Here is a 72,089-nt window from a genome sequence, read left to right as displayed (position 1 = left end):
CCCGACGATGTTCATAGTGGGTGATTCAGTATCGTAACATCATTGAATGACAAGGAGCAATGGGTAGATTCTCTCTTTTTGGAGTTGGTCATTGCCTGGCGCTCGTATTACTAATAATCTCCAAATCACAAAAATAAATAAATAAATATTTCACAAATTATTTTCAGCATTTTATTTGGTACAAATATAGTTGCAGTTTATTTATTGTAGTTTATTGAGATTCAAATTTATTGAGGTCACTTTGGCCTTTCTGTCACCAAAGAATCAAATCTGTTCAGCGGGAAGTCGAATCAAATCACACCGAGGATAATGAGCAGCTACCCAGCAGCCTCTGCGCTTTATTGACACGTAATCACCTCATCATCACACATAAACCCCTGATATATAACTGGAGTGTGTAACCATTTTTAAAGTGACTGTAGAACTGAAAGTGCCTGTATCTCATGTTACATATAATTTATAATATCTAATATGACGTTATAGAATCTTAAGATCCAGATTAATTATTCAGAGAACAAAGAATCTACAGTGCAGAATGAGACCATTGGGCCCATCGAGTCTGGAGCGACCTCAATCCTACCCAGGCCCTGTTCACGTGAACCCTCATATTAACCCCACTAATGCCCCTGACACGAGGGTTAATTCAGCATGGCCAATCAACCTGACCTGCACATGTTCGGACTGCAGGAGGAAACTAGAGTACCCGGAGGAAATCCACACAGACACGGAGAGAAACTGCAAACTCCACAAAGACAGTGACCTGAGGACGGAATTGAACCCGGGTCCCTGGCGTTGTGAGGCAGCAGGGCTAACCACTATGACACCATGCCGCCCTTGCACACTTACAGAGTACTGGGAAGTCATTTACCATTTGAGTCTGTCCAGTGAGTTTCACAATATTTCAATTGCCTCATTATTATTTTTAGCCTGTTACCTTCACTAATTTAGGTGATGATATGTTGAGTGATTTGTTGCACTCAAAAGGGCCACATGTTCCAAATATTACAATACTCCCCCCTCAACCTAATCCCTCTTTCCATCTTGGATTTGAAGATTTTGAAGACATCGGTGAGGCTACACTTGGAATGCTGTGTACAGTTCTGGTTACCCTATTATAGAACGGATATTATTAAACTAGAAAGAGTGCAGAAAGGTTTTACTAGAATGTTACGAGGGCTTGATTGTTTGAGTTGTAGGGAGAGTCTGGATAGACTGGGACCTTTTCTCCGGAGCGTAAGAGGCTTGGGGGGATCTTATAAATGTCTATAAAATAATGAGGTGCACAGATCAGCTCGATAGTCAAGATATTTTCCCAATGGTAGAGAAGTCTAAAAGATGAGAGTGGAGAGATAGAAAATGGTTCAGAGGGGATATTGTTTCACACAGACTGTGGCAAGTGTCTGGAACAGGCTGCCAGAGGGAGTGGTAGAGGCGGGTACAATTTTGTCTTTTAAAAAGGGTTTCGACAGGTACATGGGTAGGATGGTTACAGAGGGATATGGGCCAAACGCGGGAAATTAGGACAAGCTTAGTGGTTAATAAAAAGGGCGGTATGGACAAGTAGGGCCGAAATGCTTGTGTCCATGCTCTCAACCTCTAAGATTCTATGACTCTATTCGCCATCAGCAGATGGAAAAAAAGTCAGACTGCTCTTAGTTCATTTGTTCCCGATAGCTTGGGGATTGAATTCACCGAGAAAATCTGGAAGGACTGAAGTTTGCAGCACAGCATAAAGGTCAAGCACAGCACTAAAGCAAAAGTTAAAGCATACAAAGCGGCAAAGATTAGTGGGAAGCCAGAGGATTGGGACGCATTTAAAAGCGAGCAGAGGACAACTAAAAAAGCAACAAGGGGGGTGAAGATGAAATATGAGTGTAAGCCAGCCAGTAATATAAAATAAGACAGGGAGAGTTTTTTTCAATATAAAAAAAAAATAAGAAAGACGCAAAGATTGCCATTAGACCACTGGAAAATTAGACTGGAGAAGTAATAATAGGAAATAAAGCAATGGCAGAGGAACTGAACAGTTACTTTGCATCAGTCTTCAGAGTGCAAGACACCAGTGGAATGCCAGAGCTCCAGGAGAGTCCGGGGGCACAGGTGACTGTAGTGGCCATCACTAAGGAGAAGGTTCTGGGGAAATTGAAAGGTCTGAAGGTGGATAAATCACCTGGACCGGAAGGACTGAAGGTGGATAAATCACCTGGACCGGAAGGACTACACTGCAGGGTTCGAGAAGAGATAGCTGAGGGAATTGTGGCGGCATTGGTGGTGATCTTTCAGAAATCACTGGAGGCAGGGAGTGTACCAGAGGACTGGAAAGTAGCGAATGCAACACCACTGTTTAAGAAGGGAGGGAGGCAGCAGACGAGGAATTATAGGCCGGTTAGCCTGACTTCCGTCATTGGCAAGACTTTAAATTCCATTATTAAAGATGAGATCGCAGAGTACATGGAAGTGCATCATAAAGTAGGACTGAGTCAGCACAGTTTTGTCAAGGGGAGGTAATATCTGACAAATCTGTTAGAGTTCTTTGAGGAGGTAACAAGGAAGTTAGATAAATGAGAGCCAGTGGACATGATTTATTTAGATTTCCAGAAGGCCTTCGACAAGGTGCCGAAAAGGAGACTGTTAAATAAGTTAAGTGCACATAGTGGTAAGGGGACGATCCTGGCATGGATAGAGGATTGGTTGACTGGCAGAAGGCAGAGAGTGGGGATAAAGGGGTCATTCTCAGGATGGCAGCCCGTGACTAGTGGTGTGCCTCAGGGGTCAGTGCTGGGACCACAACTTTTCACAGTATACATTAACGATTTGGAGGAAAGAACTGAAGGCACTGTTACGACGTTTGCAGATGATACAAAGATATGTAGAGGGACAGGTAGTATTGAGGAAGCGGGGGAGGGGGGGGGGGGGCTGCAGAAGGGCTTGGACAGGTTAGCAGAGTCGGCAGGGTGTGGCAGCTGAAAAACAATTTGGAAAAGTGTGAGGTTATGCACTTGGAAGGAGGAATGGAGGCATAGATTATTTTCTAAATGGGAAAATGCTGAGGAAATCGAAAACACGAAGGAACTTGGGAGTCATTGTTCAAGATTCCCTTAAGGTTAAAGTGCAGTTTCAGGAAGGCAAATGCAATGTTAGAATTCATGTCGAGAGGGCTAGAATACAAGGGCAGGGTTGTAATTCTGAGGCTGTATAAGGCTGTGGTCAGACCCAGTTGGAGTATTGTGAGCAGTTTTGAGCCTCATATCTAAGGAAGGATGTGCTGGCCTTGGAAAGGGTCCAGTGGAGGTTCACAAGAATGTTTCCTGGAATGAAGAGCTTGCTGTATGAGGAACGGTTGAGTCCTCTGGATATGTACTCGTTGGAGTTTTGAAGGATATGGGGGGATCTGATTGAAACTTTCAGGATACTGCGAGGCCTGGAAAGAGTGGGCTTGGAGAGCATGTTTCCACTGGTAGGAAAAACTAGAACCAGAGGGCACAACCTCAGACTAAAGGGACGATCCTTTAAAATAGAGATGAGGAGGAATTTATTCAGCCAGAGTGTGGTGAATCTGTGGATCTCTTTCCGGAGAAGGCTGTGGAGGCCAGGTCATTGGGTGTTTTTAAGACACAGATAGATGGGTTTGTGATTTATAAGAGGATCAGTGGTTATGGGGAAAAGGCAAGAGATTGGGGATGAGAAAAATATCAGCCATGATTGAATGGCGGAGCATACTCGATGGACAGAGTGGCCTAATGCTGCTCCTACGTCTTACGTCTTATGGACTTATGGTCTTATATCCTGACACACTTGGAAGAAAGGACCTGCTTCGATTTTTGAAGTAGTAAATCACAAATATGCGAATGGAGAACAGCAAATTTTAGGACCAGCTGTCGTCCCATCCATCCGTCCACTCTCTGATTTCTCAAGCAAAACATTCAGGCATCCAACTATCGTTCATCCCTGCATCAACGCAAGCATTCCTTTATTTTTGGTTAGATGGTGGCGTAATATTAATGCCAGTGTACCAGTAATCCAGAAGCCCAGGCCAATGATGTGGAGACACGAGATTAAATCCGACCCTGGCAGCTGGTGGAATTTGAATTCAATCAATAAATCTGGAATACATACTGACCGCGACCAGATAAACCTCTCTGATTCCCCAATGAAGGAAATCTGCCATCCCTACCTGGTCTCATCAGGATGTGACTGCAGACGGACAGCAATATAACTAACTGGGCAATGCCTTCTGAGATGCCCTAGTATACCACTCAGTTCAAGAGAAATTAGGCAAAGGGAATAAATGTTGGCCTTTCCAGAGATTCTCACGTCCCATGGAAGAATAAAGTGAAAGAAAACACAAGCATACATGTTTATCTCGTGTAAAATATATCACCTCTCTGAATCAATCTCATAATCTGCCGGTATTTGTTTTTATATCCATCCATCAATGTTTTGTTGTGTTGGAGAGATCATCATTGTTGCTAACAAGGTGCCAGAGAAGCTGAATACTTTCTTTTCCGAAGAAATGGGAAACATTCATAGATGTTTGCAACTTAAAAATAATTAAATTGCCTCCAGTACTGTTGCTGGGTAGATTTGTTTATAAATAGGCCCCATTGACAATGCTGAGAGTTTGAAGTTGGCTTGCAGCCAAGTGTTCAGTACTGAGGAAACAGATTTTTGATTTACCGAACAAACACCCTCAGATGCTTCCTGTAAATATTTTTCGGTATTTGGCAGCAGGCTGGACTGTTGCCAAATACTGCGTAGGACAGATTAACGTGAATCTGTAAGGATAACATGGGACTTCGTCAGTTATACAATAAATGTTTTATTCCCAAAAGGAAGGCACATTTTAAATGGTTTTTCTTCGAAGCAAATATTTTAAATGAATGCACTTTTCATTATGTGATTAAAAGGTATCGGAAACTAGTCAATTGACTTGATGCTATTTCATTTGTATCGCTTCCAAAGAAATGTCCTTCCAACAATTAAAGCCTCTTTATGAACAACTTATGCTGATGTCCCCAATCCTTCAGTCCCATGAGATCAGTGAAAAGGCACAAAAATGAAAATAATTAAAAGTAAAACAAAATCATATATCGGCCTTGAACAGCAGGGATTTCTGGAATATTCTCAATGTTCTGCACCTCATTAAAAAATTATATCTGATGTATAACATGTTCTGTTGTCCAGCATAATCTGATTTCAATTTTTAACAGTCCCTCTCATAACTGCCAATGAGTGAAGAAATGACCAGTTCATAACCTGGTTCAGTGAAAGATAAAATATTTATTCTTGTAATATTGTGCATTATGCCGCAAAGTCCTGATATCCTGTGTTCCCAATACCAGCTGCTCGCCAATACAATGATCTGTCATGATTTGGATGCTGAAGGAGAACTTTCCTGATTGTTGTGTCCGTTCTAATTCATTAGCTTCTTTGTCAAAAGTCAATGTCAATTTTATGTTTCTCTGTCAACTCAATGCTTAATTGTAAGTCAAGAAGTTTTCTTTCACCGTTAATTTTCACAGGGTTAAGGAGCTGTTGGGGAAATATAAGGTGTAACATTGTATCAGATAAGGAGTTTCTTTCGTTAATTTATTCATGGGCGGCACGGTGGCATACTGGTTACCACTGTTGCTTCACAGCATCAGGGACCGTGGTTCAATTCCCGGAATGGGTCACTATCTGTGTGTAGTCTGCACGTTCTCCAATTGTCTGCCTGTTTACTCCCATGGTCCAAAGATATGCCGATTAGGTTGATTGGCGATGATGAATTGTCCCATAGAATCAAGTGAATTAGCAAGGAATATATGAATTAGCAGGGATGGGAATAGGACCTGGGTGGGAGCGTTGTTGGTGCGGGCCCGACATGCTCATTCTGCACTGCAGGGATTCTTTGGACATGGGTGCCGCTGGCTGATCAGCATTTATTGCCCACCCATTGTCGAGGGCAGTTGAGAGCTGAACACATTGCTGTGGCTCTGTAATCACATGTAGGTTAGATGAGGTAAGGACGGCATATTTTCTGCTCGAAAGGACATTAATGAACAAGATAGGTTTTTACACAATCGACAGTGATATCATGGTCATAAGTAGATTCTTAATTCCAAACGTTTTTACTGAATTTAAATTCCACCAACTGCCGTTCCGGGATTCGAAGCCGGGTCCTGAGAACATTAGTTGAGTTTGTGGATTAATTGTCTAGCGATAATAACGCTGGGCCACTGCTTCCCTTCTTCTTATATCCAGTCCCAAATTACAATGATAGCTATCCACACCTGAAACACAATCATCCCAGCATGTAGTTACATACATCGATAATAATTCTTCTAATGAATCATATTTCGCTGTAATGTGTTAGAGACACAGAATTATTGCAAATCAGACTGACATCTTTACCCTGATAAGGTAATGTCATCTGTTTATGTCCATTCCCTTGTGAAGGGGTGCAGAAATAAAGGCACTTAATTTACAATGAAATTGTTTATTTTCTCTAACAGATGCTCAAATGCAATTTCACCTCTTGGACGAGCAGAGACATGACAATGGATTTCACTGTTACTCCCTCGGGTTAGTCTGTCTCTGGAATGTTCCATTGTCAGCAATCAATTCACCGGGAATAACCCTTGGTGTTTTTGATATATTTCATTTGATTTCATTTGACTTATTATTGTGGCATATATTAGTACACAGTGCAAATTATTGTTTCTTGCGCACTATACAGTCAGAGCATAACGTATATAGGGAAGGAAGGGAGAGAGTGAATAATGTAATTTTGCAGTCATAGCTGGGGTGTAGAGAAAGATGAACTTAATACGACGTAGGTCCATTCAAACGTCTGATTGCAGCAGGAAATAAATTGTTTTTGAGTTGATTTATACGTGTCCTCAGACTTTTGTATCTTGTTCCCGATGGACTAAGGTGAGAGAGTATGTCCGGAGTGCGTGGCGTTTTATTTTCATAGGATTTTAGATATTTTTACAAGTGTCGAATCGGAGGTTGTGTTGAGTCAGCGAGAGGCAGAAAGTGGGTGCCCCTGAAACTCTTTGAGACTGACCTGCAATGCCAACGCGTTCAATATTGGCAGTAACTGGATGGTCTGGGTCCGACAGGTCCACGAACAGTGGTTACAGTGTCTTCTTCAGTACGATAGTCTTGGGTCAACCTACAATTCCTCCACCCCAGGGATTGAGAATCAATTTACTCCACCCAAAGACACATCAAACAACGGAAAGAGAAAATGCTGTAAAATCTCAGCAAGTCTGGCAGCATCTTTAAGGAGAGAGAAGAGCTGACTTTTCGATTGCAGATGACCCTTTGTCAAAACATTCGAAATGTCAGCTATTTTCTCTCCTCACAAATATTGCCAGACCTGCTGAGATTTTCCAGCATTTTCTCTTTTGGTTTCAGTTCCAGAATCCGCAGTAATTTGATTTTATACTTTAAACGACATCTTCTCTTTGGAAATAAGTGGAAACCGAAGATTTCTATCTTCACCCTATCTGTCCTACATAGACTCCAATGCTACTATGATGAAAATGACTTCTAACCACTAATGAAATTGCCAGGCAGGCCAGTCAGTTGTATCAAAGCTGCTATGGAGAAACAAATAATAAAATCATCCAGAGGGCAGGTTTCAACCAGGTGGTTCACAACCGCCTTCTCAGCAGGGACAACTAAATGTTGGCTTTGTCAGTGATGATCACATCCAGAGGATCAATAACAACAGTGTAAAGTGCTGCCGATTCTGGAAATCTAAAACTAAAGCAAAACAAATGCTACTCAGCAGGTCAGTGTGCATCAGCAGAGAGAGAACCAGATTCACATTGAAATTCAATGCCAGGATGCAAAACCTCATTGATATAATTCTAAAGAGCAAGGCTGTTCTCTTCAATATCCTACCTTAATATTGATTCTTCAAACAAAGTCACAAATTTACTGGCAATTTATCACATCTCGGTTTGTGGGAGTTTGTTGTACGTACATTACCTGTTGTATTAGCAACATGGTAGCGGTGACTAAATTCAGCAAAGGTACATTGGTGAGTTTTAAGAACTTTGGGACTACATGAAGTCGGGTAAAGCGTTCTATAAATGTCAGCTCTACCAAAATGAAAGTTGCAATACGTTGGAAGTGCTGAGAGATTAATGCGAATATATTCATTCCTCTGCCTGATCATAGCAGGACAGAATCATAGAATCCAGTGCAGCGCAGTAGGAGGCCATTCGGCCCATCAAGTCTGTAGCTGCTCTCCAGCAGCGCATCCTATCCAGGCCCTGCCTTCACCCTATCCCGACAACCTCACATATTCAGAGGCTAATGACTCTAACCTACAAATCGTTGGACACGAAGGGCCAATTTAGAACCCCCAATCCACCTTGGGCCTGGGAATGATCCCTGCTGGACAGCTGGTGCAGACTTGATGGACCGAATGGTCTCCTTCTGCACTGTCGGGATTATGTGATTCTACGTTGCTCACCCTTGGACTCAAAGGAGCAATTTATCGGACCAATCCACCTAACCCGTACATCCTTGGAAGGAAACCGGAGCACCTGGAGGAAACTCACATGGACATGGTAAAATGTGAAAGACCACACACAGTCAGCCAAGGTTGGAATCGAACCCACTTCCCTGTCACTGTGAGGCAGCAATGCTACTTGTATCACTTAGTGATAACCACACTGGATTTTTTATTCTTCCCTCGTGTGAGTCTGATCACTAATTATGACAGGAATATTTCACACATCAGTTCTCTTTGTTTTAACTTGTCGAGTGGAAGCAATTTAGATCATCAATCAAATTAACATTCAGTGGAATACCAGCCTGTTCACAGATACTTTATTTATTGTGACATCAGAACTTTCAGAACAAACTCTTAATTAGAATGTATTTATTCATTTAATTAAATAGCATCTGGTGTAATGTATGTTAAAAAGGTTTCTATTCATTTTGAACCAACTGTTAATATTCTTAAAATAACCGCTATTTTGAGTTGAAACGAATGAATAAGTGACGGTTTATCTGTTTTTGCTGCCATGAACATTTCATTGTAAACAGTGAGGTGTTTATGTAAATAAACACAGAAATAGAAATCCCAGATTAGATTGTTGACTGACGAAAACACAACAAATATTTCCCCACCAACACAGCACAGAAATAGAGACAAACATGCAAATCGATCAACGGATTCCAGAAATGATTGTTTTTATACATTAGTTATTCATCAATTATATGAAGAAAAAAAATCATGACAATATCTATGTTCAGAATTAGCAAAGAATCCCTCTGATCCCGAAATGTGATAACACGGCAAATGTGTTCGTGGAAATTCCCTGTGTTTCATCTCGCTCTCTCTGTCTTTCTCCTTCTGGTTCTAAGTCTTGTCTCTTCACGATAGTTCATCGTCTTCCCTCCACAACCTGAATTCAATGTTGCCCAATGTATTCTCTCAGCCAGAGTTGTAAGGAATGGAATGCAATGAATTGGAATCCATGAGGGAGATTTACTCTAAAAGATCTCTTGAGCATTCTATGATCTTGGGATATTTTATACATTTTCCTCTGTATCTAACCTCGTAGCAAGGATTCGATGTGGCAGTACCAAAGAAATTTTCCCTGCCCTTGGACTGTTTGACTGGACAGTGTAGAGGAATATTTAGTCTGCATCTAAACTCACGTACCTGCCCTTTGAATGTTTGATATTACTTGTAGAGGGAGATTTAATCCGTATCTAATCTCTGCTGTACCTGACCTGTACAGCACAGGAACAGGCCCTTCGGCCCTCCAAGCCCGTGCCGCTCCCTGGTCCAAACTAGACCATTCTTTTGTATCCCTCCATTCCCACTCCGTTCAAGTGGCTATCTAGATAAGTCTTAAACGTTCCCAGTGTGTCCGCCTCCACCACCTTGCCTGGCAGCGCATTCCAGGCCCCCACCACCCTCTGTGTAAAATATGTCCTTCTGATATCTGTGCCGAGGGATCTTCCCCCTCTACCGAACACCAATTCAAACTTGCCTCCCGATTCTCTGAAGGAAAAATGCACAAGTGGTTTTACCTAGGAGAGAGTCCCTGGTCTCTATGCCTTCATTGTGTTTGAGCAGACTTTGTAGAGGGAGTTTCACTCTGTTTCTAGACAATCTGCCTTTTCCAGGAATGTTTGATTTTGATAGTGAAAGGGAGGTTCACTTTGTATCTAAATCATGCTATTCCTGCCTTGGGAGTGTTAGATTTGGCAATGCATGGGGGAACTTTACCGCTAACCCCATGTTACTCCCGTCCTGTGAATTTTTGATGAGGCAGGAGGCCGTCTCTCCACATTTCATGGGGGTTGAACCAGTCTCTTTATTAGACAGTAAATTTACCCTGCGTCAGCTTCTATTATATAAGGTCATGCCTCGGTTTATGTTGCACTGGACCCTATCTGTACACATATTAAACGAGATGCTTTCTCTGACTATACTAAATTAGACCTTGTCCCTGTTTATATTATGCATCACCATGTTTCAGTTTATTTCAAACTAGACGCTGTGTCGGTTTGTATTAATTTAGACCTGTCTGTTTGTATTAAAATAGATGGAGTCTTATTCCTGCACTTGACCTTATCCACGTTTATATTGCATTGGACATGGTCTCAGTTTTACTGCACTGGACAATGCCAGTAATGAGGAAAATGTTTAGGGGGACACAATTCTCTGCATCCTCCTGAACATGGAATGCTATGAGGTCTTGGGCACTGGAAAAGAAGCAGTGTTATTTGAAATCTACTTCTGCTGACTGCATTGAAAATGGATACTAAGACCTGTATAGCATGCACTGTCAACACAGAACAAAGAACAAGAAAAGTTACTGCAGAGGAACAGGTCCTTCAGCACTGGAAGCCCGCACTGACCAAATACTGTCGATCCAATGCTGCCTGTTTCAGAATCCTGCCAGAGACCACTGTTTTTCATCCAACATAATATCTCTTCTTCTCGTAGAACCGCGGAGGAATGCAGACATAATTCAAATAGAGGCAAAGTTAAGTGCAGGCATAACACTGACACAGTCTCGTGAAATATGTACAGCGTCAGGATCAAATATTACTGAACCAGAGAGTATGGCTAGTGCAATATAAACTGATTTCTAGTCCAGCAGTGTTTAACAGAGAGAGACTCGAATGTAACATAAACGGGGTCCTGATCCAGCAAAATAGAAATGGGTTCATTCCGAGTGCCATGTGGGGATGTTCAAAGGCCAAATGCTGATCTTTTCAGTGACACCCACATCCCATGAAACAAACATTTCAAAGATATATGACAATGTCGAGGAAAATAAAACTGAGACACTGTCTAGTGCAGTTTTACTGGACACAGGAGCTTCTGCATATAAACTGAGACAGAGCCCGGTAATTAATGAAACTGGACCTAAATTTCTTTAGACTGAGACGGAGTCAAGTCCATTAATAATAATTACTAATAGATAGAGGACAGTGACAGATGTAAACAAAGACAGAGTCCAGTGTATTAGTCGTGATTACTGATACAGTTCCTAGACTGATGTAAACTGAGACAGAGCCCAGATTATTTGTAATAATTACTGGTAAAGGGCCTAGACTGATACACACTGAGATATGGACAATGCAGCAATTAGGAGGTATTGCAAAATGCAATTATAGCTGAGACGTGACATAGTCATAAATAAATAAATGCATGGACGGGTGCAGCATTAACGTAAACAGGATCTAGTTTATCAAAATCTAATGAACTATTAGATTTTGGGGCGGCACGGTAGCACAGTGGTTAGCAGTGCTGCTTCACAGCTCCAGGGTCCTGGGTTCGATTCCCGGCTCGGGTCACTGTCTGTGTGGAGTTTGTACATTCTCCTCGTGTCTGCGTGGGTTTCCTCCGGGTGCTCCGGTTTCCTCCCACAGTCCAAAGATGTGCGGGTTAGGTTGATTGGCCAGGTTAAAAATTACCCCTTAGAGTCCTGAGATGCGTAGGTTAGAGGGATTAGCGGGTAAAAATATGTGGGGGTAGGGCCTCGGTGGGATTGTGGTCGGTGCAGACTCGATGGGCCGAATGGCCTCCTTCTGCACTGTAGGGTTTCTATGTTTCTATTAGCATAATATCTGTGACAGAACCATGTGTCATGTCTGAAGCGTTGCTCCAGTTTAGTATGCAGTGGCAAATGTTCTGAGGCAGTAAGAATCGAGACACGGCCTCTTGTCAGATCAGCAGAAGCATGGCTCAGTACCGCCATAACTTAGAAATTATAATATAAACAGGGCCTGTGTCTCATATACGAACACCTAATATTGAGCCAAGTGCAGGATATAGCTTAGACATGACCTCCTGGAATCTGATCCAGGCACAGTCTACTGGAATAGACAGAGGAAGAAGCTAGTTGAATATAGGCAGAGATATGGTATGTTTAAAATTGTTGTCATTATGATGTCACTGGGAAAGTCAGCTTTTTTGCCAAAACATGAATTCCTTTGAGAATGTGGTGGCAAGCTTTGGGAAGCTGGTGGGTGGTGTGTACTTCGAGCCAGCTACTTTCTCCAGAATGATATTGAGCTTTTGAGTGGCACAAGTCAGGCAAGTAGAGAATATTCAATCATCTGTGTCGGCACAGACTTGGTGGGCCGAAGGGCCTGTTCCTGTGCTTTACTGTTCTGTGATATTTGTTCATACTCATGTCTTTTGCCTTGCAGATGATGGATAGGAGTTGGGAATTCAGGATGGGCGTTGTTCACAGCAGAACTCCGAGCGTCTGACCTGCTGGTGTGGCCACATAGAACAAAGAACAAAGAACAATACAGCACAGGAACAGGCCCTTCGGCCCTCCAAGCCCGTGCCGCTCCCTGGTCCAAACTAGACCATTCTTTTGTATCCCTCCATTCCCACTCCGTTCATATGGCTATCTAGATAAGTCTTAAATGTTCACAGTGTGTCCGCCTCCACCACCTTGCCTGGCAGCGCATTCCAGGCCCCCACCACCCTCTGTGTAAAATATGTCCTTCTGATATCTGTGTTAAACCTCCCCCCCATCACCTTGAACCTATGACCCCTCGTGAACGTCACCACCGACCTGGGGGAAAGCTTCCCACCGTTCACCCTATCTATGCCTTTCATAATTTTATACACCTCTATTAAGTCTCCACTCATCTTCCGTCTTTCAGTGAGAACAACCCCAGTTTAGCCTATCTCTCCTCATAACTAAGCCCCTCCATACCAGGCAACATCCTGGTAAACCTCCTCTGTACTCTCTCCAAAGCCTCCACGTCCTTCTGGTAGTGTGGCGACCAGAACTGGACGCAGTATTCCAAATGCGGCCGAACCAACGTTCTATACATCTGCAACATCAGACCCCAACTTTTATACTCCATGCCCCGTCCTATAAAGGCAAGCATGCCATATGCCTTCTTCACCACCTTCTTCACCTGTGACGACACCTTCAAAGATCTGTGGACTTGCACACCCAGGTCCCTCTGCGTTTCTACACCCTTTATGGTTCTGCCATTTATCGTATAGCTCCTCCCTACATTATTTCTACCAAAATGCATCACTTCGCATTCATCAGGATTGAACTCCATCTGCCATTTCGTTGCCCAAACTTCCAGCCTATCTATATCCTTCTGTAACCTCTGACAATGCTCCTCATTATCTGCAAGTCCTGCCAATTTTGTGTCGTCCGCAAACTTACTGATCACCCCAGTTACACCTTCTTCCAGATCGTTTATATAAATCACAAACAGCAGAGGTCCCAATACAGAGCCCTGCGGAACACCACTAGTCACAGGCCTCCAGCCGGAAAAAGACCCTTCCACTACCACCCTCTGTCTTCTGTGACCAAGCCAGTTCTCCACCCATCTAGCCACCTCCCCTTCATCCCATGAGATCCAACCTTTTGCACCAGCCTACCATGAGGGACTTTGTCAAACGCTTTACTAAAGTCCATATAGACGATATCCACGGCCCTTCCCTCGTCAACCATTCTAGTCACTTCTTCAAAAAACTCCACCAGGTTAGTGAGGCATGACCTCCCTCTCACAAAACCATGCTGACTATCGTGAATGAGTTTATTCCTTTCTAAATGCGCATATATCCGATCTCTAAGAATCTTCTCCAACAACTTCCCCACCACGGACGTCGAGCTCACCGGCCTATAATTACCTGGGTTATCCTTCCTACCCTTCTTAAGTAACGGGGCCACATTAGCTATCCTCCAATCCTCTGGGACCTCACCTGTGTCCAGTGATGAGACAAAGATTTACATCAGAGGCCCAGCGATTTCATCTCTCGTCTCCCTGAGCAGCCTTGGATAGATTCCATCAGGCCCTGGGGATTTGTCAGACTTTATATTCTCTAACAAACCTAACACTTCCTCCCTTGTAATGGAGATTTTCTCCAACGGTTCAACACTCCCCTCCGAGACACTCCTAGTCAACACATCCCTCTCCTTTGTGAATACCGATGCAAAGTATTCATTTAGGATCTCCCCTACTTCTTTGGGCTCTAAGCATAATTCCCCACTTTTGTCCCTGAGAGGTCCGATTTTTTCCCTGACAACCCTTTTGTTCCTAACGTATGAATAAAATGCCTTGGGATACTCCTTAATCCTGTCTGCCAAGGACATGTCGTGACCCCTTTTTGCCCTTCTAATTCCCCGTTTGAGTTCTTTCCTATTTTCTTTGTACTCCTCCAGATCTCCCTCCGTTTTTAGCTGCCTGAACCTAACATACGCCTCTCTTTTCTTTTTGACCAGTCCCTCAATTTCCCTGGTTATCCACGGTTCTCGAATCCTACTCTTCCTATCCTTCTTTTGTACAGGCACATGCCTGTCCTGCAGCCCTAACAACTGTTCCTTAAAAGACTTCCACATGCTAGATGTGGATTTACCCTCAAACAGCCTCTCCCAATCAAGAGCTGCCAATTTCTGCCTAATCCCACTAAAGTTAGCCTTCCCCCAATCCAACACCTTACCCTTGGGACACCACTTATCCTTTTCCATCACTATCTTAAAGCTAACAGAATTGTGGTCACTATTTGCCACATGTTCCCTTACCGAAACTTTGAAGACCTGACCGGACATGATTTAAACGTCTGTCTCCGTTCAGATTTTCACGAATTATAATTCCCAGGATGTTGATAGTGGGCGAATTCAGCGATGGGTAATGCCATTTAATGTCATGGGGAGTGGTTTGGAATCTCCCTCATTGGAGACTGTCATTGCTTGCCACTTGTGGTGCATTAATGTTCCTTGTCATTCATTATCCAAAGACTAAATGTTTTCGTAGTCTTACTGCAAATGGACACAGACTGTTTCAGTATCTGAGGAGCTGTGACTGGTGCTGAACTATGTGCAATCATCAGTGAAAATCCCACTTCTGAAATTTGATGAAGGCTGAAGCTTGGGGCTAGGTCACTAACCTGAAGAATTCCTGCAGCAATGCGTGTGACTGGCATGATTGGCCATCAACAATCATCTTCCTTTGTGCTCAGCATGACTCAGGCAGTGGACTCTGTTCCCCCTGATTCCCATTGACTGCAGTTTCGCTCGGGCTCCTTGATGCCACAAACGGTCAGACGCTGTGTCGATGTCAAGGGCAGGCACTCTCTATTCAACTTTATAATTTATTTTTTAAAATCCAAATTTGGACTCTTTCCAGATCATTTCTGGAATCGAGTGCTCCTTGCGGGACCCAAATTGAGCATCTTGGTGTGTGTGTGTGTTGTGTGAAATACATCGTGTTTGATACAAATTAATTCCACAATGATCACGTGTATCCTTCTATTTACACTGCATGACGGACACACAATAAACACATCCAATTCAGATTGGCTTCCTTTACATATGTCACCTTTTCTGATCATTGAGGAGGCCAATTTTTGAAAAGTTAGTTCGGCCACAAGAGCTGCCCATTAAGCTACCATTCGTCATTGTGTGTTATTGCTTTTGTATCATGAATGGATATTAGGAGCTTTGGTGTAGAACCAGTTATCACCAAAATCCTGTATTCCTTGCCCTGCTGACGGTGGTGAATGTCTTCGCGAGATTGACCGAAGTACGTTAAAGATATGGACATATATGGAACATCGAGAAGTTGTTGGCTGGAGTAAATCTTCCAACACAATCACTACACTGCACATCAGATATACCCGGTCTGCAAGCACATGATGTATTTCAAGTGTGACCCCAGCAAAGATCTTTCCCGTGATGTTATGACTGAGATATGCCTGTAGTTGTAGCAGTCTCTTCCATCGGTTTAGTTTGCAAAAAGTGTGATAAATTTGAATCAGGCATGTCTTATGGAATTGTGGGTGCCATGGTGGCACAGTGGTTACCTCTGTTGCCTCACAGTGCCAGGGCCACTTGTTTGGTTCCCGGCGTGGGCCAGTGTCTGTGCGGAGTCTGTACATTCTCCCCGTTTATGCGTGGACTTCTTCTGGGTGGTCCAGTTTCCTGCACAGTCCGAAAAGGCATGCTGGTAATGTGCGCTGGCCAGGCTAAATTCTCCCTCAGTGTACCCGAACAGACGCTACAGTGTGGCGACTCGGGGATTTTCACAGTGACTTCAAAGCACTGTTAATGTAAGCCTACTTGTAACATTAATAAATGAACTACAAACCTTAAATCTTCCAGCAAATAAGGAGAATCTCATAAATGTTCAGAAAGATAGTAATTATTTTCACTAATGACCGTCCATTCACAATTTAATAAATGCATTCACCATTCATTCACAAAGGTTAATATATTTAAAATTACTTTATGGAAGGTGGGTGACTGTCTAAGCTATAATTTATTTCACATTGCTAAGTGCATTCGGTCAGCTGGTGGTGAGCTGCCACCTTGAACCGTTGCACAACCTGCAGTGTAGGTACACCCACAGTGCTGTTAGGAAGGGTTCTCCTGGATTCCGACCCAGCGACGTTAAAGGAGCGGTAATATATGTCCAAGTCAGGTTTATGAGCGTCTGGAGGGAAATATCCCGGCGGGGTAGTTCCAATTCACCAATTAACATCAATTAATACAGATAAACAATTATTTCACCAATTATATTCAGCATTTTAATAAATGAAAAACATGGCGGATTCTGAAAACTGAAACAAAAATAATAAATTCTGAAAATCTCAACAGGTCTGACAGCATCTGTGGTGAGAGAATAGAGTCAAAGTTTCGAATCAGGATGACCCTTTTTATATTTGGAGAAAATTGAAGAGGGCGATGGCATTGGGAAATGATGAGGGTGGAAAGGGATTAGGAAGTTTCTTTAGGATATAGTTAGTGATTGAGACGTTGATTAGGTCAGTTAGCATGGATAAGTTGATTATGATATTTGGGATCCGTATGTAAGTTGATGCAGCTTGTGTGTGGCTCGAAATAGTGCTTATAATTAAACAGTGCCTATTTGAACTATTCACATCTCACAACAAAGTTATGCAGCTTGTCTGACACCTTGTTAGAAACAATGATAATCTTTCCAACGCATTAGGAATACTCTGCTGAAGGGTCATCCAGACTCGAAATGTTGGGTCCACTCTGTCTCCACAGATGCTGTCAGATCTGCTGAGATTTTCCAGCATTTTCTGTTTGTTTTCAGTATTTCATTCTATACAACTTTGCTTTGAATAATTCATTGATATTAACATTTCTTGTCATTGTATTGGCCTTTTTGTCGCCAAGGATAAAAATCTGTCCCAGAATGCAGTGGGAAATTGAATGAATTTAGACTGAGGATCATGAGTCGCTACCCAGCAGTCTCTGCGCTTTAAACTCCTGATACACAGCTGGTGTGATGATTTCCACAGTAATAAAATGCATTAAAGTACCTTGCACCTAATATGATTTTACTGAATTTTTAAATCCCGATTCATTATTACACAGTTTTGGGAAATAATGTAACACTTGTAGTTGTCCAGTGAGTTTCACAATATATCTGTTGCCACATTATTTATTTTACAGCTTGTTACCTTCACTAATTTGGGTGAGGGCATGGTGAGTGATTTGCTGCACATGTTTCAAATATTACAATCCTCCCTCCTCAGCCAAATCATGTTCCCTCTTTCGATCTTGGATATGAATATTCAGTATCAGCAGAGAAATGAAACATCCGTGCCGCAGGAAAACGCCCTATTCTTTTCGTGAGGATCAGCTTGCTAACTCCCGAGAAAATCGGGTTTGATTTCACCCAGACCCTCTGGAAGTATTGAAATTATTACACTGACAGAAATGGAATCAAGGAACTGTTTCAACTTCTGAACCAGTCAAGTACAAATATGGGAATGTGGAACAGTATCTTTCAGTACCATTTAACAATGCATCCATCAATCCGTTCACTGATTCCTCAATCAAAATATTCAGGCATCCAACTGATATTCATTTCATTCATTCAACGGTCATTCATTCCTGCATCAACACAGTCATTCATTTATTGTTTGCGCAGATTGTGACGTAATATTAATTGAAGTGGCCCAGTGATCCAGAGGCCCAGGACAATGATGTGGGGACAGGGATTTAAATCGGAGCATTGCAGCTGGTGGAATTTGAATTCAATTAATAAATATGGAACAGATGCTAATGGCGACCATCGGACCGTCTCTGATTCCCCAATGAGTGAAATCTGCCATCGCTACCTGGTCTCACACGGATGTGACTCCAGATGGACAGCAAAATAGCTGACTCCTTCATATGTTCAGAAGTGGCCTAGAAAACCAGTCAGTTCAAGGGAATTTGGGACAGACAAAAAGTGCCGGTCTTTGCATCCAAACATCCCATGGAAAGATAAAGGGAAAGAAAATACAAACATACATGTTCATGTATCGTCTCTCTGAGACATTTCTCAGTTTGCCTGTAATTCTTTCTATCCATCTATCACCATATCCTGATGTGTTGGAAAAATCATCATTGTTGCTAACAGGGTGCCAGAGAAGCTGCATGGAATTCTTTTCATTAGAGATGGGAAAAATTCATCTAGATTTACAACTTTTAAAAATTAAAGTGCCTCCAGTACTGTTGCTGGGTAGATTTATTTATAAATAGGCCTCATTGACAATGTGAAGGGTTTTAAGTTGGCTTGCAGCCAAGCGGTCAGTACTGAGGAAACAGATCTTTGTTCTGCTGCACAACACCCCCAGATGCTTCCTGTCAATCACTTTGAGCATTTGGCAGAAGGCTGGATTGCTGCCAAATACTGTGTGGGACAGATTAGCGTGAACCTAAACGGACAAAATGGGATTCAGCCATTTAAACAATAAATGTTTCATTCGCACAAGAAAGACACATTTTAAATCGTAATCATTCTAATCAAATATTTTCATTCAATGTCCTGTTCATTATGTGAGTAAATAGTATCGCAAAACAATAAAGTGACCAGATGCTTTTTCATTTGTATAACTTCCAAGTAAATGCCATTCCAATAATTAAAGTCAGTTTATTAACCACTTCATGAAATGCGAGAGAGAGATGTTGATGGTCCCAATTCCCCAGTCAATTGAAATCAGTGTAATGGCATAAAATGCATCGAAATAATATTAAGGGAACATCATAAAACTGACATGAACAGCGGGAATTCCTGGAATATTCTGAACGTTCTGTATCGCATTTAAACAGCAGCGTCTCTTGTACCTGATTAACACCCTATTCTATTGTACAGTATAATCTGATTCCTGTTATTGAAGAGTTCCAATCATAGCTGCCAATAAGTGGAGAAATTATCAGTTCATAACCTGATTCAATGGAAGATAAAACATTTATTCTTGTGATATTGTGCAATGTGCCGCAAAGCCCTGATATCTTGTGTTCGCAATACCAGCGAATGTTAGACAGCTGGTGGCCGATAGAGTGACCTGCAATGATTTGGCTGCTGAAGGAGAACTTTAATGATCTTCGTGTCCATTCATTAACTTATCTGTCAAAAGTCGATGTTAATTTTATGTTTCTCTCTCAACTCACTATTTAATTATCAGGAGGGCAGGATTCTTATTATTTTCAAAGGGCTGTCTTCGAGATTGGGGTAGTTTGACAAATATAAGGAGAAACATTGTATTGTGTGAGAGTTTCTTCTCATCTCCAAACCCAAATTGTACAGTGATAGCCATCCGCACTGTAAATGCAATCACTTTGTTCATACCCCCTCATTTAGTTACAGAAATCGGTAAAAATTATTCTGATAAATGATGCTTTATTATTGTAATCTGACAGAGACCCGGAATTGTTGACACCTAGACTGACGGTCTCTTTATTTTCCAAAAATGTTATTTCATCATTTTTAGATTTGTGCTCTTCTTGGGGGCGTGGTAATAAAATCACCATATTTACAATGGAATTAGTTATTTTAAATAAAGAAATGATGAACTGCAATATCAGCATCAGAAATAATGGAGACAATACAATGGACATATTCAGCCAAACAAATATCCCGACACAGATAAAATGTCCATTTTAATATTAACCTATTGTAAATCTGGAAGTCCATTCTGTTGGGGGTGTGGAAGGTGGGACCTGGATCCAGTTACCGCCTCCAGCAGGGAATCAACAGGCGGCGCCTGGAAAGCCGCCCCCTTCTGCCGGGTATTTAAATGCCGCTCACTGGGACCGGAATCCAACAGTCCGGGAGGTGGTTTGTTCATTGAGTTCCTGACACAACCATTTCCCCCAAATCACCAGAAGGATGAGGTCGGCGATTTCTCTCAGTTTGTTGCTGACTTTCTTATCCGGTGAGCAGTTTTTTTTTCATTGCCTAAGTCTCCCACAGTTACTGTCTCAGTTTTAGTCCATCTCTGTAATATTCCATTGCACCAGGATTAATCCTCGGGTTTTTTGATCTATTTTTACAGGTGTCCAGTCGGAGGTTGTGTTGACTCAGCCAGAGGCAGAGACCGGGCGTCCCGGAGGCTCCCTGACACTGACCTGTAAAACCAGCGGCTTCGATCTTAGCAGCTATGGCATGTACTGGATCCGACAGGTTCCAGGACAGGGGTTGGAGTGGCTGGTTTACTACTATACTTCATCCAGCAACAGCTACGCCCCAGCAATTAAGGATCGATTTAGTGCGTCGAAAGACACTTCAACCAAAATCTTCTCTTTGGAGATGACAAGGCTGAAGACCGAAGACACCGCCATCTATTACTGTGCAAGAGACCACAGCGAGAGGAACCAGGGATGGACCCGAACAAGAACAGCTCGAGAGGGAATTCAGCAACTTTCATCATAACCTAAAGGTCAGTATCTGATTTAAATATAATACTAACAGTGATCAGAAGCAAAACACAAACTGCTTCTGACAAACCCAACTTCGTGAAAATTAAACATTAAACCAAGAAAACACACAGACATAATGGGCTGAGCTTTTCACTCTGTTTATATTTACTGTTAACAGGTTCTGCAATTACACACCTGGATATAATGCTCGTTTTAATATTTCTGATACTTGGAGGAGATGTTTCTAGATTGTGTTTTGTAAACTGTTGCATGAAGTGTAATTTACATCACAAATAATGGTCTATTTGAAGTGAATATTGAGCGGCAGTACTGAACAGAAAGTAAGTGCAGTTTTTGTGCGAGTGTCTGTCACTGTGATACAGCAGTGGGTCACAGTGCTGAGCACAGCGACATCCTCATACAAAAACCTCATGGAAAGAGATTGCTCAAATTGGTGATCAGCACCACAGCAGGATTTTCAAAGTAAACGAGGCTTCAGTGAAATAATGTGTGGAAGTAATATTAGTTTGTGAAAAGGTATAAAAATCTTCCCATAAAATCTATATTTACCGATCTGCTAAATCTACACAGAGAGTTTAAAAGCATTCCGATCCCCTTTATAAATACAATGACCAGGACAAGCTGAAATATCTCACTCATTCGCTCGTGGATGAGGCAGAATCAGATTTTTGAGACAGCAGTGAAATTAAACAGTTAGCAGTCGGGCACAGTATTTGTCATGCTGTGTCTCACTGTGATAACTGGGTGGCACAGCAGTTACTGTCAATACAAAAACCCCTCAGCATTAATTGACCGAGACTGGGGCAGTGCTCTGTTTTCCAATCCAGCATTATTTACAGTGCTGTATTATTTATGTCCCAGCACTACACAAATAGCGAGAATTAATATGGGAAATTTATGATAACTATTTGATTATCAGTTGGTGTTTTCAATAACTTGATCATGTGATCCTCTATGAAATATAAAACATTAAGGTTATTTATGTAGAGCGAACGGTATCCACCAGTACAATAATAATTTCATGAAAATGCAGTGATTTGCTTTCCCTCTGGCTTGTGAATTTTTAAAATACTGATGGATTTCTGTCTATTTTGTGCAGAGATGGTTATTGTATGACCCAGCCGAGAGAACGTGACACTGTGACGCCATGGACTACTGGGGACAAGGGACCATGGTGACGGTGACTGCAGGTAAGAACCATGCATTTATTTAGTCAGTGTTTTATTTGAGTTTTTGTTTTATACTTTTTCTCGATTTTATTAATTCATTCGTTCAATGTAATGTGGTTTGGTGGATTCTGTGCTGAAAATCTTTACAATGTTTCATGTGATCCTGCTTAAAATGGGGGTTATAGAATTCTACTGTTAATTGACAAAAGGTGATACTGAGTGATTCAGTCTCTTGTTGTGATTTGGTGTGTATCTGCTGAGGACATTGTGTGGCTGGGTTACTTTAAATGCCTTCCTTTTGTTAAGCAGTTCGGCGTTTCTTCAATGTTTAATCTCGGTGACATCTAGTGGCTGCGAGTTGCACCATCCACTGCACAAGTGTTTGAAATCTAACCCAATATTAACAAAATGTGTTAAAGTTTCTACTTTAATGTTGCGAACATGTTCCGCTTAATCATAATCTGGTTTTGTTATGTAATTGTTGTGCTCATTTTAATTATTAGTTGCTTTGGTGATGGTCAGATTGGCTGGATTTTAAATTGAGATTTTCTGCCAATGTGAAATTTGTTTCTGTTGCAACTGTTTGTAGAATTGAGCTGCTTCTGCATGAGCCGGGGTTCAGTCCCTCAGTGCTGCGTGTTTCTGGTGAGGAGGTTGTCTGTCTGGGTGACTTTGAATCAGTAAAATTTGTGAAATGGTTCGGAGATTCTGCATTGTTTACACTCGGTGACACTGAGCTGTTACACACTTTGTGATTGAATACAAACAGTCTGCGGGTTTTAAACTACTTGACGCGTGCCTGCAGACAGAAATCAGGCAGGCTTTATTGTATTTGTATTTTTTTAAATCGTAGCTGATAATTGCAGGTTAAACCAAACCATGGTTTATGCCACTCGTCCAAAACATAGTTTGCCACTGCATTCACAATTTGGGATACATGCCATGTTTAACCTCGGTGGCATCTGACGGCTGCAGCTTTTACCCACCTAATATTTTAATATGTTTGAAATCTGTTTGAAATATGACCCAATATGAATAGAATGTGGTAAAATTTCAATATTAATTTGTTGGACATATTCCACCTCCTCGCAATGCTATTGCTCTTATTCCAAATTTCTGTTTAGTTCAATCATTCATATACTTGGTGACGAGCTGGTTTGCCGGATTGAATATTGAGATTTCCTTGCAATCATATTTTTGATTTTGTTGAATGGATAATTGAGTTGCGTCCCCGTGAAACGGATTCATTCCCTCATTGATGTGTTTTGGTGTGTTTCTGTTGAGGAGGTTCTGTTGTTGGGTCACTAAGAATGTTTAAAATGTGTGAAATGTTTTGGTGTTTCTGCATTGTTTAAACTCGGTGGCACTGAGCGGTTACACGTTTTCTGGTTAAATGCAAATAATCTATGAGTTTGAAAATCCTTGTAGGGAGAAAATAAGCAGGTTGTGAAAGAAATAAAATAAAGGTATTACAGCATTTTTATAAATTTTAACTAACTCTTAGAAATTAAAATAAATCATGTCTTACAACGCTCAATCGGACACTGAGTAGTTGCTGCAAAAACAAACTTCTCATTAACAAGTTTGATAGTAAAATTAATATAAATCAAACTGTTATTAATCGGTAACATAACTACATATTCACAAAAGATTATTTTCTATTAATATCATTTCGCATTAATCGGCTTTAATAGTTCTGCTGTGCTTTGCATACAATTAACATGACCAAAAAGGTTTCTCGGCTGGAAATATTTTGTGATAATTCCAGAAACAATTTCAATGATAACATGCTGTTTCCACAGCAGCGCTCAGTTCAACAAGATACTTTGCATTAATTGTTATATCCCCGATGAAGTTCGCATTCACTTAAATATGAGTTTTGGAGAATAATTGGCAATAAAACGCTATTTGGAAATTTTTGTGCCCGATTATTACATTGTTTCTGTGCAGGCGCAGCATTCCTTCCAAGTAATTTGTAGTTGGATGCAGAGGTAATTAATCACTAATCTCATCTCAAAATTTGTGAAATGGTTTGGTGTTTCTCAATTGTTTCTGTATTGTTTCAACTCGGTGATCCTGAGCGGTTACACTTTTTCCAGCTAAATGAAAAAAACAAACTGCGTTTAAACATCCTTGTCAGGATAAAACAAACTGGTATCGGAAAAAATAAAATAAATATATATTTGAGCATTTTATTCATGTTAACTGATGCTTGCAGATTAAAGTAAATCATGAATTACAATTCTTACTGCGTCACTGTACCTCTGTTAGGGACATTACACTACCCTGGATCGGTTATATCTGATGTGCACATTTTCAGAAAAAAAAAAATTTTTTGCCTAGTTTTCGAGATTTGAGATAGACAGGGAGAAGTAGTTAAAAGTCGAAGGGAATTTTGAAATGAGTATCAGTTTAATTTAAAAGAAGTTATTGATTTTTGTTGTTGTAGTTTGAAAATTGATCAATTAGAATCCCACAGTTTGAATAAATGTGACAGAGTGAACACAGTTTTCTGACAGGTGGAATTCGCTAACACTAAACAATTGTTCATATAATGGTGTTTGAATTGTCGTAAGGTGTCAACAGAAACTGGCTAGAGATTTACAATTTAATACTTGAAATTCAAATAATTAATTTTTTATAATATTATAATATTTTTATATTAGTAATATTTGCTCTGCATTTAATAATAACATCCTGTCTCCCATTACTGCTGAACATAGAATAGAATTATTGGATGAATAAATGACAGAATAGAAGAATTGATTCTATTTGAGCATTATGTTTAATTAGTATTAAATATTATACTGAAGAAAAAGTCTCGACTTATTTTGTGCATCATGTTTCAGTGTTGCAGAGGATTTGAATCAATTGTCCTCATTGTGTTTTTCATTGTTTAATTCAGAACTTCTTAATTTAAACAATATGTTCAGTAATTAAATTATATGGATGGTCCAAATTATTAAATCTAGGAAGCAGCTTCATTGACCTCAAACTGCCAGGCCGTTACAGTGTATACAAATTCAGAAACATGCATTCTTAACACGTTTGCAGGTTATAATAGGGCATTTGGAGTGAAAGTGGAAATGAAAAAAACATGACAATGTTATTCGATTGAAGCAAATGAATTACAGATGTCTGAATCTTTCCATTCAGTAATTTGAAGTTTATTGTTTAATATTTAATTGGAACCTAATTTCTTCACAATGTTCGAGGCAGGGAAAGTTTTGAATGATTGAAAACTGATTTTATTAGGGAGTACAAATCAGCTAACAGGAAAAGTAACCGGCAATTAACAAAACAAAATATAATATTGGTGCTAATTAATTCAAAACAAAATACCTTGAATAATGCACGGGCGTGCAAAGTATCATCCGTTTCAGAGAATGTTTAATTGTATCGAAAATGAATTCAGAAACAAAACCTTTCTTTTATCAGCTATGCTTAGCTCGATAAGGTGTTTTACCTCGAATATTTTGTTGATTACATTTAATTAAGAAATTAGATCGAATCAGGTAATGATTTTCAATGTAAATGTTTCTTGGTTTATTTAATCCTTACTGTGTCACTGTATCTCTGGCAGGAACATTGAACTGTCCTGAATCTGTTATTTTTGATTCCTAATTTTCAGCGAAATTACATTTTTACATAGTTTTCGAGAAGTGAGACAGACAGAGAGACATAATTAAAAATCGACAGGAGTTTTGAAATGAATATCAGTTTTATTTAAAAGAGGTTATTGATTTTCTGTTGTAAATTGATCATTGATCAATTAGAATCAAACAGTTTGAATTAAATTGACAGATTGATCATACCTACCTGCTGGGAAATCGATTGTTGCACCGTTTGTGTCTGTTCTGTTTCTGCGCGCGTGGTCACTGTGTTGGGACCAGGAATCTGCCTGACTGGTTGTAAAACTTCTGGTTCCTTCTGCTGTATTTCAGGGAGTGAAATTTGATTTATTTCTTCAATAAACTTGTATCTGTGAGAAATGTGACAGTTTGACTTGATGTTTGTCTCGGCGTCTCAGAAATGAGATCCCTAAAGCATATTGTGACCATCAGAGAGAGCAGAAACGTCAGATTGTAGTGGGAGATTTGGATGATTTTTAACCAGTGATGTACCGGCCTTGGGAATGTTCGATGAGCAAATGCAAAGTGAGATTGTGCTCCGTAGTAAAGCAGTCCATGACCTGTTTGGTATGACAGTTGAAGGGTCAAATTCATTTGCATCTTATTTTTAATCTTCTAAACCCATTTTAGAGTCATTTGCTCGGCCAGACGTTTTAATCATCAATAATTGTTCCTTGAGAAAGTGTTGATATGAAGCATCCTTGAATAACTGCAATCCATATGCTGCAGGCATCCGCCGTGCTGTTAGGTGGAAGTTCCAGGATTTTGACCCAGAAGGAACTGAGGTATTGTTTCAAGTCAGGATGGTGTGTGTCTTGGAGGGGAGCTTGCAGGTGGTAGTGTTCATATGTGGCTGCTGCCCTTATCCTGTTAGGATATAAGGCAACGGGTTTGGACAGTGTTTACTATGGACCCTTGGTGAGTTGCTGCAGTGCATCTTGTATATAACACACACTGCTGTCACTGCTTGTTAGTGATGGAGAGAGAGAATAGGGTGAATGAGGGGGCGGATAATCTTGTGGGTGGCTTTGCCCTGGATTGTGTCAAATTTCTTGAGTTTTTACAGGTTTCCCTCATTGAGTAGGGTGAATTATTCAATTGCGACTGATTGCGAAAGATTTAAATGTTTTTCCAACCCTTGGCCCGCGCTCCGTATTGTGCTCACTTGTCACTCCCACTTCCTGTGTGAATGGGTGAGTATGTGTGGAGTGAGTGTGTTTTCCAGACTGAATCAGCCAAATAGAGACTTATACACATCACACACTCTCACACACATAAATACTCTCATATTCTCTCACACATGCACACACACAAACATACATACTCACACTTACTTTCTCTCGCATACGGTCTCTCTTACACACCCATACACATTCTCTCTCTCACGTTACACATACACTCTCTCAATACAAATACATACATCGTCTCGCTCTCTCCATCAATCTCTCACATCCCCATACACAAAAGCGCTCACATCCCCACACACCCACCCATTCTCTCTTATACACAGACACACACTCTCACATAAGCACAGTCTCACACTCTCGCGCACGCACTCTCACATGGACTCTCTCTCTTCCACTCTCTGTCACACACGCTCAAGCTGTCTCACATTTCTCCACACGCTCTCTCACAATTCCTCTTGCACACGCATCTCTTTCTCTCTCACACACACACGCACATATTTCTATTTCTCTTGCGCACACTATCTCACACCTCTGCATTCTTGCTTTCACACACTGGCTCTCTCACAAACACTCTCACAAACATAGAACATGCACACACTCTAACACACACTCTTACACACAGACACAGTCTCTCCCATAAGCACAGTCTCGCGCACACATTCGCTCTCTCACACACACATGCACTATGCCTCTCACATTCCCTCTTCCGTACACTCTCACTTCGTCTCACACACATTCCCATGCTCTCTCTCTCTCATACGGACACTTGCACATGTATTCTCTCACACAGGCACATATTTCTCTCTCTTTCACACGCTCACTCCCTTACACATTGTCTCACACACGCACAATCTTGCTCTCAAACACTGTCTTTCACAAACACCCTCTTTTTCACACGCACACAATCTCTCACACAGTCTCTACTTCTCTTACATACGAACACACATGTATGTACAATGTATCTCTCTTTAAACACTCCACCTATCACAGACACCTGTTCTCTCAACAGTCAATTCACTCACACACACTCACGCATCCATTCTGTCTAAGTTTCACACTTTTTCTCGCTCACACACACTCTCCCCGCCCCTCCACACACACACACACACACACACACACACACACACACACACTCAAACACCCCACGTTGCTTCTATCTCCCACACACATTGCACATATCTTTCTCACTCACACGCCATCCCATGCACAGTTTCACACACTGATGAACATATTATTTTGCTTTCCAATAGGCACTCCCTCTCACACACACTGTCTTTCACATGAACACAACACTCTCCCACACACATAACCTCCCTCTCAGGCACACACACTCTCTTTCACAGACATCGTGTATCTCAAATAGACACACTCCCTTTCACATCAACATACACACAATCACACACAGAAGTACTCTTTCACACAGACTCCCCACACACACTCTCCCCGCCCCTCCACACATATACATTATCAAGAAGAGACACACTGTCACACACAAAGAATAACTCTTCAAACACACATTCTGTCTCACACACACACATTATCTCACACACCCTTTCTCTCACACACTCTCTCCTCTTGCACGCACAGCCCACTGTCTCACACACGTGCAAACGCATTCTATCATACACAGGCATCCTCACACACACATTCTCTCTCTCTCTCTCTATCTCTCTCTCGCCCTCTATCTCTCTCTCTATCGCTCTCTCTCTCTCTCTCTCTCACACACACACACACTCTCTCTCTCTCTCTCTCTCTCTCACACACACTTTCAATCTCACGTACGTCAGAGTGTCTGTCCTGGACACCATAGAGTAGAATCATAGGATGCTACAGTGCAGAAGGAGGCCATTCAGCCCATCGAGTCTGCACCAACAGCAATCCCACCAAAGCCCTATCCCCATAAACACATGTATTTACCCTAACTAGTCTCCCTGACACTAAGGGGCAATTTTAGCACGGCCAATCCACCGAACCCACATCTTTGGACTGTGGGAGGAAACAGGAGCACCCGAAGGAAACCCAAACAGACACGGGGGGAACTTGCAAACTCCACACAGACAGTGACCCAAGTCGGGAATCCAACTCTGAGGCAGCAGCGCTAATCACTGTGCCACCGTGCCACCACCCCCCCCCCCACCACCCCCTCCCCTCCCCCACCGCCCCCTCCCCCGACCGCCCCCCCCCCCCCCCCCCACGGTACCATTTGAATGAGGGTGGGATCAAGGGGCCCGAGTAAACTCAAGTCAATAAGAATCGGCGGGAAATTCTTCTCTGTTTGAAGTCAAACTTAGCACAAAGCAACATGGTATTGGTGGTTGGAGGTCAAACATCTAAGTTCAGATTTCACTGCAGGATTTCGGCAGGGGAGTGTTCTGGGACCAACAATCTTCTACTGCTTCAACAGTGACATTCCATCCAACATGAGGTCAGAAGTAGGAATTTCCATGTGTTAAGCCGGACACAAACACCCAAAAAATAAGAAGGCAATTAGCTGAGACCAAGGCCGCCTGGCTCCCCAATACTGGTGTAAACTTGGTGTTTGATTCCTGTGCGACCCATCCTAGTTTTGCTGTAAGCTTCCCTGCAGCTCCCTCAGTCTGACTATTTGTTCACTGGTACGTGTTTCTTAAAGAAAGACGCCGACATTAAAGCAGCTGCCCGGTGATTTACACATCCCTGTTACAGAAAGCTGATCAATGTGGAGAATCGGGAAAAGATCGATGGAGAGGAAGAGGTGGAGGTGGCCCACTGACTCTCTCACCCTCATCCACACTTACTCACTCACCCTCAATCTCTCATCCTCACTCAAAGAACTTGACTCACTCACCCTCACTTATCCACCTTCCCTCGCTGACACACTCTCACTCATTCATCCCCACTCACAAATCCCAACTCACTCATCCCAACTCACTCATCCCAACTCACTCACCCTTGCTCACTCATCCACCCTCACACACTCAATTTCACACACTCAACCTCACACACTCAACTTCACACACTCAATTTCACGCACTCAACCTCAGAAACTCACTGATCCTCATTCACCCTGAGTCACTCACCCTCACACCCTCACTCACTCAAAATCACTCACACACATTCGCTCTCTCACTCTCACCCATCCTCACTCACTCACCCTCATTCACTCACATTCACACCCTCATTCACTCACCAGCACTCACTCACTCACACTCACTCGCCCTCACACACCCTCATTCACTCACTGTCACTCAGTCACCCACACTCACACGCTATCACTCACTGAACCTCACTCACTAACCCTCAGTCACTCACTCAGAGCCTCAGTCACTCACCAACGCTCATAGTCACCTTCGTTCACTCATCCCACTAACCCATCCTCACTCACCCAGTCTCACTCACTCTCACTCACTCAGTCCACTTATCCACCCTCACTTATCCAGTCTCACTCACTCTCACTCACCCTCATTCACCCCACTTACCCACCTTCACTCATCCAGTCTCAATCACTCTCACTCACTCACCGCACTTACCCTCCCTCACTCATCCAGTCTCAATCACTCTCACTCACCCTCACTCACTCTCCCCACTTACCCACCCTCACTCACCCAGACGCACCCCCACACACTCAAGCTCAATTACCCTCTCCCTCTCACGTACGCCACCTGACCCATTCAAACTCACTGAGACTCACGCACCTACATTCACTCACACACCCTCACATATTCACCATCACTCACGTTCACCCACCCTAACTCACAGATCCTCAATCACTCATCCTCAGTCAAACACCTTTACTCACTCACCTTCACTCATCCACCCATCCGCATTCATTCTCCCTCACACACTCTCACACACCACCCTCAATAACACACCCTGACTCACTCATTCTCTCACCCTCACTTACTAAGTCACATTCACTCCTCACCCTCATTCACTCGCTCTCACTCACCCACCTTCACTAACCTTCACGCATCCTCACTCACTCACCCTCATTCATTCTCTCTTACCGACACTCACTCACCCACCTTCACTCACACATTCAGCCACCTTCACTCACCCACCCTCTCTCACACACCCTCATTTAGTCACGCTCTCTCACCCACACTCACTCACTCACCCTCAATCACTCATCCTCACTGAAAGAACTTCACTCACTCACCCTCACTTACCCACCTTCCGTCACTCACACACCATCACTCATCCACTCTCACTCCTTCAATCGCTCACCCTCACGCACTCACATTCTCTCACTCACACTCGCTAAACCTGTGTGTGGAGGTCTGCAACGAGAGAGAAGAAAGATCTCAAGCGGCAGTTAGTTTGGTGTTCAAATGTGGGAGCTGCCCTGCGAATGTGGAGAGCTGGGGGGAATCCCTGGGGGCTCAGGGCCAAGGACAATGGCAAAGAGCCGTGGAGAACAGGAGGCGTGGTAAAGGGCAGAGAGCCGGGGGGGAAGGGCAGAGAGCCTGGGGAATGGGCCCACAGCCGGGCAACAGGGCTGAGAGCCGGGAAAGGGCAGAGAGTCAGGAGAAAGCGCAGAGAGCCAGAAGAAAGGGCAGAGAGCTAATAGAAAGGGCAGGGAGCCAGGTGAAAGGGCAGAGAACCAGGAGAAAGGACAGAGAGACCAGGGAAAGAGGAGAGAGCCAGGATAAAGGGCAGGGAGGCCGGGGAAAGGACAGAGAGCCGAGGAAAAGGACAAGAGAGCCCAGAGGAAAGGGCAGAGAGTCAAGGGGAAAGGCAGAGAGTCAGGGGGAAAGGGCAGAGAGCCAGGGGAAAGGGGAAAGTGGATAGGGAGCAGGGACACCGGGCAAAGAGCCGGGGGAAAGGGTAGGGAGCTGAGGGAAAGGGCAGGGAGCCGGGGGAGAGGGGACAGAGCTGGAGGGAAGTGTAGAGAGCCAGGTGGAAGTGCGGAGAGCCGGGTGAAAGGGGAAAAGAGCTAGAGGGAATAGCAGAGAGCCAGGGGAAAGCGCAGAGAGTCGGGGAAAATGGGCAGAGAGTGGGTGATCGACGGGCGGAGTGAGGATGTGCAAAATAGACCTAGCACCACAACCAGATCATCTGTAATCTCAGTGAATAATGGAGGAGACTTCAGGGCCCGAATGGCCAACTCTTGCTATTAATGTCTGACCCTTCAATTAGACAATGTTGCAATTATTTGAATTTGTAATCACATTGAGAGTTTCCTGGTCATTCAGTAAGTATTCATTCCGAAGGTAGTTTTGAAGCAAAGTCACCAATCTTCGTTTTGTGGAGTGAGAGGCAGTGAGTTGGAGAGAGGAAGGGACATCAGTTAGTTTGAACACAGGCAATAGCCAAAACTACAATGTGGATATGCCGACGCTAGGTTGGGGTGGGCACAGTAAGGAGTCTCACAACACCAGGTTAAAGTACAACAGGCTTATTTGGAATCGTGAGCTTTTGGAGCTCTTTCATCAGGTGAGTGGCTGATATGAATGAAGAGACAAGTTCTTCATCACAAAGTGCTGTTGTTTGAGAAATAGCTCGTGCCTGAAGTAATGGAGAAACTCTTTACACTTCTCTGTTAATCTAATGAATGGTATGTCATTACAATGACATCAAAATGTTTTTGTCTTTCCAACCTGATAGAGGTCGAGACAGTGATGTGAGTTTCTACAAAGATGGCGATTCTCAAATGATAGGAGTAACAGAATCTGAAAGGTGTATGTAGGTCTTAATCGGGAAATATTAAGTTAAGTTCATAATTCGAGACAAATCGTGATGTAGAAACATAGAAAATAGAAGCAGGAGTAGGCCATTCGGCCCTTTGACCCTGCTCTACCATTCACTTTGATCACAGCTCATCAATATCCTGACCCCGTCTACTACCCATATCCATTCATCCCTTTAGCCCCAAGAGCTATACCTAATATAGAAACTTACTTGTATAAATATGTTTGACAAATTAATAAACGCAGATAAGAGTCTAACTTGTTTAATCGACTATTCTTTCCCAGCGACACCGTCTCCGCCCACTCTCTACAGCCTGATCTCCTCCTGTCAGCAACACAACACCGGCGGCTCCGTCACCTATGGCTGTCTGGCGATGGACTACTCCCCAGAAATCACCAGTCTCACCTGGAAGAAAAATGGACAGCTGATCACCACTGGATTTAAGACTTACCCATCAGTGAGAAACACGAAGGGAACCTATACCCTGAGCAGCCAGTTAACCATCACCCAGTCAAAGGGAAAGTGCAGCAAAATCGACTGTGAGGTTCGACACAGCGGCTCAGTCAAGAGCATTGGAATGCAATGTAAGTGTTGTGGAACTTGGGCAAGACAGGAACGCACCGATTGAACTGTATAAGGCCTTAGTTATAACTGATCTGTAGCATTCTGAAAAATTGAATTATGCAAAATCCAGGTAAGTGCCTCCTGACTGAAAAGTTGCTCAGAATCAAAGAACAACAGAAATGATACTGTGCAGAATGAGGTCATTTAGCCCATCATGTCTGTGCTGGCCAAAAGGGAGAACAAATAAACTAGCCAGACAAGTTAAGTCTATTTTCCAGCCCTTGCTCCATAGCATTGCAGCTTAAAGCACTTGAGATGCAGACCCAGATACCTTTTAAATGACCATGCTCCCTGGTAATTGAGCCCTCCACTTGGGGAATGAATTATTTTTGCCTACGTCCCTTATTTTTTTGTGAACCACAATTATGTCACGCCTCAGCCTCCTCTTTTCCTAAAGAGAACAAACCCTGCCTATCCAATCTCGCCTCATGGCGGGAATTTTCAGTCCCTGGCAACATTCTTGTAAACCTCATCTCTCGCCAGAGTCATTACGTTATTCCTGCAACGTGGTGACCAGAACTGTACAGCAAACTCCAAACGTGGCCTAACTAGGTTTTATACAGCTCCATCATTGTATCACTGTTTTTGCATTCAATATCTCACATAATAGAGGAACTAATCCGATATGCTTTCTTGATCAACTTTTCCAGCTGCCCTACCATCTACAAGGACCTGTGGACGTGCACTCTAAGGTCTTGCATTTCCTCAATCCCTCTTAACATTCCAGTTTATTTCCTTGCTTTGTTTTCCCTTCCCAAATGCATTGTGTGGCACTTTTGACGGTTGAATTTCTCTGCCAATTCAACCAAACCATGGATATAATTCTCAAATCGGCAGCTATCGTGCTAAAATAAAAGAACTAATTTTAATTGATGTCAATTGAATCTTCAAGTAACATCTGAACATTTGTTTGTTGAAGGCCCAATCGTTATCACCCCAACCGTTATCCTCACCGTGAGTTCCAGTGAAGAAATAACCAGCAGAAAATTTGCAACCATCGTCTGTTCAATCATTGATTTCCAGCCAAAGTCAATGACGGTGGAGTGGCTGAAGAATGGGCAACCCATGAATTCAGGAATTGTCACCTCTCCCGCCTGTGAAGTGAATGGGAACTTCTCGGCCAGCAGTCGGTTGACAGTCTCCGCTCAGGAATGGTTCAGCAAAGCGGTCTACACCTGCCAGGTCACTCATCAAGGATTCACTCAGAGTCAGAACATCAGCGGATCTCTGGGTAAGAGACTCAAACCGAGAAAAAAATTATTCCGCTGTTAATCGAAATTAGGGATCTATTAAAGTTAATACAAAGCATAGAACAACTTCTAAGTTATTGTCATGTAGTTTGCTGCATTGGGACAGTGCCCCATTCAGAACTTCATCACAACATCAATTTTTGTTATTCCTTCATGAGATGTGCATTTGTGGCCCATCCCGGAGGCCACTTAAGTGTCAACCACGTTACTGTGGATCTGGAGTCACATGCATGCCAGGCCAGATAAAGACAACAGATTTACTTTTCTAAACGGCATTCGTGAACCAGGTGGGTTTTTACAACAACGGCTTCATGATGATCATTTGACTTTTAATCATAGATTTTTACTAAATTCAAATTTCACCATCTGCAGTGGTGAGATTCGAATCTGTGTCCCCAGAGTCGTGCCCTGGGTTACAAGCCCATTGGCAACACCACCATGCCACTGCCTCCCCTTGAAATAGTGTTCCCTTCCATTTTGAAGTAATATAGTAAGCGAGGTGGTCTTGATGTCAGCTTTTTCCTGAGACAGCTGGAAAGATTTGGAGAGACAGTCGGTGTCGGACTGTTTCACAGGTCACAGCATAGGGGTAAAATATTGGGAAGTGCATCCACCCTACTTATAAACTAACTGCCAGTACTTGGTTCCTGAGTTCAGGAATGGTATATTTGTTGGGGAATACTGCAATGTTGATTCATGAGAATGATACCGCTGCTAAAATACTTGAACAAAAAGAGAATAATTTCACAGAGCAGGCTGGTTTTCCATCCTCCATAGAGGTTGAAAGGTGATAGAGGTTGATATATCGAAGGCAACTTCGTCTCCTTCAGGCTGAAGACTGCTGTCCTGCTTCTGAAGAGGGAACTAGGGTTGATTTTCATTTTTCATTCACAGATCCTCCCCAGTGCCCTGATACCACAGTGACGATACAGCCACCACCAATAGAACAGGTCTTACTGGAGGCGACCGTGACCTTAACCTGCATCATTTCTCATGCTCCTTATGGAGTCAATGTGTCCTGGATCCGAGACAGGAAGTATTTGAAATCAGAGATTGCCGAAAAGCCAGGAGCGAATCCTGACAGCGTGGTCAGCAACTTAAACATCTCGACACAAGCCTGGCTGAGTGCGGCTGTGTTTGACTGCGTGGTGAGCCATCAGGATCTGCCGACTCCTTTAAGAAAATCCATCCACAAGGAAACAGGTGAGCTCAGAGATTGAAGCAATAAATGTGTCACTGTGTCTATTTCCAGTGTCAGTGTACTGGTCAATATTCAGTATTCAGTGCATTAATGGTGTCCCCTGAGTGGAAACTCTACTAACTAAAAACTGGGGGTTGTAGATATTTTTACGGGGAAATTTGATGTGTTGATGAATGAAAAGTGAACTGAAGGCGATGTTATTGGGTTGAGATCGAATAACGAGGGAGGAGCCTGATGTGGAGCATAAAAACCAGAAAACCAAAAATAAAGCCGATCAGTTGGGCCGAATAGCCTGATTCTGTGCTGTAAACTTTCTGAAACTTCCCAGTCCAGCCCCCTGAGTTATTTGAGAAAATAATTGTGTTCACCTCTGCTCCAAACTGGAAGTCAAAAATGGAAACATTTAAAATCGAAATGAAGCACATTTTTCTGATATCTAGCCAGCAGTTTCATTGTCTCCAGAATTCTCCAGTTTATTGACATTTATTGTACATTTTCTGCAGATCCAAATCCGCGGGAACCGTTCGTCTCTGTCCTCCTGCCCTCGGCAGAAGAAGTCTCCGCTCAGAGATTCGTCTCCCTCAGCTGCTTAGTGAGACGTTTCTCCCCTCGAGAGATCTTCGTCAAGTGGACCGTCAACGACAAGCCGGTGAATCCTGGGAACTATAAGAACACCGAGGTGGTCGCGGAGAGCGGGAATAGCTCCTTCTTCATGTACAGCCTGTTATCCATTGCAGCAGAGGAATGGTCCAGCGGCGCTTCTTACTCCTGTGTGGTGGGACATGAAGCCATCCCCTTGAAGATCATCAACAGAACAGTTGACAAATCCAGCGGTAAACCCAGTTTTGTGAACATTTCCCTTGCACTGATGGACACCGTTAATTCATGTCAATGAGAATCACTCGGTTACATTAAAAACTTCAATAAAAAGAATAAAATCTTTTTCCTCCAACGATAAATGAAATACCCAATTGCTTAATTGATTGGTTTTCAATTTTACTTCCACTATGTATCTTTGGTTTGAGTCAGGTATTTTCACGTCTCGGGCCCAAGCCTTGTTGAACCAGTGCACCCAGCTCAGATACACCCTGGGTTAGAGACAGAGTAGAGCACATTCATTACAGGATTCTGCAAAATATCTTCACCGACTTTCCTCCCACTGAGGAGAAATCTGACAATTTCAACATTTCTGACAAACAAACACAATTTAGATCTCGGTGTTCCTGCTTCTCTCATTGTCCATGCCTTTACCATTGATGTCAGCTTTAAGCTGCTGCACCACACCCACTGGGAACTGAAGTGAGGGTCACACACAAACATGGAGCAACAATCCCCCCCATCAGAGAGAGGGGAGAGTGAAATTGTGAACATACCGGATTCCTACTCACCCAACAAAGAGAGGGGAGGAGCAGTAGCTAACCCATGTACCACCACTTCCTCAATGAAAAGAGGAGGAATGTCATTATTTAATCCACTCACCTCCACCTCGTCAGTGGTTAGAACCATCAGGCACATTGCTTCACCGGGTAGAGAGAGGGAAATTATGAGCTCACTCTCCTCCCTCTTCGCAAGTAACGTGTTTGGAAGGGACCAGCTCTCTACTAGAAGAACCCAGTTGCCAACAGTACAAATTAGCTTCTGGCTTATTTGCTGCAGAGTTTGAAGTATCATTATCCTAATCAATGTGATGCACATATACTTATGCAACATAATTTTAAAATGTTTCTGCACTCTTGTTCCTGTTAATCATGTCCTGGCATTGATTTCCCATAATGCAAATTGAAACAAATGGTTGAATCCTCCCCGGTTTTTACTGTTCTGTCCCTGATGTTTCTGAGATGCATCAATGAATGATTTCATTCGTTCTCCCGATATCTCCGTGCCACTCACATAAACTACATTCATACAGCAAAACATTGAAAATATGCTCCATTATTCGTATTGTTTGGATCATTTTCAGTTAATGATTGCGGTGAAACTTGGAGCAACAGCTAAAAAATACACACACTGACAATACTCCACAAAACTGTCACAATTATAAATACACACATAAGCGCGCACACACACACTCACACTCACACACACATCGACACAAATGCACAACTACACACACAAATACACATACTCACACATATGCACACAAATACAGAAAGACACATGTAAATATACACACACAAACGCATGCATATACCCCCACACACATACATATACAGAAATAGGGACAGGCACATTCAAATACAGACACAGAAACACACAAATACACAACAGATACACTTTCACACACCATAGGTACACTCAATACTTGCACAGACGAACACACATGCAGAGAAACAAGAATGCACACACAAATGCACTGATGGGCAAAACATGCACAAACAAAAATACACACTTACACAAATACACCCACACAAAAATACACCCAGACACAAACACATCCGTACACAAATATACATAGGGACACACCCATTCTCTCTCTCTCTTTCTCTCTCACACACATACACACGCACACACACACACACACACACACACATAAGAACATAAGAACATAAGAAATAGGAGCAGGAGTCGGCCATCTGGCCCTTCGAGCCTGCCCCGCCATTCAACAAGATCATGGCTGATCTGAAGCGAATCAGTTCCACTTACCCGCCTGCTCCCCATATCCCCTAATTCCCTTATCGATCAGAAAACTATCTACCCGTGATTTAAGCATATTCAACGAGGAAGCCTCCACCACTTCAATGGGCAGAGAATTCCAGAGATTCACTACCCTCTGAGAGAAGAAGTTCCCCCTCAACTCTGTTCTGAACCGGCCCCCCCTTATTTTGAGGCTGTGCCCTCTAGTTCTGGTTTCCCTTCTAAGTGGAAAGAATCTCGCCACCTCTACCCTATCCAGCCCCTTCATTATCTTATATGTCTCTATAAGATCACCCCTCATCCTTCTAAACTCACATACGAACACATAGACACGCGCTCTTGTACAAACAGACACTAAAACAACAACATACACACACATAATCAAATATGTACAAACGCACACATGTACACATGAAACACACAAGTACATACACATACACATACGTGAGTAGGTACAGACCCAAACACAAACACATACATGCATAGACACAATACAGACAGATACACACGCATGCAGACCCACATAAATACACAAGCACATACTTAGACTCAAATAAATACATATATTAGCACACGTTCACGCTGATAGGAATATAGATATAAAGGCACACAATGTTATACACATTCACAAACATATATGGAAATACATATAAACAAATCACCAGACTGCATACAGAAGAACAGACAGCAAAACATTTACACACAAACATGTAGACGCAAACATTAACATGCTCATAGAACAGAACACCATAGCACACATTACTACACATCGAAACACAAATAAACATCAACGCACCGTTATAAAGAATGTCAACACGTGTATACATACACTGACATGTTAACAGGCGTGCACACAGACACATGGAGAAACAGACGCACACAGAAAGGGAAACAGTAAGTAGTCACCTGATGAAGGGGCAACGCTCCGAAAGCTCGTGTAACCAAATAAACCTGTTGGACTTTAACCTGGAGTTGTGAGACTACTTACTGTGCCGACCCCAGTCCAACGCCGGCAACTCCACAGAAAGGGAAACAAACATTATTAGAGTGACAGAAATTAACACATAGCAATAGGCATAAACACATGTGCACGCATTAATAGTGGCATTAATATATATTCATAGACTTCACACAATAATAGAGTCATATACACACAATGACAAAAGAATAAAATATGTGCACAGATGCAGACACACAACTACACAAATCAACAATCACTGGCAAATGTACGCGCACATTAACACTCATAATCACATATTAACTCAGAGCCAAAGATTAATGCAGAGCACGAGATGCTCATGCACACGCACACAAATGCAAAATCTTCAATACAAACGGTAGGCAAATGATGAAAGTAAAATTTAAACGTGACTTTTTAATGGAGATATCCACAGATTTATTATCCCAATGTACAATGAACAGATAAACACGCTGAGAAACTGAATTAAGCTCACGATCTACTAAACATTTCCACCATAAAGAAGCACAGATCGGAAATTACATCCCAACTCTTAAACAACAACATTCACAGTTTACAGATCAGTAACCATCTGTGAAAACAATCATTGATTAGTGAACGTTCCTCGATATCAGTGATAATACTCTTCAATAAGGGATAGTTCCGAATTGTCAAAAAATCAACTGATTTTCAAGAAAACATCCTCAGTGCTTTCTGACATGGACTGTCCAAGGAATGTCAATAAAGATCAGGTGTGAAAATAGTTACGGAGATCGGTTACTGAGTGTCCTGAGCTTAAGAGTAGGTATACATTGAAAATTAGGTTCAAGAATAAATGAACAGTTTAAAAAGGAGAACGGGGAAAAGAAAAATAACAATAAGATTAGCTGGATAAATAAAGTAATCTAATTTAATATCCTGGTCTCCGTCCCCTAGACTCCACCGACCGCATCTGGATTGAAGACAATGAGGATGATAACAGTAACATCTGGACAACGGCTTCCACATTCATTGTCCTGTTCTTCCTGAGCATTTTCTACAGCACTGCAGTCACTCTGGTGAAGGTGAGATGATTGAATGCACTCACATATCAAACTGACAGAATGGATTTGAAAAATCTCTCAATGTTCCATTAAAAACTCTAACTTTAATATCCCGCATCATAAACAACTGCTTCATTATTGTATCTTTCTTTTACAGATCAAGTGATGGGTTGAATTTTGGAAGCTGCAGATTTCCCTCAGCTGATTATTATGATCTCCGTATGACACAAATACAATATCTGCTCTTGGTGACTCTATCAGTAAAATTCTCTCAGTTTATCATTCTGAATCTGTAACTGAGACAATCATAGACGGTATTTCAGTTTTCAGAGTGAAAAGCACGAGGCATTTTTTGTTATAATGTAATTGTGGTTAACAGTTTCCCCATAGTTTAAATATCATGTATAAATAAGAAACTTTTCTCATTCCTTATCCATATTTGTTAATTCCTCTTTCTATTAAGGTCCTGTTTTCTCTTTCTGGTGTATGTAACAGATGTACAAATATTGACGGATTCCCTGTGCATGTGTTGTGTTCTCAATGTGAAGCTCGATCGTTAAATTCACTTTTCTAACTTTAAAAAATAATGTCGCTGTAAAATATTCTCTGAATTTTTAAAATAAATATTGAATGAAAATTTAACCATCTCTGGCTTGGCTTAATTCCGTTTTCCAAAGCCCATCAACTCCGCCCCATATTCCATATTATACGGTTTCCCCTCTTTCCCAGACATGTCTGTTCCCCCAGTCCTGTGCGGGATGTGTTTGAACTCAAGGCCGTTCAGTGAAAGAGTCACTGCGCCACCCAGTGGCCAATCCGTATAAAGACACCTTCATCTCTGCCTTTTTATGATAAAATCCAGAGACAGAGCGAGTGAAGAATGAGAAGAACCTCGGTGATTTCACTCATAAACTGGTCTGCCACTGACCGAGTTTCAGGTAATTCTAAAAAGCAAAGGCTCTGTTTCATCAGAGGCCGATGCAGGACAGTGTGTGGCAGAAGATAGTTTCCTTTACACTGCCCCTTAAAAAAACTATCAGTGTCGCTGCAGCGTGGGTCAACAGTGTGAATCTCTCTATATTTCGTCCGATGGAATACTTACAAGGCAGACATGCCACAAGCTAGATAGAGAACACATACAGAGCAGAGGTGCAAACCATGAGGTGAAACCAAGAGACTGAGGTGCATTTCACATAAGCACATAATAGATTACAAATTTCCAAATTAAGGCGAGTGCTATGGGATAATTTGAGATGACCAATACTGTATTTAACTACAGACAATATAAAACTCACGTGGCAGATATCTCTGTGTAAGGACGGAACATTTATTTAAAACAAAAACAGAACTATCAGCTGCTTGGAGATGACCAAAAGGGTTAAGTCGCTCTGGAACCGAGCGGCAGGATCTTTCCGATGCATCTAACGTGTACCATCAATAACAGATCAATTATACATTTTCGTACCGATCGTTCCGACCTCATATTAGTTTCAGAATCAATTACGTTCAGTCAACATACATCAATAATAATTCCTGACAAGTTGCTCAGCCAATCGCATTTGACAACATAGCATAATGATATCTCCTTCATCCATTTAAATCGGAGGCTGACTCATCTGGAATCAGTATCTGGGAGAATCAGGAAGGTGAGATAGAGTCATAGAGTCACAGAGGTATAAGCATGCAAACAGGCCCTTCGGCCCAACAAGTCAATGCCGCCCTTTTTAACGACAAAGCTCGTCCTAATTGCCCGTGTTTGGCCCATTACCCTCGATAGCCATTTAACTCTCTATGCACTTTTGAAAAGACTGTCTGGCAGCTTGTTCCAGACACTCACCACCCTCTGTGTGAAAGAATTACCCCTCTGGACCCCTTTATATCTCTCCCCTCTCACCTTAATCTTATGCCCTCTAGTTTCAGACTCCCCTACCTTTGGGAAAATATATTTACTATCTAGCTGATCTGTGCCCCTCATTATTTTATAGACCTCTGTAAGATCACCACTCAGCCTCCTACGCTCCAGAAATAAAAAGCCCCAATCTATCCAACCACTCATTATAATTTAAACCATCAAGTCCTGGTAGCATCCGAGTAAATCTTTTCTGCACTCTTTCAAGATTAATAATACCCTTCCTATAATAGACCAGAACTGCACAAAGTATTCCAACTGTGGCCTTACCAATATTTTGTATTGTCTCCAGACAGAACAACCTCTGTCTGGAGACAATACACATCTCTTTAACCTGTGTTTAATGCTCCCTCCATGCACATTGTCTGTACCTTTAAGACCTGGCTGGCTGTAGGGATTCGCATTCTAATCAGTATTCTGCAACTTGATTTTGTGTCTCTTTGCACTGTTTGAGAGCACATTTCCACTCCATCTGACGAAGGAGCAGCGCTCCGAAAGCTTATGGTATTTGCTACCAAACAAACCTGTTGGACTTTAACCTGGTGTTGTGAGACTTCTTACTGTGTTCACCCCAGTCCAACTCCATCTGCAACACAAACAAACTGTTTTACTCACAGATGTGGGACACAGGAAGAAGGTTCAGTCGGTGTGAAGCTCAACCTCCAATGTCACAAAGCCCACCCACTGATTGGCTGGAGTATAAGTGTCCTTCCGGTCTGTTTCTGAAGCCTCTGCACCCACTTCCCCGCCTCCCTGCAGCTCCAGCATCCACATTGCGCATGGGCCAGTCCGAATCCGCAGAGCGCATGCTCCACTCGGAATCAGGTACTGCGCCTGCGCAAGCGGCTGCTGTTGTGACAATGCGGCACATTCTCTCTCGCTGCGAATGCTGGGTAAGAGCACCGCCATAGGAAGGAAATAATTTCAACACAAAATTGTATTTTGTCATCCAATTACGGTCAGAACTAGAGGGTTAATATATAAAATTATTAAACCAATTGATACATCTCCCAATGTGCGTGGTGGGATTGTTACTGGACGAGTATTCCAGAGACCCAGGGTCCTTTTAGAGTCTACCCCACTCTGTCGTAGGTTGCAACAAGATATAGTTGGGTTGGTCACATGGGCAGAACACTGGTAGATTTCGAAATATTTCACCGTTCCTTCACAGTCACTGGGTCAAAATCCTGGAATTCCCTCCCTAACCGCATTGTAGGTAAACCCACAGCACATATACTGCAGCAATTTAAGAAGGTAGCTCACCACCACCTTCTCAAGGGCAATGAGGGATGGCCAGCGAGCAACACCCATGTCCCACAAATTAATAAAAAAATATGCTATTTAACCTTGATAAGTGTGAAGTGATGCACTTTGGAAGAAGTAACAAGACAAAGAAATAATTAATGAATGGAAGGACACGAGGTAAAATCAGAGGAGCAGATGGATCTTGGGGTATTTATTCACTTAAGGTAGCAGAGCAGATGAATAGAATAAGGAGGCATATGAGACACTTGCTTTTATCAGTCGTGGCATACAGTATAAGAACAAAGAGATAATGTTGGAGCTGTACAGAATGTTGGTTAGGCCACAGCTGGAGTACTGTGCGCAGTTCTGGTCACCTCACTATAGGAACAAAGAACAAAGAACAATACAGCACAGGAACAGGCCCTTCGGCCCTCCAAACCCGCGCCGCTCCCCGGTCCAGGATTGAATCCTGAATCCAGGATCCCCGCCCAATTTTCCAGCCTATCTACATACCAATATCCTATCCACCGAGCTGTCCCTCACAGATACGATGCTTTGTTCATTACAACCTATTAACTCACCCCCACCCCCCCCCCCCCCATTCCAGACCATGTGATCTCCAGGGAGAGGCGAAAACCCAGAGTGAAAAACCCCAGGGCCAATATGGGGAAAAAAAATCTGGGAAATTCCTCTCCGACCCCCTGAGGCGATCGAAACGAGTCCAGGAGATCACAATGGCCCCGATCGGAAAATGCTTCCCAACCATAGTCATTTCCACTTCCACGAACACCATATGAATTCCCTGCCCCCGAGACAGGTTCCCAACTATCCGCAGTCTCGCTCTGTACTGGCACCAGCAAGATGATCATAGAATGAAGCCTTGAAACGAGAAACAAGGAACAATTAGCCCGCGCCGCTCCCGGGTCCAAACTAGACCACTCTTTTGTATCTCTCCATTCCCACTCCGTTCATATAGCTGCCTAGATAAGTCGTAAACGTTCCCAGTGTGTCCGCCTCCACCACCTTGCCCGGCAACACATTCCAGGCCCCCACGATCCTCTGTGTGAAATATGTCCTTCTGATATCTGTGTTAAACCTCCCCCCCACAGGATGTGATTGCACTGGAGGGGGTACAGAGGAGATTCACCAGGATGTTGCCTGGGCTGGAACATTTGAGCTATAAGGAGACTGGATTGGTTTGGAGTGTTTAGAGCAGAGAAGGCTGAGGGGGACATGACTGTGGTGAATAAGATTATGAAGGATATGGACCGGGTGAGTAGAACCCTTGGTTGAGAGGTCAATCATGAGGGGATGTAGTTTTAGGGGGCCAGGCAAGAGATTCAGAGGAGAGTTGAGAAAAATCAGAGGGTGGTGGGAATCTGTAATAAACTGCCTGGGAAGGTAGTGGAGGCTGGAAACTTAACAACCTTTAAAAAGTATTTGGATGAGCACTTGAAATATTATAGCATTCAGATAAGGATATGGGACAAGTGCTGGAAAATGGGATTAGCATGGGGCTTAGTGGTAGCTATTGTTGGTGCAGACTCCATGGGTCGAAGGGTGTTTTCTGCACTGTATGACTATGACTGTAACTCTCGCTCAGTCTCTTTCACTCGAACAGCCTCTGTCTGTGTCTCTATCTATTTCCCTCTTTTGGTCTTTGTTCTATTTGCTCACTGTCTTTGTGCAACTAAATTTCACTGGACTGATTCCTGAGATGAGGCGGTTGTCCTTGGAGGACATTCAGTGGGATGAGTCTGTCCTCTCTGAAATTCAGAATCATGAGAAGTGATAGAATTGAAAAGGGAGGGAAAAGGAAGGATCAGGAAAGCAGCAAACACTTGATGTTGTTCCAGGAAAAGTGGAGTCTGGTGGTGTGGATGTCAGGTTTTACACAGCACATGGTCAGCCTGTGGATTCACCCAGGATGAAGAATCTCTGAATGATTCTACTCAAATCACCCGGAGAGGAACCTTTGAGACAAACCACCTAAGAAGGAGCAGCACATAAAGATATCCAAACACAGAGATCCAAACACACTCTCTCTCCCTGTCTCTTACGCAGATATGGGCAAACATAGACACACACCCACACCCAGACAGACATCTTCATTCATAGACACACACCCACACAGATAATTCCAGCCCTATCATGTGGAGAATACAGCCCATTCTGACTAATACTGGAGATGAAATAACAGTGTCTTTACAAACCACAATGTTTGAGAAATTCAAGTAACCATTACCCGTCAGGGACAGTGAGAGTTCTGATGACCCATTTCCACTCCTTTCTCTAAACTTGAGTCTACATTGAACAACATCTGGAACAGCAGCAATGACAAATCACGAACACTGAGCTGCCTCTTGTCAGCCTGGGTGAAGAGCCCTGCTGGGGGATAGTGTAAATTACAGAACAACATCCCTGGGGAATCAGTGTCTCTTGGTTCTGGAATTACAGAAGATGCTAATTCCCCTCACATTGATGGTCCAGTTAATGAAGAGAATTCTAAGACAGGTTTCAAGCATAAAGAATATAATGTTGTTTCGACTCTGTCATCCTGGCCTCATTCATTACTGCTCCAATGTCCTGGGAAATGTGCTGCACCACCTGTTCAGATGCTTTCGCTGTGGGACTGAGTTCAGACAATCATCTCCTCTCACTGTAAACCACAGACACTGTTCATCTTTTTCAAAATGTGGATTCGAATCCGGGTCCCCAGAACATTAGCTGGGTTTCTGGATTAATAGTCTATCGATAATACCATTAGGCATCGCCTCCCCCAAATGTGTTCCCTTTAGAACAAAGAAGCTGAAATGGAGATTTCATGGATCTGTTCAAGATTATGGGGGTGGGGACGGGTGGTTTGATAGAGCAGATCGGGAGAAACTGTTCCACTGATGCGGGTCAGTAACCAGAGGACTGGGATTGAAGATAATTAAAGAAAGACAGACTGGCATTAATATCGCACATTTCCCAACCAGCAGGAATCACAATGGGATCATTGTTATAATGAAGGCTGAATGGCCGAATGCTGCTCCTACGGATTATGGTCTATTCCTTAGTTCCCTCGAAACGGGGATAATCCCAGCCTCCCAAATGAAGATGCAGTCATTCAAAAATTAAAACAAAGTTGATTTTAAAAAAATTTTAAATCCAGAATACTAATATCTAAATCTGCACTGGATATTGTTAACATCAGACCCCAATAAATATAGTTCAGTTCTGGATGTGATTAACAGCAAACTCCAATCTGGCTGGTGTGTCAGCACGTTGGATGACTGATTGAATCCTTTCCCACACTTGAAGCAGATGAATGGTTTCTCCCCAGTGTATACTCGCTGGTTTACAGTGAGAGGAGATGATTATCTGAACTCAGTCCCACAGTGAAAGCATCTGAACGGACTCGAGTGTGAACCCGTTGATGGGTCATCAAGTTCCCAAAACTTTTAAAGCACTTTCCACAGTCTGGGCATTTAAAAGGTCTCTCGTCAGTGTGAATCCGTTGATGGCAGATCAGGTTAGAAGAGTTAGCGAATTCCTTCCCACATCTGGAGCAGGTGAACGGGTTATCCTCAGTGTGAATCCGCTGGTGTGTCAACAGTTCTGTTGATGTAATGAATGCCTTCTCACACTCAGAGCAGGTGAATGGTCTCTCTCCAGAGTGAATTCGCTGGTGAATCAGAAGGTGAAACGACCGGCTGAATTTCTTCCCACACTCGGAGCAGGTGAATGGTCTCTCCCCAGTGTGAACTCGCTGGTGGGACACCAGGTGGGTTGACTGAGTGAATCCCACCTTGCACTCGGAGCAGGTGAATGGTCTCTCCCCAGTGTGAACTCGCTGGTGTCTCACCAGGTGGGACAACTGAGTGAATCCTTTCCCACACTCGGAGCAGGTGAACGGTCTCTCCCCAGTGTGACACCGTCGATGAATTTCCAGCTCTGATGGGGAACTGAATCCCTTGCCACAATACTCACATTTCCACAATTTCTCCCCGTTGTGACTGCATTTATGTTTCGACAGGCCAGATAAACGGCTGAATCCTCGTCCACACACGGAACACGTGTACAGTTTCTCCCCACTGTGAGCGGTGCTTTTTCCTTCCATGTTCAAAATCCAATGATACGCATATTACGATAAATTGGGCGACTCTGTCTGATCCTGATGTGATGTTTGGTTTCAGTTTTCTGACTGCAAATCCTCACCTTTGAATATGCTGTGAAATTGATTTAAAAAAGAAAAAAAGGGAGTGAGAGAGAACCCACAAAAACACAAAGGCAGGTTGTGAAATGGAGCTGAATGAATCTGGGAATTTGTGGGGCCGGCACTGGGAAAAAGAGACCAAGAAAACTGATGGATTGTCATAAAAACCCAACTGGTTCACTAATGTCCTTCAGGGAAGGGAACCTTTGAGCCAGTCTGAACCTATACAAGACCAGAGCTTCAAGGTGAAGAGGCAGCACATGGACGGGATTAAGAGATGTGGGAGGAGAAGAGGTGAAGGAAAGGATACATCTACAACCAGATAGAAACTCCCAAACCCTCAACCTCCACCATTTAGAAAGACCAGGTTCACAGGTGAATGTGAACATCATCACCTCAAAGTCACACAGCATCCCGACTGGACTGAGATCCTGTCCTGGATTAGAAGTTTCCTCCATTTAAAGAGTGAGAAACATGAAAGGATTGTCTTCAGTCCGTGCTACAAACTCCACCCCGTGGACACTGACACCATCCCACTCTGATGCTGAAGCAGGCTGTTTACAACCAGGTTCAAATATTTATTTTCTAAATCTGACTTTGCAGGGTCGACAAGGCCGTTTCCCGTGCCAAGGCCCATGCCTGGTCTGCCCATTTCCATACCTTTTTAGTAACTTTGTACCAGTTGGGTATAACTGAGTGGCTTGCTGTGTCATATCAGAGGGAATTTAAGATTCAACCACGTTGCAGATCTGGAGATACATGTGGGCCAGACCAGGTGAAGATGGCAGATTTGTTTTTCCCTAAACAGCACTCGTGAACCCAATGGGCTTTAATGATAATCAATAATGGTTTTTTGCTCATCATTAGCCTTTCAAATTTAAACTTTTATTTAATGTAAATTCCACCACCTGCCGTGGTAGGTTCTCGGTTCCCAGAACATTACTCGGTGTCTCACCTCGAGATGACCTTCCAACCACACACCTGTGCCATCTCCAAGAATGGGTTTCCATCAGTGAGGGGGCTGGGACCTCACACTGCATACTTCTTTGAAAACATGTATTGATATCCTCATAGCTATTTCTAAAATTATTAAAATGGGAGAAATAGCTGAATCTGTGTGTGTCTCTGACCCCTGAACAAATGGAGCAATCTGGGAGACACAAACAAACTCACACCTCACTCTCCCAGAAGCAACATTTTGATTCTGGATCATGTGAAACACAATTGTTCTCTGTGATCTCTGCACTGTAAATCTTTCCTTTCTCTGTCCATCTTCTATATCTGAATGCATCCATCATTATGAAGTGCTTTGAAAGGTTAGTCATGGCACAAATCAGTCTGGCCTCCCAGACTGCCTGGATCCACTACAGTTCACAACCACCGCAACAGGTCCACAGCAGACACCATCTCCCTGGCCCTGCACTCAACCCTGGAACCAGCTGGATAACAAAGCACCTATTTCAGACTCCTATTTATTGACTACAGTTCAGCCTTCAACACCATTATTCCTATGAAACGCATCTCCAAATTCCATGGCGTGGGGCTTAGCTCCTCTCTCTATGACTGGGTCCAAGAGTTCCTAACACACAGACTGCAATCAGTAAGAATAGGCAACAACACCTCCTCCACGATCATCCTCAACACTGATGCCCAACAAGGCTGTGTCCTCAGCCCCCTACGATACTCCTTATACATCTATGACTGTGTGGCCAAATTCCCCCCCAACTTATTTTCATGTTTGCTGATGACATCACCATAGTGGGTCATTTCTCAAACAATGATGAGACAGAGTACAGGAATGAGATAGAGAATCTGGTGAACTGGTGCGGTGACAATAATCTCTCCCTCAATGTCAACAAAATGAAGGAGATTGTCATCGACTTCAGAAATCGTAAAGGAGAACATGCCCCTGTCTACATCAACAGAGATGAAGTGGAAATGGTCGAGAGCTGAGTTTCTAGGCGACCAGATACCAACAACCTGTCCTGATCCCTCCAGCCAATGCTACAATTAAGAAAGCCCACCAACACTTCTATTTTCTCAGGAGGCTAAGGAAATTTGGCATGTCCGTTATGATTTTCACCAACTTTTATAGATACACCATAGAAAGCATTCTTTCTGGTTGTATCACAGCTTGGCGTGGCTCCTGCTCTGTCCAAGAACGCAAGAAACTACAATGGGTCATGACCGAAGCCTAGTCCATCACGCAAACCAGCCTCCCACCCCTTGACTCTGTCTACACTTACCGCGACCTCGGAAAAGCAGCCAGTATAATCAATGACCCCACACAACCGACATTCTCTCTTCCAACTTCTTCCGTCGGGAAAAAGATACAAAAGTCTCTGAGGTCCCGTGCCAATCGACTCAAGAACAGCTTCTTCCCTGCTGCTGTCAGACTTTTGAATGGGCCTCCTTTCATTAAGTTTATCTTTCTCTACACCCTAGCTCTGACTGTAACACAACATTCTGCACTCTCTCCTTTCTTCCTCTATCTATGGTATGCAAGAAACAATACTTTTCACTTCATACTAATGCATGGTGGCACAGTGGTTGCACTGCTGCCTCACAGCACTAGGGACCCAGATTCGATTCCCGGCTTGGCTCACTGTCTGTGTGGAGTTTGCATGTTCTCCCTGTGTCTGCGTGGGTTTCTTCCGGATGCTCTGATTTCCTCCCACACTCCCAAGATGTGCAGGTGAGGTTAATTGGCCATGCTAAAATTCTCCCTCTGAACAGGTGCCAGAGTGTGGCGACGAGGGGATTTTCACAGTACCTTCATCGCAGTCTGAACGTAAGCCTACTTGTGACTAATAAATAAACTTTGAGTGACAATAATAAATCAAATCAAATGGCGCAACATTGAGTTACCACATTTGGAGTGTCTGTGAGTAAACTAAAGTTAATTCTCACTTAGAGTCACAGAGGTTTACAGCAAGGAAACAGGCCCTTCGGCCCAACTTGTCCATGCCACCCCTTTTTTTAAACCCCTAAGCTAGTCCCAATTGCCCGCATTTGACCCATATCCCTCTATAGCCATCGTACCCATTTCCTTTCCTAAAGGACATTAGTGAACATATATACGGATATATGAATTACGAGCAGGAGTAAGCCTTGAAGTATTGGGTAGTATGCCACTGCTTATAAAGGACGAATCAAATCAAAGGCATCTTTCTGGTCACAGACAGATGTGAGATGAGAAATCAATGTGGAATAAGTTACCTTCCGCCCCCTCCTGTAGATAACATATCCCCCTAACATGGCTCACCCTGGCCCTGTTTTAGTATTGTTTCTGAAAATTTCATGCATTCCTCCTGACTTGACCGGACAGCCTCATCTATTCATTACCAACTTGAGTTTCGCTAAATCCCTGTCTCAGCTGATGTTTCTAGAACTTCCATTCATTCCTTTATTTTCTTTAGACTTGACTGTCAGCGTCCCTCATTTAATCCATGAAAAACTTTGGTGTATGTAAACCCCTGTCCTCTGCATCAAGTCCCACACACCCATAACCATGTCCTTACCATGGGGCTGCAGTGGTAAGCACTGCTGCCTCACAGTGCCAGAGACCTGGATTCAATTCATGGCTTGGGTGACTGTCTGTGTGGAGTCTGCACATTCTCCCCAGGTCTGCATGGGTTTCCTCCCAGTCAGAAAGGCTTCCTGGTTCGGTGCATTGACCCGAACAAGCGCCGGAGTGTGGCAACTGGGGCAATTTCACAGCAACTTCATTGCAGTGTTAATGTGAGCTCAGCTAATGTGACACTATTAAATAAACTTTAAAACAATTCAATTGAAAAAATTGCATTCTTTTTTTGCAAATCCTTCCATGACATTATCGTTCCCTGTTTCCAGCCACACAGATGTTTGAATCTTTTTCTACAGACACACTTACAATCAGGTTCTGATGAATGGAGTGACTCTGTCAGGTTTTGATCTGATGTCTGGTTTGAGTTTCCCTTAAATTTTGTCGTCAAATTTCCTGTAAAAAAGATCATCACTGTCAGTCAAGAATAGAAATTAAGCGAGAAACATTTCTCTTGGGTTGAGTTTTCTGTGTGTAAATCCTCCCCTTCTAACTCCCTGTAAAAGGAGTTTCCAAAGTCCATCCCTGTCAGTCCAGGAGAGAAATTGCCATTAGCATCCTTTCCCCTGGTTCCTGTGGCTTGGACCCATCTTTCATTCCCTCACAGTGTAAATATCTCCCACTTTCTATGCCTTTTTTATGCTTTGACGAAAGGTCATCTGGTCATCTGGACTCGAAGCTTCAGCTCTTTTCTCTCCTCACAGATGCTGCCAGACCTCCTGAGATTTTCCAGCATTTTCTCTTTTGGTTTCAGATTCCAGCATCCGCAGTAATTTGCTTTAACCCTTCTCTCCATATCCACCCTGTCAAGAGTTTTCAGAATCTTGAAGGTTTAAATTAAGTTGCCTCTTACTCTTTTGAAGTCGAGCAGAAGCTAAACTCAAGCAGAGACTGTCTCACTGCTCCTCATCAGACAATCCACCTATTCCAAGTATTAATCTACTAAACCTTCTATGAACTGCTTCTCATAAAGCAGTTAAGGAATAATATGCACTCATATTCTTTCTTAAATAAGGAAACCAATAATGTACACACTGCTCCAGATATGTCTAACCAATGCCCTGTGCAACTGAAACATAACTTCCCTGCTTTTACTCAATTCCCCTCATAATAAATAATAGCTTTTTGAATTACTTGTACCTGAGACAATATTGCGATTTTCTATCGTGATGGATTTTGGATACTTTTTCTTAAACAGGGGGTGAGAAAGGGAGGATTTACACACAACAAGCTCAAACCAAGAGAAAAATGTTGTCTCTTCTGATATAGGCTTTCTGAATGGGATAAGTAGGTAGATGTGAATGGAATGTTTCCACTTGTTGGTGTTTCTAATACTGGGAACCATGAACAGACAACAGAGACGAATAAATCAACAGGAGGAGATATTTATTTCTTCGGACAGTTGTTAGAATATGGAACTCACTGCGACTGGAAGTGGTTGAGACAAATACTTTAGATGCTTTAAAAAGGAAACCAGATGAGAACATGAGAGAAAAGGGATTAAAAAGTTGAGCTGAAAAGCTGAGTTGAGGTGAGCAGAATGAGAGGAGATTTGTGTGGATTAGAAATTCCAGTACAGATCAGGGCAGGGGTGGGAGGGTGGCGGCGGAAGCAGTGGCACAGTGGAACTATCACTGGACTAGCAATCCAGAGACCCAGGATAATGTTCTGGGGACCGAGGTTCGAATCCCACCACAGCAGATGGTGAAATTTAAATTCAATTAAAAGTCTGATGATGACCATGAAACCATTGTTGATTGTCGTAAAAACCCACCTGGTTCACTGATGTCCTTTAAGGATGGAAATCTGCCGGCCTTAACTGGTCTGGCCTACATGTAACCCACAGCAATGTGGTTGACTCTCAAATGCCCTGTGAAATGGAGGGCAGTTGGGGATGGGCAATAAATGCTGTCCCAGTCGGCGACGCCCACACCCCGTTAAAAATGAATTTAAAAAATAGACTGGCCTGTTTGTGTTTTGTGTATCTCATGTATTCATAGAATTTCTACAGTGCAGAAGGAGGCCTTTCAGACCACCCCACCCAGGCTATTCCCGTAACCCCACATATTTACCCCGCTAATCTCCCTAACCTACACATCTTGGGACAGAAAGGGGCAACGACCTAACCCGAACATCTTTGGAGAGTGGGAGGAAACTGGAGCACCCGGAGGAAACCCACACAGACACGAGGAGAATGCGCAAACTCCATACAGACAGGTAACCAAGGCTACAATCGAACCCAGGTCCCTGGTGCTGTGAGGCAGGAGTACTAACCACTGTGCCATCCATGTAATTCTTTGTAAACTGATTTTGCAGGAAATTGAAGAGAAGGATCTGCAGTCTGGATGATCGAATCTCACGTCTGACAGTCAATCGGTTCATCGGGATCTGAAAATTTGTGCATCTGAAGGGATTTAATTGACCATCTCAGCAGGAAGCTGGTGAGAATCCGTTCATCTGCTCCTCCTGTGGGAAGGGATTGATCAGCTGGTAAACATGCTGACATGACAGCGAGCTCGCAATAGTGAGAGTTCATTCACCTGCTCCGTGTGTGGGAAGAAATTCATGTGTTCGTCCAACCTGCTGGCTCACCAACTCGATCACATTGATGAGAAGCCTCTTCAAAGCTCTGACTCTGGGGACAGCGTTGAGACGCCTGAGGAACAGGCCCAACACCAGCTCCTTCACACTGACAAGAGACCGTTCAGCTGCTCCCACTGCGGGAAGAGGTTCAGCCAGTCCTCCCGCCTTGCAGAGCACCAGCTCCTTCACACACACGAGAGACCGTTCAGCTGCACTCATTGTGGAGAGTCATTCAGTGACTCAGTGCACCTCACTGAGCACCAACAAGTTCACACCAAGGACAGGCCATTCAGCTGCTCCCAGTGTGTGAAGAGATTCACTCAGTCCTCCCACTGCACCGTTCACCAACTGGTTCATTCTCAGAAGAGACATTTTAAATGTTTTAAATGTGAGAAGACCTTCAAAAGAAGGATTAGTCTGCTGAGACACCAGGGCACTCACACCGGGGAGAAGCCGTACCCCTGTTCTGTTTGTGGGAAGAGATTCGCTCATTCATCTCATCTTCTGACACACAAGCGAGTTCACACTGGGGAGAGGCCATTCCTCTGCTCCCTGTGTGGGAGAGATTCCCTCGATTTTCACACCTTTTGACACACAAGAGTATTCACACTGGAGGGAAACCATTCACCTCCTCAATGTGTAGAAAGGAAGAAGTTCAATCAACTGACCAGCTGACACACCAGCAAGTTCACACTGGGGAGAAGCTGTTCACCTGCTCGGTGTGTGGGAAGGAATTCACTCGGTCTCACTATCTTCTGAGGCACCGGCGAGTTCACACTGGGGAGAGGCCATTCCTCTGCTCCGTGTGTGGGAAGATGTTTCCTTGTTCATCCCAGCTTGTGATGCACGAGCGTGTTCACACAGGGGAGAGGCCTTACGCTTGCCCTGTGTGCGGGAAAGCATTTGCTTCTTCACAACACCTGCTGAAACATCGGCCTGTTCACACCGGGGAGAGGGCGTTCATCTGCTCCGAGTGTGGGAAGGCTTTCACCGAGTCATCCAGCCTCCGGACACACCGCCGCACTCACACAGGGGAGAAGCCATTCTCTTGCTCCATTTGTGGCAAGAGATTCACTCAGTCGTCTGGCCTGCTGAGACACCAATACATTCACACAGGGGACAGGCCGTTCACCTGCTCTGTGTGTGGGAAGGGATTCACTGATCCATCCCGCCTGCAGACACACCAGCGAGTTCACACCGGGGAGAAGCCGTTCACCTGCTCTGTGTGTGGGAAGGGATACACTCAGGTATCCAGCCTGCAGAGACACCAGCGAGTTCACACTGCGACAGAACCGTTCACCTGCTCCCTGTGTGGGAAGGGATTCACTGATCCATCCCGCCTGCAGACACACCAGCGAGTTCACACCGGGGAGAAGCCGTTCACCTGCTCTGTGTGTGGGAAGGGATACACTCAGGTATCCAACCTGCAGAGACACCAGCGAGTTCACACTGCGACAGAACCATTCACCTGCTCTGTGTGTGGGAAGGGATTCACTGATCCATCCCGCCTGCAGAGACACCAGCGAGTTCACACTGGGGCAAAACCTTTCAACTGCTCCATGTGTGGGAAGGGATTTACTCAGTATTACAGCCTGCTGAAACATAGACGACTTCATGTGTGACCGGCAAAGTTGGATTCTGTTGTTTCTGCGCCCTGAGATAAACAATAACAATTGGATCAATAGGGGAGGCAGTGGCACAGTGGAATTATCACTGGACTCAGGGTAAGGCTCTGGGGACCCAGGTTCGAATCCCACCACAGGCAATGGTGAAATTTGTATTCAATTAAAATCTCGAATTAAAAGTCTAATGACAAACCTTAACCATTGTTGATCGTTGTCAAAACCACTCTGGTTCAGTCATGTCCTTTCGGGAAGGAAACCTGCCATCCTTACTTGGTCTGGCCTACATGTGACTCCAGACCCACAGCAATGTGGTTGACTCTCAAATGCCCTCTGAAATGGAGGGCAGTTAGAGATGGGCAAGAAATGCTGGCCCAGCCAGTGACGCCTATATCCAGTAAAAATGAATTTTAAAAAGTTCCTCAGTATCTCAGTAACCTCCTCCAGTCCCACAACACTCTGTGTAAATACAAGTTGTTGATGATTATGCCCTGAGATAGAAAATGTGAACCCGATTCCCCTCGTCCACCAACACAGCAACTTCTTCACAAAAATTGAAGCACATGGGATTGGGGCGAATGTATTGAGATCGAAAACCTGTTGGCAGACAGGAAATAGAGTAAGATTAAACAGGTCTTTTTCCAACTGGCAGGCAGTGATTATTGGGGTAATGCAGGATCAGTGCTGAGACCCCAGTTAGTCACCTGCCATGGGTCTTCTGTTTTTTTCCCCCCGTTTACAATGCATCATTTTTAAATTGTTGCTTCTTAATATTCTGATTTAAAACCATGGATAAGCTCAAACCACTTTTGGATAACCTGTGACTCCCTGATCAAGAATCTTACCGACCACTGCATGCCATTCTGGTCACCGTATTATAAAAAAGATATCTCGGCACTGGAGAAGGGTACAGAGATGATTTTTAATGATGATATCAGAAATGTAGAAAACAGCTCACCATCACCTTCTCAAGGTCAATCAGAGGTTAGCAATAAATGCTGGCCAAGCTCGCGATGTCCACATCCCATAAATGATTTTTAAACTGTGTGTTTGGTTATCCATCAGGAAAGGATTGACACGCTCACGCTTTCTTGAAAAATTAAGGCTGAGGGGGAACCTAATAGAGGGCTTCAAAATTATAAAATAGTTTGAAATAATGTTTCCTCTTGTGCAGAAGAGCAAAACTGGAGACCATCAATACAAGACAGTCGCCAAGAAACCCAATAGGAAATCCAAGATAAATTTCTCCACCCAAAGAATGGTGAGAATATGGAAATCATGACCACAGGGAGTGAAATGAACAGTATCGATGTCTTTCAGGGGAAGCTCAACAAGTGTCCAAAGATATGCGGGTTAGGTTGATTGGCCGGTTAAAAACTGCCCCTTAGAGTCCTGAGATGCATAGGTTAGAGGGATTAGCGGGTAAAATATGTGGGGGTAGGGCCTGGGTGGGATTGTGGTCGGTGCAGACTCGATGGGCCGAATGGCCTCCTTCTGCACTGTAGGGTTTCTATGATTTCTATGAAGTATTTGTGTGTGATTTTATACCTCATTCAGGATTTATTTCAAAAAAACTAAGAATAAAGTAACAGGAGATATTTTGAGGCATCTGAGAGTCTCTGTGTGTGTGAGGGTGTCTGTGAGTGTCTGTGTAAGGGTGTCTGTGAGTGTGTGTGTGAGGGTGTCTGTGAGTGTCTGTGTTACTTCTCATTGGTTTCACACCAACCTTCCTCTTTCTGAGCAGACATTCTGGCCCCTGATAAACCCATTGAGTAATTTGAATGGTACAATTCAGAGATTCTTCATCCAGGGTGAAACCACAGGCTGACTGTGTGCTGTGTAAAACCTGACATCTACACAACCTAATCCCACTTCTCCTGGAACAACGTGAAGTGACTACAATTTTCCAGATTGATTTCTTTGCTCTCAATATTCTTTCAGATAGTTCATAAATTCCATGAGTACGTTATCCTTTAACACACCTGTGGTGTCCAGTTTAAATACTTTCCTCAGTCTGACCAACGTATAGCAATGGGATTGCTGCTATTACAGGAATCCATTCTGTAAATCTGATTCCTGGCTCTCTGGAGTAATGCATTGATCCAGACTTTCCCACTTAACACCAATCCATATCCCCATCTGAGTTCCAGATTTTAATACGATTTCTCAAAACACAGGCAGCAAAGTGGCACAGTGATCAGCAGCGCCAGGGACCTGAGTTCAATTCTGGCCTCAGGTGTTCCAAGGAAGCTTACATTAACACTGCAATGAAGTTACTGTGAAAATCCCCTAGTCGTCACGCTTGGCGCCTGTTCAGGTGCACTGAAGGAGAATTTAGCACGGCCAATGCAGCTAAGCAGCATGTCTTTCGGACTGTGGGAGGAAACCTGAGCACCCAGAGGAAACCCATGCAGCTACAGAGAGAACGTGCAAACTCCACACAGTCACCCAAGACCGGAATTGAACCGGATCCCTGGCACTCTGAGGTAGCAGTGCTAACCACTGTGCCACAGCTCTCTGTGTGGAGTTTGCACGTTCTCCCTGTGTCTGCATGAGTTTGCTCAGAGTGCTCCAATTTCATCCCACACTCCAAAGATGTGCAGGTTAGGTGGATTGGCCATGGCAAATTGCCTCTTAGTGTATGGGTTGGGGGAATTAATGGGGTAAATACATGTCACACAAAATCCTTCTTCATCTCAAACTATAAATCTCTGTCCCCACAGACTTCCTCCTTCCTAAAGTAAAGTTTATTTATAAGTCACAAGTAAGGCTTACATTAACACTGCAATGAAGTTACTGTGAAATTCCCCTAATTGCCACCATCCGGTGCCTGTTCGGGTCAATGCACCTAATCAGCATGTCTTTCAGACTGTGGGAGGAAACATGAGCACCTGGAGGAAACTCATGCAGGCCTATTGATACGATTGATTGTAACACTATCCTCCACCTTTTTCCCCAGTTCTCCTCCCCTGAAGGTGCTGACTCTCGGGATCAGTTTCACACTCACCTGCTGCCTTCCCCAATGTCACCCAAGTGTCTAAATCTTTCCACCTGAAGTTAACAAACTGTTTTGTAAAAGGGACATCCCAATCCAATCCAGTGACTCCCCACATGTACTTTGTGTCAGGGTGGGGTCACTGCGCCCCCCACTCCCACTTTCCATCACAGTCCCAGGAGTTTAGCGACTGGGCTCCGGATGAGTAATGGCGGCCGCAGCTCCCACAATCGCCCACGATGGAGAAACCGCTCTATCCACCACGCGGGCGGGCCACATTGGGCTGCGCATGTCCAGAGGAGAGGGGAAGCTGCGCATGTGCAAAGAGATCTCACCTCCTCCTCCTCCCCCCCCCCCCACGACACTCATGCTGAAGTGTTGACCAATTGAAAGAGTTGGAGGACCGGAAGGACTCTGGTTCTCCAGTCAATCAGAGTGCGGGCGTTTTGTGAATGAACATGGAGATGCAGTCAGACAAAATCTTCCTGCTCTCTCTAATATCTGTGAGTAAAATACTTTCTTTTCTCCCCCTTTCAATTTATTTTCTCATTCTGGGGAAAATTGGGGACTTGCAGCAACTGAAGGGAATGAAGTGAATCCAGTCTGTACATTCCACACATTTTTACTCCAGTAATGGAGACATTTATCTGTCTGGCAGCCTGCATGGAGATTTTCAGCTCTCTGTGTCCAGGACAGGAAGCAGTGAGCATGGATCTGTCAATCAGCCTCAATCAGCACCTTCATGAGAATTGGGAGGGTGAACATTCGATACAGCGGAGTGAGAATGGAGGGAGAGTGTGTGGGATGGAGATTTTATAAAGAACAGAAGTTACCCATCCCTAACAAAAACTGATCAAATTAAAACAATTAGGTTGAGGAATATAACAAAAAAAAGATGAAGTTTAAATTAAGTTTGTGTTGTTACTGAATGTATTGTTGTCATTTTGTTGTTACCACACTGTATTCACCTCAATGCTTGTGGAACCTGTGTAGCGAGCAGGAATTGTTTAAACTAAGAATTTCTTCTTTCATTTTGATCAGCGAGAGGACATTATATTCTGTGAAATCTGCCTCAAGAATAAGGCTGATTAGTTCAGTCTGAGTGTGAAAGAAAGATACAGGGGGCGATCTTACCGGCTTGACTCGCCGCTCGATTAGACCGGTGAGCCAGGAAGATAGCGTGCGAGACTGGCTGGGAGTTTTGCTAGTGCAGTTCGGGTGGGTTTAAACTAATATGGCAGGGGGGGTGGGGATCAAAAAATTAGGTCTACAAGTGTAGAGGCTGGGGACGAGCTTGGGGCCAGGACAAGGCTGGCAAAGAAGAAGAGCACTCTGGGGGAGGATGACCTCACTGGGCCTGGAGGTCTGGAGTGCATCTACTTCAATGCAAGGAGCGTCGCATGTAAGACAGACGAACTTAGGGCCTTAATGCTTACGAGGAATTTGGATGTTTTTGCGGTGACAGAGACTTGGTTGAAAGAGGGGCAGGACTGGCAGCTGAATATTCCAGGGTACAAGTGTTTTAGGTGAGACAGTGGAGGGGCCAAAAGAGGTGGGGGAGTAGCAGTATTAGAGAGCATATTACAGCGGTGCAGAGGGAGGACAATTCAGAGGGGTCGTGTAATGAGTCACTGTGGGTGGAGCTCAGAAACAGGAAGGGCGCAGTCACTATGTTGGGGGTATACTACAGGCCCCCCAACAGCCCAAGGGAAGTGGAAGAACGGATATGTCAGGAGATAATGGATAGGTGCAGGAAAAATAGGGTTGCTGTAGTGGGAGACTTCAATTTCCCTGGTATAGACTGGAAATCGCGTAGGGCTGGGAGTCAGAATGGGGAGGCATTTGTAAAATGCGTACAGGAAGGTTCTTTGGAACAATATGTAGATAGCCCGACGAGAGAGGGGGGTATACTGGACCTGGTACTGGGGAATGAGCCTGGTCAGGTCTTCAAAGTTTCGGTAGGGGAACATGTGGCAAATAGTGACCACAATTCTGTTAGCTTCAGGATAGAGATGGAAAAGGATGAGTGGTGTCCCAAGGGTAAGGTGTTGGATTGGGGGAAGGCTAACTTTAGTGGGATTAGGCAGAATTTGGCAGATGTTGATTGGGAGAGGCTGTTTGAGGGTAAATCCACATCTGGCATGTGGGAGTTTTTTAAGGAACAGTTGTTAGGGCTGCAGGATAGGCATGTGCCTGTAAAAAAGAAGGATAGGAAGGGTAGGATTCGAGAACCGTGGATAACCAGGGAAATTGAGCGATTGGTCATGAAGAAAAGAGTGGTGTACGTTAGGTCCAGGCAGCTAAAAACGGAGGGAGCTCTGGAGGAGTACAAAGAAAGTAGGAAAGAACTCAAACGAGGAATTAGAAGGGCAAAAAGGGGTCACGAAACGTCCTTGGCAGACAGGATTAAGGAGAATCCCAAGGCATTTTATTCATACGTTAGGAACAAAAGGGTTGGCAGGGAAAAAATCGGACCTCTCAGGGACAAAAGTGGGGAATTATGCTTGGAGCCCAAAGAAGTAGGGGAGATCCTAAATGAATACATTGCATCGGTATTCACAAAGGAGAGGGATGTGTTGACTGGGAGTGTCTCGGAGGGGAGTGTTGACCCGTTAGAGAAAATCTCCATTACAAGGGAGGAAGTGTTAGGTTTTTTAGGGAATATAATGACTGACAAATCCCCAGGGCCTGATGGAATCTATCCCAGGCTGCTCAGGGAGACGAGAGATGAAATCGCTGGGCCTCTGACGCAAATCTTTGTCTCGTCAGTGGACACAGGTGAGGTCCCAGAGGATTGGAGGATAGCTAATGTGGTCCCATTATTTAAGAAGGGTAGGAAGGATAACCCGGGAAATTATAGGCCGGTGAGCTTGACGTCCGTGGTGGGGAAGTTGTTGGAGAGGATTCTTAGAGATAGGATGTATGCGCATTTAGAAAGGAATAAACTCATTAATGATAGTCAGCATGGTTTTGTGAGAGGGAGGTCATGCATCACTAACCTGGTGGAGTTTTTTGAAGAAGTGACTAGAATGGTTGATGAGGGAAGGGCCGTGGATGTCGTCTGTATGGGCTTTAGTAAAGCATTTGACAAAGTCCCTCATGGTAGGTTGGTGCAAAAGGTTGGATCTCATGGGATAAAGGGGGAGGTGGCTAGATGGGTGGAGAACTGGCTTGGTCACAGAAGACAGAGGGTGGTAGTGGAAGGGTCTTTTTCTGGCTTGATGCCTGTGACTAGTGGTGTTCCGCAGGGCTCTGTATTGGGACCTCTGCTGTTTGTGATTTATATAAACGATCTGGAAGAAGGTGTAACTGGGGTGATCAGTAAGTTTGCGGATGACACGAAAATGGTTGGACTTGCAGATAGTGAGGAGCATTGTCAGAGGCTACAGAAGGATATAGTTAGGCTGGAAATTTGGGCAAAGAAATGGCAGATGGAGTTCAATCCAGATAAATGCGAAGTGATGCATTTTGGAGGAACTAACATAGGGGGGAGCTGTAAGATAAATGGCAGAACCATAAAGGGTGTAGATATGCAGAGGGACCTAGGTGTGCAAGTCCACAGATCCTTGAAGGTGCCGTCACAAGTGGAGAAGGTGGTGAATAAGGCATATGGCATGCTTGCCTTTATAGGACGGGGCATAGAGTATAAAAGTTGGGGTCTGATGTTGCAGTTGTATAGAACGTTGGTTCGGCCGCATTTGGAATACTGCGCCCAGTTCTGGTCGCCACACTACCAGAAGGACGTGGAGGCTTTAGAGAGAGTGCAGAGGAGGTTTACCAGGATGTTGCCTGGTATGGAACGGCTTAGTTATGAGGAGAGATTGGGTAAACTGGGGTTGTTCTCACTGGAAAGACCGAGGATGAGGGGTGACCTAATAGAGGTGTATAAAATTATGAAAGGCATAGATAGGGTGAACGGTGGGAAGCTTTTTCCCAGGTCAGTGGTGACATTCACAAGGGGTCATAGGTTCAAGGTGATGGGGGGGAGGTTTAACACGGATATCAGAAGGACGTATTTTACACAGAGGGTGATGGGGGCCTGGAATGCCGGGCAAGGTGGTGGAGGCGGACACACTGGGAACATTTCAGACTTATCTAGACAGCCACATGAATGGAGTGGGAATGGAGGGATACAAAAGAATGGTCTAGTTTAGACCAGGGAGCGGCGTGGGCTTGGAGGGCCGAAGGGCCTGTTCCTGTGCTGTATTATTCTTTGTTCTTTTATTAGATATTGCTGTTCAAAATTTATAATCTCTATGATTTAATATTTGTTGAAGGCGATCGCAGGCAGCAGATTAATCATTAATTCCACTCCAACTCAAAGCTATGGGGATATATTTATAATTTAGCTCATTTCACAATAAAACCCACACACCAAGCTTCAGATTTGCTTCTGTTACTATTTTAGTGCAGGTGTTATTATTTAAGCAGGTGGATTAGGGTGAGATTGACACCAACTCTTCATGGTCTCAGTCTGTCTCTGTGTTTGTGAGTGTGTGATAGTGTGTATGTCTGTGTGTCTCTGTTTGTCTGCATGCATCTGTGAACGTGTTTGTGTGTGTCTGACAGTTTGCCTGTCGCTGTTTGTCTGAGATAGTATATATCTGCATATGTATTTGTGAGTTTCCCTGTGTCTGTAAATGTGTGTGCCTGCAAGTTTTCTTGTTGCTGTTTCTGAGATTGTTATTGAGTCTGTGAATTGGTTCATCTGCATTAAAGTATATTCCAATAAAAAATAATAGCAACAAGAAAAATACAGCAGCACAATTCTTCAATAAGATCCTTTCATCGTCTGAGAAATCAATGGTCTCCCAGATAGAGACCTCACAGCACAAGAGGGAGCTCGCTCACTGTGTCTGTGTGTTCACTGCAGCAGGAGGAGGGTGGAATGAAGGAGTCTTGTGTTTTTGTCAACCTTTTCAAGTTTAATAAATATTTTTGTTAAAAGTAAATTGGCCATTCAGTGACTCTGTTCATCCACATTTCTGAAACAAAATGATAAAAGTTATGGTCACTTGAGCCAGGGTTTTATTCTTGGACCGTCCTGTCCAATAGTAACATCAGCTGGGATTGCAACATTCCATCTCCTCTTGGCAGCTCATCGTGTCCAGGAGACTCACCTTCTGTTCTCTTCACCCAATTCCCACTAAACTGCTTTCAGATTTGGGTGAGTTTGTACAAAAGTGATAAAGGTGGATATTTAAGACACTTAAGTGAATAAAGGCACAAGATTCCACAGATTCTGAACAAGCAAAATAAACTTTTCCATACACTGTGAGAAAGGGAAAACAATTCGCAATATGTCGAAGGTAAACATTCAAGGACTTTAGAGAGGAAAGGGAGATGGGATGGTAGTTTACAGGGCATGTGTCAAGGATATTTTATAGAGAAGTGGGTGACGATATTGGATTTGGAGGAGAGGGAGCTATTGACAATATCAGCTGATATGGAGAAGTTGTGCTGTCAGTAGCTCAGTGGGAATAGGATTGAGGGATCAGGAGATGGGTCTCATGGGCAAGATGAGCTCTAAGAGGACATGAGGGGAGGCAGGAGAGAAACTGCAGAAAGATGAGAGTTCAGAGCTCAGACAAAGGGCAGCGTTAGAGGAGGTTTGTTCCAGTGGGTTAGGGGAAGGAGAGAAGCAGTAGAGACAGCTGATTGGATTGTCTCAAACTTAGTGACAAAGAAGATTGTGAGTTTTATTCCCAATGAGCACTTGTGGGGAAGTGAAGCTGGATGAGGGACAAAAGGAGAGCAACTCAGAAGGAATTCAGTTGTGCTGATGATGTTAAAAAGATTCACAGTACTGAACACATAGCTAATTTATTTGACTTTCAGAATATTAAACCACATAACTGACTGGAGTTCATTAACATCAACAAAAACAAACCCAATTAACATATTAGAGTCCTGGATAGTATTGACAGTAGATTCCAATTATTGTGGTTACTGGTGAATTCTTTGGTGTTTAAGCAGATGGAATGACTGAGTGAATCCCTTCCCACACTCGGAGCAGATGAATGGTCTCTCCCCGGTGTGAGTGCGCTGGTGTCTCAGCAGGCTGGAAGACTGAATGAATCCCTTCCCACATTCGGAGCAGGTGAATGGTCTCTCCCCAGTGTGGATGCGCTGGTGTACAGTGAGGTGATGTGAATGCCTGAACCCAGTCCCACAGTAAAGGCACCTGAATGGTCTCTCATCAGTGTGAACACGTTGATGGGACATCAGTTCACCAGAACTTTTGAAGCACTTCCAACAGTCAGAGCATTTAAAAGGTCTCTCCCCAGTGTGAACTCGCTGATGTGTAAGTAGGTGGGATGACAGAACGAATCCCTTTCCACACTCAGAGCAGGTGAATGGTCTCTCCCCACTGTGACTGCGCTGATGAGTTTCCAGCTGTATATAGAGTGTATAACCTTTTAAATCCCTTTGTGCAGTGAGAGCAGTTGAACGGTCTCTCCCCAGTGTGAATGCGCTGGTGGGTTACAAGTTCTGCAGTGCTTTTGAAACCACTCCCACAGTCAGGGCATTTAAAGGGTCTCTCCTGGGTGTGAGTGAGATTGTGTGCGCGCAGCCTGGATAACTGAGTGAATCCCTTCCCACACACAGAGCAGGTGAACGGTCTCTCCCCAGTGTGACTGCGTTGATGAATTTCCAGCTGAAATGGGAACCTGAATCCCTTCTCACAGTCCCCACATTTCCACGGTTTCTCCATGGTGCGGGTGTCCTTGTGACTCTCCAGGTTAAACAGTCAGTTAAATCTCACACAGAACACGGGTACAGTCTCTCCCCGCTGTGAATGCTGCGATGTACTTTCAGGCTGTGTAACTGGTTAAAGTTCTTTCCACGGTCAGCCAGTGCAATGGAACACTCTCACTCGGATGTGTGTGTCTCTCAGTAACATCCCAGTCACACTGATGTTTAAAGTCTTTAGAAGTAGACAGAAGAGAGAAACATTTCTCCTTTGAGAGTTAAAGGCCGATAGCATTCAGGTCCCAATGAATCGAGTGACTCAGAGATCTTGACTTAATGCTTGGTTTGAGATTTCTGTCTGTAAATCCTCACCTACTGGTATCCTGTGAAAGGAATTTACAAAAATAATCACTGTCAGTGCAGGATAGAAATTCAGAATGGACAATTCTACTTTCTCTATAATATTGTTTCTTCTCTCATTCCCCAAGACCTGTGAATCTCCATCCCACACACTCTCCCTCCATTCTCACTCTGCTGTATCTAATATTCACCCTCCCAATTCTCCTGAAGGTGCTGATTGACAGATCATAGAATCAATTAGAATCATAGAATCTCCACAGTGCAGAAGGAGGCCATTCAGCCCACCGAATCTGCACCGACCACTATCCCAGGTCCTATCCCCATGTATTTACCCCGCTAATCCCCTGGCACTAAAGTCAATTTAGCATTGCCAATCCACCTGACCCGCACATCTTCGGACTGTGGGAAGAACTGGAGCAACCAGAGGAAACCCCCACAGACACGGGAAGAATGTGCAAACTCCACACAGACCCAAGGCTGGAATTGAACCCCGGTCCCTGGTGCTGTGAGGCCGCAGTGCTAACCACTGTACCACTGTGTCACCCTAAATTCAAATTTCACCACCTGCTGTGGTGGGATTTGAACCCGGTCCCCAGTGCGTTACTCTGGGTCTGTGACAACACCACTATGCCACCACCTCCAATGCTCACCACTTCCTGTCCTGGACACAGAGAGCTGAAAATCTCCATGCAGGCTGCCAGACAGATATATGTCTATATGACTGGACTAACAATGTGTTTAACGGATAGGATTGTTTCAGTTGGTTAAGATACAGGGGGTTGTGTTTGATGAGGATCTTGAACTTGCTGCCTCAGGGTAGTCCAGCAGAGTGATTGCTATTGGCTGAATCAGGCAGGGCTCCATTGTGCCGTCACAATGACTCAGAGGGGCGTTCCCCGCACACAGTGTCCCATTGGCAGCAATATCACTGGTTACAGAAGCAGCACACTGCGGATTGGTCACCAGCGGCTGGCGGACAAAGCCCCGCCCAACCCCCCATGTGGGTTCCACTTCCACCCCCTTATTGTCTACATGCGGGAGATTGACCAATGGTAACGCGTGGAGGACCAGATGGACGCTGGTCCTCCAACCAATCAGAGTTCGAGCCTCGTGTGCATGGCCGCATGATTTCCTCATTGTTAGACTCAATAAGAAGTCACACAACACCAGGTTAAAGTCCAACAGGTTTATTTGATAGCATGAGCTTTCGGAGCATTGCCCCTTCATCAGATGAGTCGAGGAGCAACGCTCCGAAAGCTCGTGCTACCAGATAAATCTGTTGGACTTTAACCTGGTGTTGTGAGACGTCTTACTGTGCCCACCCCAGTCCAACGCCGGCATCTACACATTATTGTTAGACCAGCAAAGCTGCTGTTCCTCTCTCTCTCTGAGTGCAGATTGAGCTTCAGACAGACTAATATACTGGAGCTACCTTAGATATTTCCAGTCACTCGTTAGAGTCATTAGTCTTTGTATTTCTCTTCCACAGGGATCACTGGAGGCTGAGGGTCATTGAATATTTTGATTTGATTTATTATTGGGACATGTATTAGTATACAATGAAAAGTATTGTTTCTTGCGCGCTATACAGACAAAGCATACCGTTCATAGAGAAGGAAATGAGAGCGTGCAGCATGTAATGTTATAGTGATAGCTAGGGTGTGGAGAAAGATCAACTTAATGCAAGATAGGTCCATTCAAAAATCTGATGGCAGCAGGGAAGAAACTGTTTTTGAATCTGTTGGTACGTGACCTCAGACTTTTGTATTTTTTTCGCCACGGAAGAAGGTGGAAGAAAGTATGTCCAGGATGCATGGGGTCCTTAATTATGCTGGCTGCTTTGCCGAGGCAGCGGGAAGTGTAGACAGAGTCAATGCATGGGAGGCTGGTTTGAGTGACGGATTGGGCTACATTCACGATCTTTTGTAGTTTCTTGCGGTCTTGGACAGAGCAGGAGCCATACCAGGTTATGATACAGCCAGACAGAATGCCTTCTATGGTGCATCTGGAAAGGTTGGTGAGAGTTGTAACTGACATGCCAAATTTCCTTCGCCTTCTGAGAAAGTAGAGGATTAGTGGGCTTTCTTAACTATAGGGTCGGCATGCTGGGGGTGGGGGGGGGGGGGGAATAGCTCCACAGAGAATTGACATAGACTTCATAGAATCCCGACAGTACTAAAGGAGGCCATTTGGCCCATTGAGTCTATACCAACCACATTCCCACCCAGGCCCTATCCCCATAACCCCACATATTTACCCTGCTAATCCCTTCCCAAAACTAAGGTCAATTTAGCAGGGCCAATCATATTTGGACCGTGGGAGGAAACTGGAGCAGATGGAGGAACCCCACACAGACACAGGGAGAATGTGTAAACTTCACAAAGATAGTGACCCAAACCGGGAATCAAACCCAAGTTCCTGGCACTGTGAGGCAGCAGTGCTAACCACTGTGCCACCATACTGCCCCTGAGTTACGCCTGGAGTATTGTATGCAGTTTTGGTATCCTTTTATGGTTTTGGTCTCCTTTTGTGAGGAAGGAGATGTCTTACTCGAGAGGGAGTCCAGTGAAAGTTTACCAGGCTGGTTCCTGGGATAGCAGGTCTGTCATATGAGGAGAGACTAAATTGTTTAGGATTATATTCATTGGAGTTTAGAAAAATGAGATGGAATCTCATAGAAATTTATAAACATTCACAGGATTAGACAGGATAGATTCAGAAATGTTCCCACTGGTGGGGCAGTCCAGAACTGGGGCTCATAGTTTGAGGATAAGGGGTGAACCTTTTCGGATGAGGTGAGGAGAAATTTCTTCACCCAGAGTGGTGAATGTGCGGAATTCACTACCACAGAAAAGTAGTTGAGAGACAAACGTTGTGTGATTTCAAGAAGAAATTGAACATAGCTCTTGGGGCTAAAGGGATCAAGAGACATGGATGTCGTGGGGAATGGGGTGGGGAAAGTGAAGCGGGATCTCAATATTGAATTTGACAATCAGCCATGATCGTAATGAATGGCAGAACAGGCTCGAAGGAGCTGGGCCAACCTTTCCAGAGTCTGCAGCCTCCCTGGATTCACTTCCTTTCCCTTCAGTTGCTGCAAGTCCCCAATTTCCCCCAGAATGAGAAAAGAAGTGGAAAGGGAGAGAAAAGAAAGTGTTTTACTCACAGATGTTGGGAGACAGGAGGAAGTTTGAGTCTGTCTGAAGATCAATCTGCATTCAGAGAGACCTCTTTTTAGGTCAAACCAAGTAAACAAACTCAAATTAAATCAGGACAAAGTAAAAGGGGCAGCTCCCCAAAAAGGAGGGGGAACAGCCCGAACAGAAATCAAAATGCAAAGGAAACTTAAAAACATCAAATTAAAATGTGATTATTAGGGTCAATAATGCACCCCAACCCCTGCGGTGCCCAGCGGGCGCGGAAAGCGTCAACCTCGCCCGTGGACACCGCATGCTCCCTCTCCAGGGACACCTGGCCGCGAACGTAGCCGCGGTAGAGGGGAAGACAGTCAGGATGGACGGCCCCCTCGATCGCCCGCTGCCTGGACCGGTAAATGCCGCGTTTCGCCAGGCCCAGGAGCAGGTTCACGAGGAGGTCGCCATCCCGACCCTCCCCTCTCCGCACCGGGTGTCCGTAGATCAGGAGCGTGGGACTGAAGTGTAAACAAAACATCAATAAAAGGTTCTTCAGGAAAACATAAAGGGAGTGCAGCCTAAGACACTCAACATAGACATGGTCCACGGACTCCACAAGGCCACAGAAAGGGCAGTCTTCGGAGCCCGTGAACCAGTGAATCCTACGGTTGTGCGGAACTGCTGCATGCATCACCCTCCACCCCAGGTCCCCGACGTAATTGGGGGAGATCCCTCCGTAGAGGGACCTCCAGCGGGGACCTCCGCCGCCCGACGGCAACAAGGCCCGCCAAGGTGTATCCGGGCGACAGGCGAGGAGGCGGTAGTGGAGGGTGTGCAGCAGCAGCCCGCACAGGAAACGCCTCCGCGCGGTAGAAAAAGGCACGGAGGGCATTTCCGCGAGGCGGCTCAAGCTGTGGGGCACCTCACCCAGGGGAGGGGGCTGAGGCTTTGGGCCAATGTGGAATTCCGCCCGAACAGGGGAACGCTCGGGCGGGATCCCACCGCACGCCTGCGCCGTCTCAAGTTTGCGTGCAGTTTCGGGGCCGAGCACGACCGTCCTAAGGTCTAGGATGGCTTTGGCCGCGCGCCGGACGGACGTCCCCGCACGCTCAGCCAGCACGCGGGGACTCATCCAGCCCGCTCCTCCGCCATCGAGCACGTCCCCGATTCTGGTCACCCCGGCGTCCACAGCCCCCCTCTCCGCCAGCCACCTGAAGTTATACGGCTGGAGGAGCGGATTCCTGAGCAGCGGCTCTCGCACGAGAGCCGCTACTCCTGACGGGGGAGAGCTGCGTCGCGAGGCGACCTTGTTCCAGACAGTGAGGAGGTCCTGGTAAAAGACGGGCAACTCCTGCAGGGCGGTCGAAGCACGCCCCAGTTCGATATGCAGGAGCTGCACGTCATAATTGAGGCCGTGCCACTGGCGGAAGAAATACGTCGCCATGGCACACCACTGTGGAGGGGGCTCAACGTAAAGGTACCTCTGCAGGGCCTGGAGGCGGAAGGTCGCTATCTGAGTGCGGAGGCACACCAGACCTTGTCCGCCCTCCTCAAGCGGGAGATACAGGACCGCAGCAGGGACCCAGTGCAGTCGATTGCCCCAGAAGAACCGCACGAGGGTTCTCTGGATATCGGTGACAAAGCCAGGGGGAGGGGTCAAAGGGACCAGCCGGTACCACAGCATGGAGGCGACCAGCTGGTTTATGACGCGAGCTCGCGCCCCGTAGGACAGCACTCGGAGCAGTCCTGTCCAGCAACCCAGGCGGGCGGAGACTTTGGCCTCCAGCTCCCGCCAGTTCGCCGGCCAGGATTCCTCGGCTGGGCAGAGATGGGCCCCCAAGTAGAGGAGGTTGGTCCTGCTCCAGGTGAAAGGCCTGAGCTCCTCCGGAAGGGGGTCCGTCTCCCAAGGACCGACAAGGAGTTCGGAGCACTTGGCCCAGTTGATCCTGGCGGAGGACGCGGCGGAGTACACCGCCTGGCATTCTCGCATCCTCCGCAGGTCAGCCGGGTCCGTGAACATGAGGAGCACGTCGTCGGCGTAAGCTGACAGGACCACCCCTACGTCCGGTCCGCGCAGGACCAAACCTGACAACCTCCTCCGCAAGAGGCGCAGGAATGGCTCCACGCATACGGAATACAGTTGGCCGGACAAGGGGCAGCCCTGCCGTACTCCTCTCCCGAAGCGAAGGGGCGCCGTCAGGGACCCGTTAACCTTAATCGGACACTCTGCGGCAGAGTACAGTAATCGGATCCGGGCGACAAAATGTGTCCCGAACCCGAATGCCCGCAGAGTCCCGAGTAAATACTCGTGCTCCACCCTGTCGAACGCCTTCTCCTGATCTAATGACAAGAAGGCGCCCGACAGACCAGCCCTCTGGGTGTGATGGATTAGGTCCCGGACCAGGTGGAGATTGTCATGTATACAACGGCCCGGGACCGTGTAGGACTGGTCAGGGTGGATCAAGTGGTCCAGCACGGATCCAAGGCGTGAAGCCATAGCCCTGGCAAAGATTTTATAATCCGTGCTGGGGAGGGAGACCGGACGCCAGTTCTTGAGCAGGTGGAGATCCCCCTTCTTGGGCAGCAGGGCAATGACGGCCCTGCGCCACGAAAGGGGCATCACCCCGGTAGCGACGCTCTCCCCCAGGACCCCCGCGTAGTCGCTCCCCAGGACGTCCCAGAACGCCCTGAAGAACTCTACTGTCAGCCCGTCCAGCCCAGGGGCCTTGCCCCGGCTGAGCCCATTTAGGGCGCCGGTCAGCTCGGCCATGGTGGTAGGGGCCTCGAGCCTGCCGACGCCCTCCGGGCTGACCTGCGGCAGGTCCTCCCACAGAAGTCTGCGGGCATCCTCGCTGGACGGATCCGGAGAGAAGAGCGAGGTGTAGTACTCCCGGGCAATGGCCCGGATGCCCTCCGGATCCGAGACGGGGGAACCATCGTCGGCCAGCAGCGTAAGGAACTGCTGACGGTTAGCCCGCCCTCTTTCCAGCGAGTAGAAGAAGGGGGAGCCGCGGTCCAGGTCCACCCGGAACTGGAGCCGCGACCTCACGTACGCGCCGCGAGACCTGGCAAGCTGCAGGTCCCGCAGCGCGTCCTTCTTCTCCCTGTACTCCGAACGCAGGGCCGGGTCCGCGTCAGGCCAACTGAGACGTGCCTCCAGGTCGAGCACTTCCTTCTCCAACTCCTCGAGCCTGGATTTCCG

The 72,089-nt window shown here is 44.5% G+C and overlaps 2 protein-coding genes and 1 gene segment (V, D, J or C); 2 read left to right on the top strand and 1 right to left on the bottom strand.

Moving 5' to 3' along the window:
• The first annotated feature begins 20,585 nt into the window (after nt 1-20,585).
• On the top strand, nt 20,586-41,206 carry LOC144480898 (Ig heavy chain C region, membrane-bound form-like). The segment is given in 9 exon segments: nt 20,586-20,689; nt 20,810-21,170; nt 22,332-22,384; nt 33,137-33,442; nt 34,396-34,707; nt 35,621-35,929; nt 36,431-36,760; nt 40,456-40,583; nt 40,720-41,206. Coding segments are annotated over 9 exon segments (1,854 nt in total).
• Nucleotides 41,207-45,621: 4,415 nt separating this feature from the next.
• Nucleotides 45,622-51,874, bottom strand: LOC144480897 (uncharacterized). The gene is made up of 3 exons (XM_078200527.1): nt 51,810-51,874; nt 47,510-47,930; nt 45,622-45,705 (listed from the first exon to the last, which is right to left on the bottom strand). The coding sequence occupies exons 2-3, from the start codon at nt 47,819-47,821 to the stop codon at nt 45,622-45,624; spliced, it is 396 nt and encodes a 131-aa protein (XP_078056653.1). The 5' UTR covers nt 47,822-47,930; nt 51,810-51,874.
• Nucleotides 51,875-54,694: 2,820 nt separating this feature from the next.
• Nucleotides 54,695-55,898, top strand: LOC144480788 (uncharacterized). Its single transcript, XM_078200387.1, has one exon. It carries the CDS (start codon nt 54,719-54,721, stop codon nt 55,703-55,705), a length of 987 nt encoding a protein of 328 aa, XP_078056513.1. The 5' UTR covers nt 54,695-54,718; the 3' UTR covers nt 55,706-55,898.
• Nucleotides 55,899-72,089: the final 16,191 nt, after the last annotated feature.

Source organism: Mustelus asterias, chromosome 30 (assembly GCF_964213995.1).
Source record: "Mustelus asterias chromosome 30, sMusAst1.hap1.1, whole genome shotgun sequence".
Lineage (NCBI taxonomy): Eukaryota > Metazoa > Chordata > Chondrichthyes > Carcharhiniformes > Triakidae > Mustelus > Mustelus asterias.
The sequence above is the reverse complement of the archived record's forward strand: the minus strand, read 5'-3'. Positions and strand labels throughout refer to the sequence as shown.

Coding starts and splice junctions, on each gene's coding strand:
- LOC144480897 (XM_078200527.1), bottom strand. CDS start 47,821: ATGGAAGGAAAAAGCACCGCTCACAGTGGGGAGAAACTGTACACGTGT. Junction 45,706..47,509: donor TCACCTGCTCCGAGTGCAAG/GTGGGATTCACT, acceptor GCTCCTTCTTAG/GTGGTTTGTCTCAAAGGTTC.
- LOC144480788 (XM_078200387.1), top strand. CDS start 54,719: ATGTGTAGAAAGGAAGAAGTTCAATCAACTGACCAGCTGACACACCAG.